Here is a 72,089-nt window from a genome sequence, read left to right as displayed (position 1 = left end):
GTGTGTGTGTTTGTGTGTGGGTGTGGGTGGGTGTGTGTGTGTGTGGGTGGGTGGGTGTGTTTTGAACCAAACCTGGGGCCTTGAACATGCTAGGCAAATGCTTTATAACTAAGCTACATTCCAGCATCTTCCAGCACTCTGAATGTTTTGAATATTTAGTATATCCTGGCCACAGCCCTCTGAGACAGATTGTATACTGTGCTCCTTTTGCCAATGGAAAAAAAACTAAAGGAGAGTTGAAGGGCCTGGCCAAGAGTCATACAGTAAATAAATTGTGAAGCTGAAGTGTGTGACTATAACATCTGGGCCTCAAGCCTTGGTAGTGACTACAGCTAAAGACATGTGGGCATGTATAGAACAGAGTGGCGATCAATAAGAATAAACACTGAATGGTAGCAAGGATGGATTTCCTCAAAGCCTCTGTTACAGACAAGTATTGACGTCTTTATCATATTTCAGTGCTGGCTTCTCTAAAAACTGACAGTCTGGCTGGGGGTGTAGCTCAGTTGGTAGAACGTGCTCCCAGCATTCATGAAGTTCTGAATTCAGTCCCTAATATCACCTAATCTGGATGTGGTAGGAGGTACCTTCAGTCGAGCTCAACATTAAGGAAGTAGAGGCAAGATTAGAAGTGCAAGGTCATCCTTGGCTACACAGTCCATTCAAAGCCAGATGAGGTTACATGACATCCTATCTCAAAATTAGTTATTTATTAAACTGTATCTAACCAAGGAAAGATTTGTCTTGTTCCTAAGAGAGAAGACTGAGCGATGAAGACACATGCTGAACTTCAGGCCAGATTCCTGGGTCTACTTCAGTCTTTGGAGAACATGCCATCTCTTTGTGTTTTCTGTACACTCATGTTTCTTCTCTGTAGATGCTATAATGAGGACTCTCGCAGGGATGGTGGGGCCAGGGAACACTGGCCCTTTGAAAAGAGCTCTCCATAAAATGTGGCTTGTTCACCACTACTCACATGGGCATCCCTGTTCACTTTTCTCCCTGTCAAAGCACTCCAGTGTGCCGTGCGTGGAAAGGAGCAGCTGCCACAAAAGACCAGACATAATGGCTGAAAATAATTCACCTGCTTTCTGTTCATGCTCTGGAAGGCTTGGTGGCCCATGGGTCAATGTGTTCCAGCATGGAGTCTGTCCCACATGGAAAGGCTTTTGACCTAATTGAGGAGTGAAAGCCATGCTCTGAGACCATCTTCTCCAACAGTTCAAGCCCCAAAAGTCCCCCTAATGACCTGGGCTCCATCCTCCAAGTGTTAACTTCTGTAGCATAAACTTGGGTGTGGTAGAAAAGAACTCACCTCAGCCACTCAGTAGTCCCCAAACTACCAACCTGCTGCAGACCCAAGAAATAACAAGTGACAGCAGTGTTTCCCTCTGCTTTGGGACACCAGGTGGGGCCTGACTGGTGGTGGGAGCATCACCCTTACTGCCTTATGACTCCTCCCCCCAAAGTCACAGTCCCTGGCTGTCGTGCTGATTCTTTGAGCTGCTTCTGTTCTGTTTTGGTTTCATTCCATGTCATTTGGGCTTGGGGGCAGCCCTGGGGATGGGACCTATGGTGCCATACCGCCAAGTAAAGCGCTCTACCACTGAGCTATAGCCCCTGCTCACAAGAGCTGTCTGCTCTACTGCTCTCTTCTAATCCACCATAGACACCTGTCTTAAAGCATAGGAGTTGAGTAGCTATAGCTTCATTTAATTCTCGAGTCATGGCAGCCATGTACATCTCACTGTACTCCTGTCATGCTATGGGAAAGACGAGACTCGAGGAAATCCATAGCCTACCTCTTTACACTGGTAGATAATCCACTACATGTCAGGTACTGACCACAGCCACCACATGAGTGACTTCACATCGGCCTCTGTCTCAGCTGTAAGCTGGTTACCAGTTACCCCAAGTTAGAGATGAAGAACCTGAGAGTCGGCAGATCTAGTGGTTCCAGAATAGTCATATCACCCCCAGTGAGCCAAGCCAGGACTTGAGACCCCGACACCACACTCTGCTGCGTCATACAGATCTTCGTCCACCGACTTCTAGAGAATTTCAAGTGTAGAGTTGCTTGGAAGGGGATAGAAGCCCACAGGTTGTACTGGCCAGTAAAAGCTTGAGGAAAAGAATTCTAGAGCCTTCATTTGTCTACAGTGAGCCATTTCTTTGAGTTACACCTCCCCTTTCTGTGCCCTCAATAAAATGAGAGTGATGCTACTTACCCCACTAGTACTGGCTAGTCTTAGAAGAGGTTTCTATGAGATCCAAAATCTACTTGCAGGAGAACCCTTAGTACAAGTGTCCTGAACAATGAAATTGCTTTCCTAAGTGAAACTGGGCTGAAGTGGTTTGTTCTGCACGGTGATGGTCGTCCAGTTAAGAGAAGTGTTTGCGTAATTTTTTTTCTAAGTTTCAAAAACAACCCGGGGAGACAATAAAATACCATCCTCTTTATTGAAGTCTGAGATTCCCTGAAGCTGAAGATGGCAGATTGTGGTGTTTGCTTGTCCTAAATGAACATGTTGGAAGATAAAGAATCCCCTTGGCTCTGACCTTCAAGGAACAAACCATGCCTAGAAGCAAGGAAACACGGCCAGTCTAATACATTCTCCCTCTGCTAAATTCCACATTCTGCAAAAATTCTCCCTGTTCCCTCACTGCATTAGTGGAGAATTAATCAATATGAAAACGCCAGGTTTGTCCGAAGGGACCTCGGTTGTTAAACAAAACCACAAAGCAGCTTAGTTCCCCAGCTTAAATGTTTGACCCCGAAGTCTCTGTGTGTTGCCCTCTCTCAGCTACTCCTGCATCTTGATGTTCAAAGTAAAAGCTTGTTCTATTAAACCAAGGGCTGTGCTGTTAGCCTGATGTCCAACAAGCCTCTGTAACCTCTTCCAATTGGAAGATAAGTCATTTTCGGGACCTTTGTTTCAGAAACCTTCATTTCAGGAGGGTTCCTTTGGTTTGCAGCACCCTCTGATTAAAAAAAAAATCATCTGCCTACAGCAGTGACTCTTGGGTCTTTCCTCCTAGTAACACTGTTTATTCCCCCAGGTTTATTATAGATGCCCCCATACTTACTCCAGAGCCCACCAGTGACTATACAGGAATCACAATGAATGGAGAGCCTCATTCCTCCCACACCCTGCCCATGGACTGTCATAGGATGTCCCAAGAAAACAGGTAAATGGGAAAAGGTTACTTAATGGGCCTCCACTCTCTTAAGAAACAAAGTTAAGGTGCAAATCAGAGGGTCAGGGAGGACTGAATCAGGACCTCATGTAGAAAAGGTACCTCTTATTCATGTACGAATCAAGAGAATGTGTGTTATAGCTCATATTAACACAGTAGACATTCTGAACATCTTCAAATACCAAGTCTAAATGTAGGGATGTGATGGGTCTATTGAATGACAACCCAATTTAACATCTTTCCCTTCACATTTTATTTTAGAAGAACCATAACATAGCATTATTTTGACTAAGCATGGTGGTTCATGCCTATAATCCTAGCACTTGGGAAGCTGAGGCAGGAGCGAGCCCTGCTATGAGTTCAAAGACACCCTAGGCTACATAGCGAAACTCTGTCTCAAAAACAATTTTATATAAATATTCAAAGGTCTCTTCCATTTCCTCCCAGCTGTTCTTTTGATAGTCATATCCTTCTTCTCAGAGGCACTGTCCCAGAAATTACCAAACCAATTTGACTCAAGCTCAATGCTTAAAGTTACAATGCCTGCTGGGCACAGTGACACCTTCCTTTAATCTGAGCATTTAGGGGGCAGAGGCACATGACTCTCCATGAATTTAAGGCTAAGCTGTGTTGCATAGCAAGTTCTAGACCAGCCAAAGCTACATAGTGAGATCTAATTTCAAGAAGGGATGGGCAATCTGAGTAGGCATGAGAGTCCCCCAACACCAGCTAGAGGAGTCAGTGCGAGAGCTGGGGCAACTGGCCAACTTGCCCACTTGTATGGCAGGCGTTTTGAGGGAGTTAAGTAGCTCAGAGACTCAAACAGCAACAGCTCCCCAGGCTTTGGATACCTGGATTTTCACATGGCTACTTGGGACACCTTACAGAGAAGGCAGAGGCAAGTCACATTTTATGACCTAGTCAGCAAAGTCATACAGAACCACTTCTGTCACTCTCCCTCGTAGAAGGAAATCTATAATACCAGCCTAATTCCAATGGGAGAATTAGCTTTACTATCATGCACCGAGAGTACATAAACCCACACGGGCAAGAGCACACACAAATAAAATAAAAAAGAAACCCATCGTGGAAACTCATAATTACAAGGACCCAGGCCATGAAATCTTAGATAACAAGAGCTCCCACAATATCTCTGAATGAATCAAAGATCTCTCTGATTCAAGTTTTCTAGCTATAGAAATGCAGTATCTCCAAAGTTCTAACTCCTGTTAATTTTAGAACCCCAGAGTGGGATTATAGATCCCAGATAGGTACAGAGGCGCAGAAGCCCCAATAACCAGCAGCTAACCGCAATAAACACTGCTAGTGTCTCAAACAACTGCTCTCCCGGGATCATTTACTGTGTATCAGGCACTGTATTAAGCACTTTGCACGTCTTATCTCATGTAATCTTTGTAGCCTCCCCCTTGAGATGTATGTTATTGTTTCCATTCTTCAAGTGCCAGAAATGAATTACAAAATACCCCCTAATGATCTGATAGAAAGAGGCCAAACGCGAGGCTGAGAGCACAGCCCCTGCAGTTCAGGAGCACGGTCTTCGTGCCTTGTGGTGCTGGATGGTTAAGTCAAGCCTGGACTCAAAACTCATGGTGTGAGAAGAGGGAACCCACAGGAAAAGTCTGCCTCAGACCTCCGTAAAGGATCGCTCATTAAAACAAAAAGGGGCGACTGAGAGCCCAGCCTCACATCCCTCTCTCTGCAGCTGGGACCACACATCCTGTCTCCTCCTGGCCCAGCTTTCTTTCTGCATAGCTCTAGTTGAAGCATTGCTCTAACCAATTAATGGCAACACATTTGCATCTTTAACTGTTAAGGTTTTTTTTAACTTCCATGTTATCCTACTACTACACAAAAATGAAGAATGGCTCCCTTTTCATAGAGTAGTGTGTTTAGAAGTAAGCTAGAAATTGAAAACACTGAAAACCTTTGTCCCAAACGCCGTTGTCTAAAGGCTCAAGATAGTTTATAGACATTATCTGACATGCTGTCACAACAAACCTGGCATTATCTCCCCTGTTTTGCTCATGGAGAAACTGAAAGAATGAAACTCTGGCATGACTGTGACACTGTGCAGAGCTCTGTTAACTCTGCCACAGGAGCTGCCCAGGGAGGTCAGGTGAGGGAGATTGGCCGTGGCCTAGACCAGTTTTCAAACCGACTTCCTCAAGTATGTTTTAATACCTTGAAGATGAAAGCGAAGCTCGACATGCCTGGCCCCCCTCAACTGGAGGAGGTCAGCCTGTATAGATTTTTCTTTGCTTTCTAGATATGGAGTTTGTGAAAGCATTCTCTTTGACAAAGAGACCAACTCCTAAAAGCTAAGAAAGAAAAAAAATCTGAGAAAATCTCAGGCTTGGGAATATTTAGGACATGCTGTCTTTATTTTCAATGTTCACTGAAATACTCTGCATGAGTGGCAGCCTCTGGGTTTCGAGATGACCAGCACATGACAGACCTTAGCTTGGTGAGCAGTCGTTTTACTGAGAGTTAGAGAGGTAACCTAGAGAGTTGCCTAACTGAGAGTTACCTATTGCTGTTGTTTATTGCATTAGGTAGCATGCCAGGGACCAGAAAGCCAGAAACTGATAGAACCAGAGAAGCCCAAGTTGCCTAAGCTCAACCCATGGTATTAGAGACTTTTCTAAAGCAATTAAGGACCTCAGTTCAGTTGCTGTCAGAGAGACAGGGAGAACTGCAGTTTGCTAATATACCCTTACAATGACTACTCAACAGACACCAACAATGCGCTATGTAATAAAGAATGTAGCTGCCCTTTGCTTCTTGGAAAGAAGGCTAAATTCTTAGAATTTCCAATGATAAAACTCAGGATGGTCCGCAGAGACTTATACTAAAGAGGTGACTCATGATGTCCCCTAAATAGCTTGGCCAATGAAATGATTCAGGATGGGAGCCAGTTGTCTAAGACGAAAAGGATGAGACTTGGAGTCTCTGGCTAAGAATTCAATGACTCACGCCTAAATAATGGGACCCCAGTAACACTCTGGACTCAGAAGCTCTACTGGGCTCCCACAGTTGTACTCTCTGCTTACTGCTGTGTTGTGTTGGGGGAAGGACAGATGCTGACCCCATAGGGAAAGGACAAAACCAGAAGCTTTTGTTTCAGTGTTCTCTAACCTCAGCTCTGTGTCCTTTCTGGTGGCTGATCTGATTTATTTCCTTTTTAGGTATCATAAAACTATATTCCTAAGTATAGCATTTTATTGAGTCCTGTGGGCCATTTTAGTGAATTATCGAACTCGGGATAATAGTAGAAATTTCCAAATTGAGCACAGAAGAGCACATTGTCTAGAAGGCCCCGAGCTTGTAGCCAATGTCTGAAGTGAGGGCAGATTCATGAAGGACTGTGCCCTTAGTCTGTGAAGCGTGGCCAAGACTAGGTACTTAGCATTAGAAGTCCTTGAACATTGGTATGTAGAAAACCTTATATGCATCTCTATGTGGCTAATATACAGGATTCAAAGATGGACATAGTGTGACTTCCAAGGACGTACTTTTCTAAGGACCTACCCCTGTTTGAGCTACAACAACAGACCAAGTGGCACAAGCAAACAGCAGTCTATTGTTCACAGCACTGAGGTCCGAGATCAAGGTAGAGATTCTGTATCTGGTAGGCACCTTTTACCTTTTCCTCTTACAGAGGACTTTCTGTGTGTCTTAATGCTGTAGAGGGGAAAAACACAGCCCCCCCCCCCAGGTTCCCTTCATAGGAACACTAATCCCATCGTCGTGTATTTTATCTTCACGTCCTAATCACCCCCAGCAGCTGCTCCTCTCAGTGTCATCACACTGAGTGTTAGACATCAGCATATATGTGTGTTTGGAGCATGAACACTAGTCTGAATCTAGACCATTCCTTTCACATCTGCGTTTCGTTGAACCCATTAGCCATCAGGATAATGATGAGCTTCCACAGCTTCAGAGAGACTCTTACGATGCAAGAGATGCAGCTCATTGGCATTTTTTCTTCCCTGCAGCCAGTAAGCAGAGTTCCTCCATGGCCTCTGCTTCAGTTCCTGCTTCCGGATTCCTGCCTAGAGTTCCTGCCTTGACTTCCCACAATGATGAACTGACATCAGGATATGTAAGCCAAAAAAACCCTTCCCACCCCAAATTACATTTGGTCATGGTTTCATGGCAACAACAAAGAAACTAAGGGGTCTTACTGAGTAAGTCCTAATATGAATCCTTTTGTAAAACCAAATAGAAAAATCCCAAATTTGGGTGAGTGGCATATGCCTGTAGTCCCAGCACTCAGGAAGTTGAGGCAGGAGAATCATAAATTTAAGATCAGCCTTGGCTATACAATGACTTTGAGGAGCCATAAACTTAAATAACCCTTTCTTCCTTGAGTTGCTTCAGGTTCATGGTATTTTATTACAGCCAGAGAAAAGTGACTAAGACAGCATTGCTAATATAGATAACACCTCCATATTTTTCATTTTTTATACACAGGTATAGTGTGTATGTAGGAGCACATGGTGTGGGTGGGTGTCTGCATGGGTAGGTTAGAAGACGCCCTTGGATATTGCTCTGTGCCTTCTAACTTGAGGCAGGGTCACTTTGTTGTTCACAGTTTGGGATGCCGAGCTAGCCGGTCTGCAAAGTCTCCAGCTCCCACCTCACCATAGGGGTCTGGAATTACAGACACATGCTACTGTGCCAGGCTTTACCTGGGTCCTGGGATTCGAACTCAAGTCCCCACACTTGAACTCATCTTGCATGATAACTTCTCTATGCACTGAGCCATCACTCCAGCTCCCACATGCAGATTTCCCTGTGTAGGCATTTGTTTTGACTGAGGGACCTGTGTTATGTATATTCACTTATCATTCAGGAGTGGCATGAGAAAAAAACAAATGTGTGTGGCAAAGAGCCCGCATGCCCTCAAGAAAAATAAATAATTCCCTGGTTTGGGTAAAATAGTGAAGCCACAAAAGCTATCTTTCCTTTAGAGTGGGCATGCAAGGCTATTTTCTGTGATCCAGTCAGAAAGCGCAGCAAACAGGTCACAAATGTTTAATACATGATCAAGTGAGTCTCATTCTTCCACCTAATGTGTTATTCCAGGAAGCTCTGAGAGACAAGCCACGTCAATCAACATTCGAGCCACCTCACCCTTCCTCAAGGTGAAGAAACTAAAGCAACTGCATTATCTCTGTGACAATCGCTCGGTTTTATTTGGAGCCGCATTCCATTCTGACCATCAGAGAAGCAATGACACAGTTTTACTGCTGCTCTTATTAAATATTATTACTGTGGTGCAAGCTTGACGGTCGAGAGAGGAGAAAAAGGAGGCAGCTTCATTGCCCAGAGGAGATCCAGTAATCAGATGGTCTGTAGCCTGAAGAGGGCATCAATCTTGTGAATCTAATTCTGACTACACACTTTAGCGGGGATGCTTACAGTCTCCGCCTAAGACACTAACAGTATTAAGGAGATTGCTAGGCTTAAAAAGTATATATTTGAGAGGGAACAAAAACTATGGATTGAGAAGAGTGTTAAGAATACTAATTGGGAGTTACAAATACGAAACAATGCTGAAGGAATGTATTCATCTGGCCAGCAGTGTTGCTATCGATGCTAGTTTGGTTTGGTTTGGTTTTTTAGGACAGTCTGGTAGCCAACCTGACCTCTTCCCGGTTTGACGAATCCATGTCTCTTCGAACATGATGTCTTCCCACAGACTCAGCCCTGTCCTTCCTCAGGTCCTGATGGGTAGCAGCAGCAAGGTCAGTTTGACAGCTCTGTCACTCATCTGAATTTTGAGCCACTGAAGTGAAGACACAAGGCTGGTTTGATGTTTTAACAGCAGCATCATGACCACGTCGGTGGCTCAGCTGGGGTTCTCGGCTGCATAACTCCCTGTTCAAGTCCATTTCGCAGACATGGTCTCTCCACCCCTCCCATGATCTCCTGGCCTCTCCCATGCTCTCTGTATGTCCCCACTTTCCCTTAGAGCCAGTTTTTCACTAGAACCTACAACCCAGACCAGCATGACTGCCGTCTGTCTTCATAAGATTTCTCCCCCAATAAACTCAGGCCCAGAACAGGTGCCATCCTGAGAGAGTAAAACATGTTCCACCCAAAGACCATCAGCATTCAGGGTTCATATTTTATGTCTTGTATTTTATGAGAAAGGGAGCACTCCTCCTCTGTGCTAATTACCACCACTGGACATTCAAGGCATTTTTCTGTATTTGCCCAATTCTCCAGGTAGATGAGTCCCAGGGAAACAGACGATGGATGACATAGCAGAGTGTACTACAAATGAGCACAGGAAATGCTCTTCAACCTGGAAGGGCCAGAGGAAGGCAGCAGGGCATGGAAAGGTCTGACCCTAGAAGAGCAGACACCTGCCATGACAGAAAGCAGAACTGGGTGAAGAGGACCCTGGATGGAAGCGTCCATTATCTAAGCTCCAAAGCTCAGAAGGAAGCAATCCCAGCCACTCCCTGGGCCAAGGAACGAGGAAGCCGAGAGGTACTGAAAGCTGCAGGTGGAGGGCGGATAAAACAAGGAAGCCATGGCCAAAACACCTGGAAGTCTCCATCCCATGAGGAGTACAGGAAGATGGGCCCCCAGGCAGAGTAGTGGTGTAGAGAAAGGGCCAGAAAAGGGAAATAACCACAGGCTGGCACTGAGAACCTCAGCCTCACCTCCAACAATGCTAACAGAAACCATTGAGTGGCTGCCTCCAGAGGGTCAAACTGCTCTGAAAGCCTCTCACCTATACAGAGCATCTTCGTGGGGGGGGGGGTGTCTGGAGACTGATGTGGTTCTGTTCCTTTGCTCCCTGGTGTCACCTGACATGCTCCACTTGTCATCATTGACTTGAGCAGGGGAATCTCTGGGAGAAGTGCTGGACTCCGCTTGACCTTGGTGTAAAGATCTAAGATCCTTCCTGAAAAAGAGATAAGGGAAAACCTGATCATCAGCAATTGCTCACTTTCTTTTTCTCTTTTTCCTTTTTTAATTTAAATTAGAAACAAGCTTGTTTTACATGTCAGTCCCAGTTCCCTCTCCCTCCCCTTCTCCCCTGCCCCCCACTGACTTCCTATCCCATCCCCTTGCTGTTCCCCAGGGAGGGTGAGGCCTTCCATGGGGGATCTTCAAAGTCTGTCACATCATTTGGAGCAGGGCCTAGGCCCTCCCCTGTGTGTCTAGGCTGAGAGAGTATCCCTCTGTGTGGAGTGGGCTCCCAAAGTCCATTTGTGTGCTAGGGATAAATACTGATCCACTACTAGAGATCCCATAGATTAACCAGACCTCCAAACTGACGCCCACGTTCAGGGGGTCTGGAACAGTCAGTCCTATGCTGGTTTCCTGGCTATCAGTCTGGGGTCCATGAGCTCCCCCTTGTTCAGGTCAGCTGTTTCTGTGGGTTTCTCCTAATTGCTCACTTTCTAAGTCAAAGAAGATACATACACATATACGCATACCCCACATGTGCACACATATACACTATACACACACCATACACACACACATACACACACACACACACACACACACACCAGCGAGCCTAGAGCCAAAGCAATACTCACTGGAAACATGAAAGTTGCTCAGAGTTAGCCCTGAACTTACCACAAGCCCTAGGAACCAAACAAAACTTCTAAGTACCCATAGTCCTTCAATGGCCCATCCTCAAGGTAGTCCATCTTTAAGATGGACTATTTTGGATCTGTAAAAATATAGGCTATTACATAAAGCCCTCAACAGGATGATCTAGATTCTAGAACATCATGATTAGAACAGAGACCCTCCAATCAGACAGACCTGATTTTCCAGCTAGTTGTGTGACCCAAGCAAATCACTTAAACCTGCTACCTTCATGAAGGGTGTGACTGTGCCCACTGGGGCAGCTATTCTAAGCAACTGGAATACGAAAAATGTTCAAAAATAAGAAAAAATATGAAAATATTTTTTTAAATGATAGCTAGGAAATGACAGACTATGGATACCCACCATGGAGGGCCTCGCTCTCCCTGGAGAAAGGAGTGGGGATTGGGGGAGGGGGTATGGAGGATGTGAGAGGAGGGGAGGGAGAGAGAGCTGGGATTGACATGTAAAAAAAGCTTGTTTCTAATTTTTTAAAAAATGAAGCTACTATCAAACAAGTCTGGGTTACAATGAGACTCAGGAAACACTATGCCTACCCTGTTCATCTAAACTCAGAGGAATGTAAATGACACCGAGGGTAGACACACTATATATGCTGATTTGCTGTTTTTATTTTGGGGCATTGGAAACTACCACTGTCACCACCACTATGACCAGCCAGGTGAGTGACAGATACTGGCAAGCCTGACAGAGGCTTGCCCAGGGAACTAAGGACTCTCCAGACAGCTTCACATGGAAAATCAGGAGCACAGAGTTTCTTAGGCAATTTTCTCAGACATTCTGGTTTCTGCTTGGCTAGAATGAGTACATAAGCTGTTTGTCTCAAATGAACGCTCCAGTAGATAAAACACCAAGAGGGGTTTAGGGAAACATAACAAAGTCAACCGTCTGACAATAGTACCCAGAGAGATTTTGCAGGAAGGAATTGCAAGTTCCTTCAACATTGTGGTCCCGAGGTTCAGAAGTAACTCCTGCACGTCCACAGGTTTCCATGAAGCTGCTGTTTACCACATCACCTAAAGTCCTTCCAGGCCAGTTCTTTTGGCTAATATTGTATTTAGGACAATGATTTCATTTATTTAGCTGATTTTCATTTCTTCGTGGTATTCCTCTTGACAGCCATAATTGTGTCTACAACCTGGAGCAAATCCCCCATGAAAACTCTTCTTAATATTCCTACCTACAAAAATAGAAAAACAACACAGGTGCTCAGTGGGTCCACAAATAAATGGAGGGCAATCCTGGAGTCACCTGTTAGTTGGTCATGAGCACGTCAAGGAAGAAAGGGGCTTAACACCCAACATTTGCATTCTGTCTTCTGTGCCCATTCCTAAGAATCCCAGGAGAATCACACAATAGATCAATGGAAGCAGGAAGGGAGGGAGGGAGGGAAGGGAACAGGGAAAGCTTGGGGTCAGGTTGAAACATAAGCCACTGAACCAGAAAAGCATTAATGCCCACCCACAATCAGAGGCGTCACTCACTGGCTGCAAAAACTGCACAGTCCAGGTGACTCCCACCAAATGGTCACTCATAAATAAAAGTGCTCTCATAAAAACATCATCTTCTTTTCCTTTTCAAATACAGGGAACACGCAAGCCGTGTTCCATGATCAAAGGAGGAGACAATCAATAAGCAGGCTATATATATATATATATATATATATATATATATATGTATATTTGCTAAACCACCCAGATCATGTCGGAATTTGACAAGTTTTTGTTAGATGTCAAATGGGTTCTAGAGAACAGTTACTCTAATTACTGTTTTATGTCAGAACAAAGCAGTAATTGCAGAGCGGTCTGGGGAAGGGTTTGCTATTCTACGAAAGAAGAGCTATGAGACAGTACTGTTGGGAACATTCACCCATGATAGGCAAGCTACCATGAAGACCTGTACAACAAAAGAAACCATTTGCTTTATGGGCTTTTGTTTGTTTGTTTTTTGTTTTGTTTTCATTTGGTTTGGTTTTTGGTTTTTCAAGAAAAGGTTCCTCTATAAAATAATCCTGGATGTCCTGAAATTCGCTCCGTTAGACCAGGCTGGCCTTGAACTCACAGAGATCCTCCTGTCTGCCTCTGCCTCCCAAGTGCTAGGATTAAGGTGTGCACTACCATCACCCAGCCAAAAGAAATATTTAATGTAGTCACTTCCAGAAAGCAAAAATGGGTCTACCAGAAAGCATTTATATGACCCTAAGTCACCTTAGTTTCTTTGGTATTAACTTTCAGAATTTATTGAAGAAATTATAATTAAAAGTAAATATCCTCTAAATAATTTATGACAATGTTCTGATGCTCACATTTGTTGCCTGCATAAAGAGACAAAATGCCATTGTTAGAATATACATTTCAGTTAAGGTAGCTTCCCTATTTGTTATCATGCTGAAAAATGATTTTAATTAAGTGATATTAATACAAGTGCAAACAGAATGCTTTGGAGCCGTTTTCCTTATAAAGAGATGTTAAATATTAAATGAAGGAAAATGCAAGCTGCTTTAGTTTGTCCATCTTAAAGATGAAAGTTGTTTGACCTTGTACCAAGGGAATACTATGTGGATTCATTAGCTAATTAGATCTTTGTTGTCGCCAGTATTACAAAAGACAAAATATGCTTGTGGCAGTAGCTCAAACCAACCTTTGTGAGCTCTCTCTGTCTCTCTCCCTCTCTCTCTCTCCCTCCCTCTCTCCCTCTCCCTCTTCCTCTCCACTTCTTTCTCCTTCTCCTTCTCTCATTCTCCCTCCCAAACTCTGTCTCTCTCTTTCCTTTTTAAACTCCAACTTCAATAAGATATAGCTGACAAATCAAAAGTGTGTATGTTGACAGCATATAACATAAGGTTTTATGTATGTATATAGAGTGAAATGATTAAATCAGTCTAATTAACAAGTCTCCCACCTCACATATTTATCGTGTTTCTGTGGTGAGGACATTTAGAATATGTTCTTCTGGCAATCAGCAATCTATTGGCAGCTTTCAAGTGCACAGTCTATCACCACTCGCTGTAGTCAATACCATGCACAGCAGGTCTCCGTATCTCAGCCACTGTGTGCTCCATCCAAACCTCCCCCAGTTCCATGCAAACCTACCATCCCACCAGGCCCCTGGTGACCACCATTCCACTCTGCTTCCCTGTGCTCAGTTCTCTCAGATTCCATGTACAAAGAAGATGTAAGAGTTGTCCGCTTTACACCCCCATGGAGGGCCTCACCCTCCCTGGGGGAATGAGGGGATAACGGGGGGGGGTTGGGAGGAGGGCACTGGAGGAAGGGAGGGAATGGGAGAGGGACCTGGAACTGACTTGTGAAGCAACCTCGTTTCTTATCTAAATTTAAACTGGAAAAAAAAGAAAGTTATTTGAATGCATGTTAAACATTAATGTAATTTTTGAAAGGTTATATCTGATTTTTTTTACCAAAATAAATCTGGAGAATAAAAAAAAAGTCAAAAGGGGAATGCCTCATTTGCCTATGAGCACAGCACTTTTAGAGAACTTTCTGAGCAGACAATATATTCAGGAACCTTCAAAAGAGTGAGCAAGTGCCCTCTGGTATCCTAATTTTGGGTATTCCCATGGAACCTGGCATCCCTCTTGATTACATCTGTGCCACGGTAAAAAAAAAAAAAAAAAAAGAGTTGTCCGCCTTAAATTTAACTTAGTACCCTTCAGGTTAAACTTGTTGCAAAAGACGACTTCCTTCTTTGTAAGACTGAAGTAATTATGCTTTCTATATCCATTCATCCCTTGATATACACCAGGGTGGATTCCGCTTTGGAGGTGCTCGAATACTTTAAAGAATGTGAAAGCGCAGGCATGTCTTTAACACACTGATTCCGTCCCCTTTTGGATACAAGAAAAAGAATGGACGGATCACATGGAGGCTGTATTTTTAATTCCGGAGGATCCTCCGCACAGCTCTCCATAGCCACTATAGCGTCTAATGTCCCGGCCAATAGAGCCCAAAGTCCTTGTTTCTCGAGCTCCTAGACACCCCTTGTCATCTCTTGCCTTTTCTCATCTCCAGCTTAGGAAAACAACTACTGTCAAAACAGCCAGCCAGTCGGGTTTGCAGATGCACAGCTCTGAGAAACACTGAGTCCTAAGCCAGTGTGGGCAGCCCAGTGAAACCTTGCCTCGAAATTTACATCTGAAAACCCGGTGATAAATCTGATCCCTGGCAAGCACACACTGCTTGATCCAGGTCTCCATTTCCTGAGCCCAGTCAACCTGGCCCTGCCAATGGCTGAGCAGCTCGTTTGTTTAGAACGCTGACGGTGCCTGTCCCTGCCATCACTCACTCAAATGGGACATTAGTTGATCTCATTCTCCCCCATTGTTTATGGAGGCACCCATAACCATAGTCTAAGAGTTTACTGTGCGCCTACAATGAGCTGCTGTTTGTGCAGCCTTGACCTGGTTGACTAAAAGTCAATATCTAGGAAAGTCACCGTGCTGGTTGGCCGTGACCAGCAGTGGCTTTTGCCTCTAGATCTGGTGCTCTCCTTCTTGCTGTGCAGTTTTGATCACGTGTTTTAGTTTCTCCACACCTCAGTTTCCACGAGTGCAATATAAGACTGGCAAACAGCAGCCCCCTCGTAAGATTTTTGTGGCATAACAAATAAATCAATGTGTTTTTGTTGCTTAGAACAGCACTTGATAAAATATAATAAGCACCAGGAAGGTTAGTTTTTATTGCTGTCACCTAAATATCTGAATCCACTCTGAGACCAGGCACTCCATTGCTGTGCCTGTGGTGACATTTGGCACCGAGTCTTCTATTTAAAACATGATATTTCACGGTTGTGGAGATGTTTGTCTCCTTCACAGGGCTAGCCACTGGAAGTGGATCTGAGGAGCATTTGTCACTGACAAGGACTAGTGAAGCAAGCAGAGCTGCTGCCTCAGAGAGCTTAGGGCCAGTGACAGCTGCTATGTCCTGATCCAAGCAGCAACAAAATAGGTAGCAGCCAGAAGAAAAGAAATTAGCCAAAATAAAACTTCCACGGGGCCAGCAGTAGGCATACTGCATGTGTGCTCCAGTCACCCTGAAGGGGCTACACTGAATTCTTATCATAACGGAAGTCTCTATGCCTGCATGTTGGCAACAGTGCTACCACAGGTGGTGGCATCCGCCAGAGAAACAGGAGAGGCAGCACTGCAGAAATGGCAGTGGCAGCAGAGGCCGTCACCGGTGGTCGTAAGATGTCAGTATGAGTCCGGCTGTCACTACAGCAGTGATAAAGTGTGATGGGGCCGTAGGGACAGCACAGGACACAGAAGCAGGAATCAGTGTGGAAGTGATACTTTTCAGGAACTGGAGGGAGATCTAGGGCAATCCAGCTGTACTTCTGTGGCAGTTTGAAAGAAAATGGCCCCCAAAGGGAGGGGTACTACTGGAGGTGTGAGCTTGTAGGAGGAAGTGTGTCACCGAGGGGGCGGGCTTTGAGGTCTCTTGCTTCAGCTTCCCTCAGTATGACAGTCAGTTGACTTCTGTTGCTTCTGAGTCGGGATGTAGGGCTCTCGGCTCCAGCACCACATCTGCCTGCCCACCACCATGCTCCCAGCCATGATGACCTCTGAAACCGTAAGTAAGCCATCCCAATTAAATGTTTTCTTTGTAAGAGCTGCTGTGGTCCACCACCAGAGGAGCTAGGAAACAAAGAGGACCCTAAGAGAGACATACATGGTCCCCTGGAGAAGGGGAAAGGAACAAGATCGCCTGAGCTAAGAACTGGGAGTATGGGGGTAAGGGAGAGGGAGTTAGGAGAAAGAGAAGGAGAGAAGAGGAGGTGAGAGGAAGACAGGAGAGAGCAGGAAGATCAAGTCAGGGGAAGAATGGATGAGAGCAAGAAAAGAGATACCATAGTAGGGGGAGCCATTGTAGGTTTAAAGAAAAATCTGGCACTAGGGATGACCCCAACTAACAATCTAAGCAATAGTCTGAGATTGGCTTAGAAGCCCTTCTCAAATAATGAGATTGATGATTACCTTATATGCCATCCTAGAGCCTTCATCCAGTAGCTAATGGAAGCAGAGGCAGACACCTACAGCTAACCACTGAGATGAAGTCTGGAATCCAGTTGCAGAGGGGGAGGAGTGATGAGCAAACAGGTCAAGACCAGGCTGAAGAAACCCACAGAAACAGCTGATCTGAACAAGGGGAGTTCATGGACCCCAGACTGATAGCCAGGAAACCAATATAGGACTGTTCCAGATCCCCTGAATGAGGATGTCAGTTTGGAGGTCTGGTTAATCTATGGGGCCTCTGGTAGTGGGTCAGTATTCATCCCTAGTACATGAATGGACGTTGGGAGCCCATTCCACATAGAGGGATACGGTCTCGGCCTAGACACATGGGGGAGGGTCTAGGCCCTGCTCCAAATGGTGTACAGACTTTGAAGATCCCCCATGGAAGACCTCACCCTCCCTGGGGAGCAGAAAGGGGATGGGGGTGCAGGGGAGGAGGTGGAGAGAGGGAACTGCGATTGACATGTAAAACAAGCTTATTTCTAATTTAATTTTTTAAAAAAGAGTTGCTGTGGTCATGGTGTCTCTTCATACAATAGTAACCCCTGACTAAAACAACTTCTTTTTCTATTTTTTTTTTTGTTTTCTACTTTAGAAGCAGGGTTTCTCTGTGTAGCTTTGGGTGTCCTGAGACTTGCTCTGTAGATCAGACTGGCCTTAAACTCACAAAGATCTGCCTGCCTCTGCCTCCAGACTGCTGGAATTAAAGGCATGTGCCACCACTGCCCTGCCCAGCCACCTGTGAAATGAAGACTATTCCAAATATGCCCATAATACCCGGGGTTGATGGCATTCTAACTGATATTAAATGTAATTATGCTAGACCAGTAGCATTCTATTAGGATGCTGGTCCTCTGTAGTCAGGAGTGTACGCCTGTGATGTAATGTGTGCCTGTGATCCCAGCACTCGGGAGGCAGAGACAGGAGGATCTGAAGCTTCAGACCATTCAGGGCTACATAATGAGACTCTAGCTCAAGAAAAGGAGGAGAGGGGATGGGGTGGGAGGGACGGGGTTGGAGGGGAGGGGAGGGGAGGCCAGGAGAGGAGAGTAGCCTCTCACTTCTAATCCTCCCTCACTCCTCTTCACCCACAGGCAGCTCCGCATCCTCTGCAGCTGCGTACTTGCTTCTGGAGGGAAAGGCATGTGTTGTGCATTGGGAAATTGTTCCCTCTCAATAGGGATGCTGCTCTTGAAAAGAAAAAATGTAGGGGAAAGCATTTTCTTTTGATTCTGGCAGCTACAGTGCATAAGGGAGAAAAGAAAGAGCAGTTCCTCCCATTGCCTCTTTGAGGAAACAGAACCTAAAGTTCACCTGTCTGTGTGTCACCTTCACCAGCATTGCATTCTTCCCTTCTGTGACAACTGAGTCTCTGTAAGAATGTCCCCAAGTGGTGCTGATGTACATGTGTGACAGAGGCAGCTCCCGTACCACCTGATGGCTCTCTGTAATTTCACCTCCCCATCTGTAAATCAGTGATATTGTTACCTGCCCAAAACTTGGCATACACTGAGTCTGAGATCTATACCCCTGCCCCATTACTATTACTGTTAATGTTGCCATGATCCACCAGCCTTAAATCCATCACTTCCATAAATAGATGCCCAAGCGGTTCTTGCAAGGAAAGAAAAGCTTCTCGGCTTCTGTTACCAGGGAAGTCACAAAATGAAAATGAGTTTGTAGAGTCAGGGAGCTGTGTAGACCTCAAAGATGCACTACCAGCTTCCTATGGCTGCTGTAGCAAATTATCACCAACTGGGTGGCTTGAAGCAACTCAGAGTTGCTGTGTTTATACTTCTGAAGTGGGTTGTCAGGAGACCGGAGGGAAGAAGCTGTTTCTTGGTCCTTTTTGGCTTCTAAAGAGGGCAGCCTGTACCTCTGCTATCCTGACTCATTCCCTAAGCTTCCTACTTCTTTCTTCCCAGACAGGGGTCACAGGTATCCAGAGAACCTGGGATAATCACAAAACCCTCAATCCCATCTGCAATGTCCCGTTTGCTCCCAGGTTCCAAGATAAGGCAGTGAAGCCCTTTGGAAACCATTGCTCTGCTCCCCAAGATGCCATGAAGAGTTAACCACGGTAACTGTGGGGATGTCTCCACCGAGTCCCAGTTTCTGACTCTGTTGCACCTAGTCACTGGGTTTCTCAGAGGGTCAGTTTTCATGAGTCAAACAAGAATACCCACACTGCGTCTGTCTCGTTTGGGGAATAATTAAGTCTCTTGAGGTGCATACTGCTTAGCAAATTTTAGGAGAAAATGACATGTAGAAAATGAATAATAATTTAACCATCTCCCAAGTCAGTTAATAAACTGACACAGCATTGAGATCTCAGGAGGAAAGGCGTTCTTCTGGTGCTCTTTTGTCTTTGTCCTCACCTGTAGCCAGGCAGCAAATGCATTCTTGAGTTCATTTTTCCTCTTTCGGATAAACTATCTAATTTTCTACCCCTGTGGTTTTCCTGAATGGCTCTCCCTCTCCTCTCCCCCCCCCCACTCCCCCAGCATTCCTGGAGGATAAGTGTGGCTCATTTTCCTCAATGGGTTTCTGTGGGTGGATAGAGATGGCCTCTAACTAGGCTTTTTCTTTTCTTTTTTTTTTTTTTCTTTGTTTGCAGGCTCCAGCTTTTGCCCCTCTGTCTTGGCTTTGCTGTATGGTGGGAACGTGCTCCCTCTTTGGAACCTCATCAAGGGCTGCTCAGGCCTGATGTTAGTTCTTGCTAGTGCTGCAGTCTCCAGAGGGAAGCAAGTCAGTCTGCCTGTTCACCTGCTGAGTCAGGAGTTTGCCCTTACGCCCACAATCATATTTCACTCCAGTTATGGGGAACACTGCCGATTGTACTTCCTTGGGCTCTCACATGAAAACAAAGAAGGAACCTGTACAAAACGCTGTTCAAAATCCCTTAGGCTGCCTGCAGGTGGGCAGAGGTATGCCCAACCATGCCCAAAGAGGAAGGCACAGGGGACTCCACCTTTTGATGCTGACCTCTCTTCAGGAACCAAGACCTGTAGTGGAGCAGGCTTTCACTCAGCTTAATAAAGCCTTTATTCTCAAAGTCGCATCTCACTTTTTTCCATATAAAATGAATAACTATAATGTGTTAGGGTGCTGTTGGAGAAAAAAAAAAAACAGCTTCTAATGTTCTATAGTGCAGTGAGACAGCTATGGTTGAAAACAATCATATATTCAAAAATAGATATTAGAACTCGGGATGTAGTTCAAAGGTAGTGCCATTGCCTAAACCTATGCAAGATTCGGAGCTTAATATCCAGCACCACACAGGAAAAATTTGAAAATAGACACTAGTAAAGATTTTGAATGCCCTTACCGTAAAGAAACTATGTGTTTGATATGGTGAGTGCTCTAATTACCTTAATCTATCATTATAAACTATATACATGTTTTGAAATGTTACTCTGTAGCCCATAAATGTATAATAACTATGTATCAATTGAAAATATAGAAAGTATATTGTGATATCTTCTTCAAAGGAGTAAATTTCAAAACCTTGTTGTTTTTTAATATAGGTAGACATATCAGAAACTGCTCAGCTATTTCCGACAGAGGGGCCATGATACAGAAAAATGGTGATAGAGGATTCAAAGTGCTGACTGTGCAGAAAATGGCTTCCCCCGGAGATGGGCCATTGCAGGAAGCTGCAGTTCCCTGAGAACAGGGGGAAGGAAGAGTCAGCGCACACCCACCCTCAGCCGTGGCCACCACATACTTGCCATTCCTGCTGGCACAGAGTGCTGCCCTGTGCTGCTGTATGCCATCGTCTGACTTGCATTGTTCTGTAGCTATGAAATGTCCCCAAAGGGTCGCATGTGTTGAAGGCTTGGCCACCAACTGGTGGCTCTGTTAAGAGGAGAGATTGGATCCTAGACATTCTGATTTAAGTCAGTATTTTGACGGATTCCGAGCATGGCATTATTGGGAGTTCAGGGACTCCTGAGCTGGAGGAGGCAAGCCCCTGAGAGGAGGGACTGGAGAGACGGATGCATCTTGTCCTCTGCTTCTTCTCCACCTTGATGCCTGCCTTTGGTGAAGTGAGCAGCCTCCTCCTCGACGTGTTCACACCATCACCCTGCTTTCCTCACCACAAGCCCAAAGGAATGGTTCCAGTCAGTCATGGACTGAATAGACCCTTCCTGGTTGCACGTGGATTCTTTTAAGGACTTATTGAGGCTACCACAACAACACAGTTTTCCAAGTTGATTAACCTCAGTCTGGCCCTTGTTTATATTTAAAATTTCACCATTTCTATGGATCAAGAATCTAGGTGTGGTTTTTCTGGGGCCCTTGCTACAGGGCCTCTCAAAGGCTTCAATCAAGAAGGCTTTACTCATGTGAAGGATCAAATGGAGAAGGATACACTTGCAGGATTGACCTCCTAGTAGACTGCTAGACCTTGGTTCCTCATTGACCTTTGAATAGAATCTGTGTCAGTTTCTTCTTATGAACATGGCCTCTCACTTTAACAAAGCGTGTAAATCAAAAGGTAGTAGAGTCTTCAGGCAAATAAAGTCCAAATCCTTTATAACATAGTTACAGAAGAGGCATTGCTCAACACTGGCACACCCTATTGACCAACAAATCAATGGCAGGGGATTGCAAATGAACACCAACAAGCAAAGATCAATGGAGGACATTGACCACAAGTGCTGAGTAGGGACCAGAAGCCCAGGTTCCCACCTGCCATGTGGGGATACCAGTTGCCCATGACTGCCCCCTACTGCCACAGGACCAGCCAAGTGAATGGCCTCCTCTTCCTACCACTTCCTGGCTCTCCCCACAACTCCCAAGGCAAATATATTGATGCCCCACAGCTTCAGCCTCGAGTTCAGAGATAAGGGAATAGTGGGGGAAAGGGCTGGCCACAGGAAAGGATTGTTGTCTCCATACTTCCCATGTGTTCTGCCCTTTCCTGCTCATTCTAAGTGACTCCTCTGCTGTGTAGCCTACTCTATGGCTCAGGACCCTTGGCCACCCCTTCACTGGACTACCCCTTTGGACTTCCTTCCTCAGACGATAATTCCATATTCCCATCCTTTCTGACTCTGTCTTTTCCCTTCCTCCCAAGCTTGCCCAGCCTGTGTTCCCTGCTCTTGTCTCCTTGGGGCCCTTATCTTAGCCCAGTAGCACTGAATGATAACACAAAGCTTTTAAATTGATTCAGTTCAACAGTCTATTACACAGATACTGTGGTTCAGACATTATGCTGGATGCCAGGGATGCAAAGACAGAAAAGAAACAGTTCCTGCCCTTGAAAGAAGATGCAGCTATGCCCGGGACATAGACATCCATTACACCAAGTGATAAGTGCTCCAATATAGGCATATTCTGACAGTTTGATTGACAAACCATACGATCTGTCTTTATTGGCCGCAGGCTATCTGTACTCTGGGTTCTTTCTAGAGAGAAAATGCAACCATGAACTCTCAGCTATATAATCCTTATCAAACATTTACAGTAAATAATTTATAAAGGTGTGAAAGACAAACCACCCATTCATTGCTTTAGATGCCCTAAAAATTTCTGCCTCATATACATAAGTGCACAATCCAGTGTTGTTGTTCTTAATCCATAATGAGCTAAAGCAAAGTGGTCCATTTTCTTGTTTTAGAATGTCAGTCAAGCTGCTTTTAGTCAGAGATTCTTGGCTGTCTTACTTCTACCTCCTAGTCTTGAGGAAAGTTTAAAAATTGCAGGATGATATTAAGTATGTACCCAGTGTAGGAACAATGAGAGTGTCCTCCCCTGTAACTCTTAACATATGCTAAGGAACCCACTGAGAGCTTACTAAAAACAACCCAGTTTTTAAATGTTAGAGTACAACCATCTCTTAATATGCTCTGTATTTTCATGTTGGGTTTAGGAATCAGAAGATGACAACAAAATTCCTGTCTTCTTGCAAGTGTATGAGAGTAAGAGATAGGCATTTATTTTACTGCCCTTGCTTTCTGTTGACTCCAGGTCCTCTTTTATCCTTCTCTGGGCATGTTGATAATAAATTCCAAGTTCTCTGTAGAATAAGAATACATATATTACTTACAAATAATTACACAGGCATGTATGACGGTATTGCGATTTGGAGAAGAAAATCATGGAAAGAGGCTCTGATGAGAGAATGTCATGTATCCAGTCTGAGAAAGTCTTTTGATAAAACCAGCAGAGACTTGGAGGCATAAAAATGCACATGAATTTACATATCCAGATATAAGGGACAGGAGATCTCATTTCACCATTGACTTTTCTATCAATAGGCTGTCACTTTATGTTAGAAGAGTACTTCACCTCTTAAAATCCTCCCTTGTCCTGATGAGCACTTAGGGCATAAAACTCTGATGACAACATTTTCCACTAAGAGAAAATTATTCTGGGTCAAACTTTCTCTCTTGGTCAGGTTGCAAAGGCTTCCCATTCTACCTTAGGTTGGCTAGCTGCATCTGTGACTTTTCACCACCAACACCATACAACCAGAGAGAAGCATAAGAGAGAAAAAATTTACTTTGGCTTGGGTTTCAAAGGGTGTCTATTCATACTGGTGGAGAAGGTAAGGCCTGTGTAGTAGGAACTGTTACCTCACAGACACCAGGAAGCAGAGGGAGAACAATGTCACATTCTCCGTTTTCTGCTTTCTTCCTACCCCAGCCCATGGGATGGTACAGTACTCATTCAGGGTAGGATTTTCTTCCTCCGTTAATCCTCTCTGGAAACACCGCCATAGACATACCTAGAAGTGTGCCTCAACAGCCTATGAGATTCTCAATACAGTCAATCAAAGGTGATGATTACCCATCTCATCAAGTGGGACAGATTAACCTAACTCTTCTCATTGGTCTCTCAGAGCTGTCCAGAGTAAGGTCAGAGAGCCTGAGCACATTCTCTGCCCTCTGCTCTTGCAAAGCCATCTCTGTGGTCTGGCTAAGGCTGAAGTTATGGAGACAGGAATACTTACACGTGGGGGTGGATACCAACTCTTAAGCATGCACAAGGCTTTTAAGCAGTTTACCTCCTCCTCTTTAATCCTCATCTTCCCCTTGCAATCTCAATGCTAAGATCTGATGTTTTTAGCTGGTGTCATTATTTTAAAGTCATACCTACTATTTTGACAATCTGTGATATTTACTGATTTTTTTGCAATCTACAAGCCTCCTATGTATATATTACCATAGACTCTGGGTAGCTGGAGATGTCTTTAAAAATGAATAATTTACCATGCTACAGGAAATTAAGACCTGTAATAGTGCTGAGATATGAATGATTTTTAGGTACCTTTCATTACTTGGATTTCTTTTTTTTTTCTTTCTGGTAAATACTGCAATTATTCAGATAGCTCAAAATGTCATAAGAAAATGTCAGTAGAAACAGTAACAAATCTCTCTCTTAAGTGAGTCCCCATCAAGGCACACACAAATAGAAAATTTCTGGAATTAACATGTGAACAATGTAGGCTATTTGAGGATTTGGGGTGATTTCCAGCCTGGAAGTGGCCTGTTTAAAAGGAGAGACTCATGGCCAGGAAGGGAATTAACAGAGAAATGGTTTTTGCTGTTGATAAAGTCAGTGTCAAGGTTCTAAATGTTTCTTTTCATGAGTATTAGGAAGGAAAATGGGGTTCACTCTGATGGTGGCTTTGCCATTAGGTTTAAAGGAGATCTGGGAGTTTAGAGGGAAATTGAGGGAACGGCCATGTGGGGAACACAAAGACTATGGACGAGAAAACTTGCCTCTTTTCCCCTGGGAGAGCCTGGAACTGACCTTATTAAGTATTATTCTGAGTGTGAGCAAGGCACTGGGCTGGCACAAGAGTAGGCAGGAGCCATAGTACACTCACTGCTCTTTACACACAGTCAAGAAGCAGTGACTCGCAGAGGCTGTCCTGGAATGAGCCTCAGGTGACCAAAAGCTGCAGAGATCATCCTTACAATTCCACTGGGCACCAGCAAGCTGGTTTTCCACCTCCCAAACATCCTTCCAACCATCAGCACTGTGTTCGCATACTACACTAAGCACCAGATTACCTCTCCTTTGATCCCAAGATGGTCTTCCTTTATATATTTGTACTTGCAGGTTAGGGCTTTTAGACAATTTTTGAATTTGTGTGCACGTGTGTGTGTGTGTGTGTGTGTGTGTGTGTGTGTGTGACAACTTTGGGTATCATTCTTTGGGTATCATTTACTTTTTTCTTTTTTTTTCCAAAACAGGGTATCTCACTGATCTGGGACTCCTCAACTAGGTTAGACTGGCAAGCCAGCAAGCCCCCGAGATCTACCTGTCTCTGCTTCTCCAACACTGGGATTACAAAAGCTGGGTACCACATCCAGCTTTTTTATGTGGATTCTGGCAATGGAAGTTAGGTTCTCATGCTTGGATTGTGACATTTGTTTGTTTGTTCATTTGTTTGTTTGTTCTGATTTGTGGGAAGCTGAAGATAGAAGGAAGGGAATGAAGTTGAATGGGCAGGGAGGTGGGGGAGGATCTAGGAGAAGCTGGGGGAGCAAATGCTTGGATTTGCTCCCATTACAAAGTGAGCAAGCTATCCTCTCAGCATCAGGGCCATGGAAGACGACAACTCCCGAGCAATGGGTCAAGGCAACATGGCTAACAAAGGAGCATCTGATAGGAGCAAAAGGGAGCATGAGCCTCCTCTGGCAAGCATCTGTCTTCAGGTATCCTAAGATTTCCATCTCATTGTACAGATGATAAAGTGATGTATGATCTTACTTAAAAAAAAAATGTTTGACAGACCCTAGAGCATCATCGTGTGTTACAGTCAAGTATAACTTCATGTCAATGAAATAAAAAGGAGAAGTCTTTCTTGTTCTAAAAGGTCAGTATAAACATAGAGCAAAACACTAATGACCGATAACTACAATAGACGTAACAAATGATGCGATTTATAATAACCTGAGTTTCTTCTCACAAAACTTCCTCTTCTGTCATTACTTAATGAGACCTTGTTTCTCTCCTTGCTTTAAGAAAATGCTTTAACTTTCCTCGACTAAGATTCAGATATCAAACAGCTCATCCACAGCTCCCTGGATGCCAGGGCAGCAGCTATCAGAGCTCATTGATTTGCTGCTAGCAAATAGGAAGATTTAATGGTGTGACTTCCACGAGGTACCAGTTGATCAGGTCTCACTGGGGTCTCTCCAAATGGGGAAAGCCTTGCTTCCTGCTTCTATCTGCTTGTCTCAGGCAGCCACACTGCGTCCCCATCGCTATCCCCACTGATCTTCTATCGAGAGGAGATGGAGGGTGATTATGTTTCATGCTCCCACTGCGTCTGCATAAAACTGGATCGCCATCCCTTTCTGATCAGCAACATGTTACCTTGGCAACTACATTGTGCAGCTCTTATCCGTCCCTCCTTTGAAGCCCATCATCTGTGTAAAAGTTATTTTGCCTCCTAATGAGGATGAGGAGACATTAGCCAGCCTGACCGGTTCCCTGGTACTTCCAAACAATAATGAAGTTGGCCACCCAGGGGTTAGATTAAATCCACAGGCCTGTTTGACCAACAGAAAATTTTAGAGTTGTTGTTTTTTTTTAATGCAAGCCAACACTTATAAACCAGAAGACTTACCATAAGAATCCTATTTTTTAACATCTTCTTTAAAAATGCTGAGACCTGAATTTATTGGACCAACGTTCATGACAATACAATACAGCTTTTCTTCAGTATTGTTTGGTACAGAATTGCCACTGTCCTTCAGTCAGCCACTCCAATTGGTTAATTTACCTGGTAGGAATTTTGATTATTTTAGATGGCAAGCAAAGTTTTTTAAAGATACATTAACTTTTAAAAAGTGAAAATATTTAGAGCTGAACGGAAGTCATTTTTAAGCTGTTTCGGGTTTTTAAGAAGCTTCTCCTCAAAATTCAAAGCTTCAAATTCACCTAACGTTTTCTCACAAGATTTTCTAACATCGTTTTCAGACTTCAGCCAACGATGCTTAAGGAAACTTCAGGTGCTCTGGAGACATAACCAAGAAAGGTGCGCTTGACTGGGAATCCTAGCACGCCAGCAATAGGCTGGAGGCAGAGGCTAGAGGATAGCCTGAGCTACATAGCAAGAGGCTCTCTCAAGAAACCAGGCGAAAGGAAAAGGCCAAATTTGAGGGCAGAAATTCATGGCTGTTGGAAGGCTGTGGTGGCAGCAGTGGGGAAGGATATAAAGAAAGCATAGATTCTCTCTAATCAAACGTGAGAATGAATACTTTGTGTTGTAGTTTGCTACAGGGGCAGGTGATGAAACACCAACCACAAAACCCACATGGAGTTTATTGGGGAAAGGGAGCAAAGGGAGGGAGGGGTAGGTGTTGGCCAACTGGGAGCAGAGATGGAAAGGGAAGGGGGCAAACAGGTGGGAGGCAGTCACTTAAAAGGAAAAGCTTGCACATGCGTACAGAGTCCTTATGCAGCCACTGTGTGAGGTAGCCATGCAACACAAGGCCCTTTGAGCTGTCTAAGTATCTGCCTGAATGATGGTGTCCGTACCTTGCCAGTTGTCAGGGGACGGGGTCAGCATAACGCCAGGACATAAACACTTTAGAATTGCCTAGACAGCTTTTGGAAGCATGCATTGCTGGGCTCGACTTTCTATCAGTAAGTTTGAGGATGCAGGTGGGGCCTGGGAAATTTGCATGACTAACAATCTACCCAGATGCTCCTGGCCTAGAAACCACACTTTGGGAACCACTGAGTTCACACTATATCAAATATGCCAGTCAATGACAGTGGCCAAGCATGACAGAAGTGCATTCTCTCTCACAAAACAGAGGATGGCAAGTTTTCCTTCATTCGTGAGTCAAAAGCCCCAAGCTGCTTTGAGCTTTGGGAGGAAGAAACATTACAGACGAAAGAGAGGGAGGACATCAAGAAAGAGAACCAGGCTGGAGAGAAGATGGCTCAGCACTTAAGAGTACTGACTGCTCTTCCAGAGGACCCAGGTTTGATTCGCAGCACCCAATGGTCTGCAACTGCAGCCCCAGGGGATCCAATGCCCTCTTCTTCACTCAGCATTCACTAGACACCACGGGGGTACACACAGACATACATACATGCAGGAAAACCATGCACACACAAAATAATTGTGTGTGTGTGTGTGTGTGTGTGTGTGTGTGTGTGTGTGTTTAAAGAAAGTGAATGGCTTTTTCTTTTTAAGTCTTGGCCTCAAGATTGTTGACCAGTCACATGACAACATCTAGATGCAAAAGGTGCTGGGAAATGTAGTCCCTGTAAGTAACTAATTCCCAATAATTCTGAAATAAGGAAGAGAGAAACCCTATGGGGTTAGGGGGAGACAGCAAGCCATCCCTGTTCAGAAGCCAGGATTGTGGTTCACTCTTAACCATCACTGATTTGTTCTCCTTGCTTGAAGGTCCTTCCTGCTCCACACTGCCCAGCCCTTAGCAGTCTTCTTGCTGTATTCCATGAAAATTTTCAGTAAAATATTTCTCCCCATTTATCTTGGTGTGTAACTAAAGTAACTTTCCCTGAAGAGTTTGCTGTTTTCTGAACATATTTATGATGGTCTTTATAATGGTGAAGAACAAGATTGACTCTTCTCCAGTTAATCAGAAGGGGAAAAAAATGAACTGATCACATTTTGAAAGGTTTTGATTAAACACTAGTCAGGGTTAAGTATCACATCATAGTTGTTTCCAAAACATAACAAACAAGTATACAAAAGAAATAAGTCATGAGAGGTGCCCACAATAATTAATCTCTTGATATCATAATCCGGCTGTCCTCCTAGTGATGAATTAATACTTTCCAAAGTCATCTCTAGCTCCTGGGATCTAAAGTAAACTATTGAGGTGACTTGTGAGCTTCTAAAATTAATTAAAGCTAACAATGTGAAAATAATATGAAGAGTGGCTCATTTACCATTGCAAGCAGCAGGAAAAAAATTACCTAAATTTGCTTAAGCAAAAAGGAAATTAATTGGTTCACCTGAGCTGAAAAGTCTAAGGAAGTATTAGCTCCAGCTACGCCTGATTCCTGAGTTCATCCAGGACCGTTTCTCTACACTCATGGGTTTGTGCTTGTTGGTTGGTTGATTTGGGTATTCATGTTGCTTTGTTGTCTTTTGCTTTGAGACAGAACAGTTGTGCTCAAGATCTAAGAGTCCAGCATAGGAACAGAAATGTCAGCTTTGTTATTGTGTAACAGCTTTAGGTCTGTGACTCAGCATGTCAGTTCCTAAATTAGATGATCCTACCCCCTTGCAGACATGGACTCTTCATGAGAGCCCCATCGTGTCAGATTTATGACATAGAGAATTGAGGATGCGTCCTGAAAAATGGCAAAGTTCTAAGGAGAAAACAGAAAGGCTGCATTTACTACCCTCAGCCACTGGGCCCAAATTCACCCAGAGGTAATCAGGCTTGCTTTCTTGGGGAGATGAGAAAAGAGGGTTACAGGAAACAAAGTAACTATGAGTACCCATCTAATGAAGCCCTGCACACAAAGACAGTGAAAAAATCAAATTCCTAAGCATGTTTAGTTAACCGGGTATAAACCCACCGGTGATTGTGACAAACACAATACCACTTAGATGCTACAAGTTACCTTTTTGCATTTCATTTTTTCCCCTAGAGGTGAAGGACAGTCAACTATGTTAGTTTGGGTGGTTATAACAAAGTAGATTTTGGTAGCTTGTAAACAACAGAAACTCATTTCTCACAGTTCTGGAAGCTGAAAAGTCCAACATCAGGTGCCAACATGGGAAGCACCCTACTGCTTGAAGGCTGCAGATTTCTTATATCCTAACAAAGAGAAAAATGGCTAGCTCTCTGGTCTTTTGATAAGGGCACTAACCAACCTCATGAGCCAATTTTACATCCCAAAAGCCTCATCGCCATATACCATCACATTGGGAGGTTCAGATCTCAACATATGAATTTGGGGAGCAAAGACAAGTATTCAGTGCAGAAATAAAAATGAACTTTATTTACGTTCATGCATAATGCCATATGTTAATGCCATAGCACCATTTCAAATTAGTACCCCAAGAAATTTGGCTGAAAGTTTAGGAAAGAATTTCCATTTATCTAGACCTGATTCTAGAATATATAGGCTCGGGTGAAGTCTCCTGCCATCCCTTCTCAAAAGTGCATCTTGCTCTGCCATACATAATTGAGCCTCTGGCAAGCATGATGCAGGGTGAAACAGGTAATGAAGACTTTTGCAATCAAAAAGAAAAAGAAAAAAGATCTTGCATACAGATATACTAGCCACAAAAACACCGCGTCGCTTGGAATCTAAGATTATTGCTGCGCTATTACCAAAACAATCCTATTTCAGTCTGGTTAAGGATTCCCAGCTGATCTAGAAGAATTCAAGAAGTAGGGAACAAAAAAATCATCTAAAATGGCAGGTGCCTTAGAAGTAATTTTATATAAAAACAACCAGCTACTGCCCATTAGAAACACTGAGACCCAGCCTGCAAAGATTCTGGCCCAAAAATCACATCTCTCAATACCGATACAGTAGTCAGTTTTGTGCCATTACAACTAAACACCTAAAGAGTCAACTTGATAAAGAGAAAAGGTTTTATTTAGCTCACGGTTTGGAAGACTTGATTTCTAAAACATAAAACACTGGCTTAGGAAAAGCCATGGCTTGTCTGTGTCACCTAATGGTAAAGGGTGGTAATGACAGAAACATTCCTTTGGGAAGGGGGTGGGAGATAAAGGAGAGGGGGGGAGAGGGGGGAGGAAAGGAAGGAGGGAGGGAGGGAGGGAGACAGAGAGAGAACACCTACATGAAATCTCACAGCAGTTTTACTAGGGCAGAGCTCCTAATGGCCTAAGAACCTCCTGTTAGGCCTCACCTCTTAAATGTTCACAGAACCCTTATCCAATACCATCACAGGGGAACTAAACATACAGATCTTTCTGAGACATATAACCAAATCCCAGCAGCAAAGAACACAACAGAAGAGTGTAAAGCCCTGGTGGTTAGGGTCCAGTTTAATTCATGTTGTATCTCCCTACGGTGCCTAGGGAACAGAATCAAATGAAGAAAAGAGAACATGTTCTCAGGAGGTTATCATAGGGAAACACTCTGTGTTGTCACTTGGACAGCAGCACCAGGAAAATTAGAGAGAGGTAACTGTAGGGAGTGATTTTACATATCCAAAAGCGGTGACCACTCCTGTGTGGGTGTGTTTTGGGGGCTGGATGAGCCACTCTGACACCAGATGAAGCAAAAATATTAAACTACACAAATTTAGGGATGTCCTATGATATTTTATTGAAAGAGAAGTCACTTACTTGAAAAGCCAAGGAAGTCGAGAACCAAAGGTCCACACGCTGCTCTCCAGGCCAAAACTGAAACCCAGAAAGAGAAAGAGACTCCTCCCCCTAGCTCTATTTACCCGTGAACACACCCACACGGGAGTGGTCAGCGCTTACGGATACGTAAAATCACTCCCTACAGGTAATGAAGCGACAACTTATATATTTAGTGTGTCCAACCTGATTCATCAACAGCATTCAAAAATAATATGCGCTGTCAACCTCAAGCAAAACTAACCTTGAGTGTATTTTCCAAAGTATGACTCAACAAGACAGCGAAACTTGCTTTTTCAAAATGGACCCAATATCCCCTCCCAGTGGTGTCTCTATTGGAACAGGCACATACCATGGGCATCAACCAAGCCATCCATATCTTGTCTGGCTCCTGGCTCCTGGCTCCTGGCTCCCAGAAGGAAAAGTGCCAGTCGCAGAAACCCACCACCCTACTCCGTGCTCCATCTTACCCCCACTCCCGTTGACTAGGCTCCTTAAGTACCTGCAGTAATGGGCCTTCAGGAACTTCCCCGGGCAGGTGATGGCACCGCCTAATAAACACCGCTGTCATGAAGAGTTCGGAAGCTGCCCTGTGCTTGCATTTTCTCAGTCACAGTTTCAGCTCCTTGCTCCTGATGACCTCCCCTTAGACTGCTGCTCAAGCGGTCCTCACAGCCTGTCCTGCCTCAGCATCTCTCTACCCTGGTGGTCATCCTTCCAGGCAACCCCTCCACTGAGCCCAGGCAATCCTGCAGTGCAGGATGCAAAGTCTGTGTGAAAAGGCCAGGCTCCAACTCCTAACAGAGCCTAAAGCTGGTCCTGGCTCAGATCTCCTACTAGCCACACTAGGGAGCCAGCGCAGGTCAGCACACACCAGCCGCTCCTTCCTTTTCCTACCAGCCTGGACTCTGGGATGTCGTCTTCCTGCAGTGTTTGGGGCCTGCTGATAAAGGAGCACTCTGGGCCCAGGCCAAGGAGCCACGGCTTTCATTATTCTTGCACGGAGAAAGCTGTGAGGGGCTGCGTCCTGCAAAGCACTCACTTGGAATTGGAGTCTAGTCAGCACTAGGTCTCCAGGCTGCAAACCAGGGGGAGTTCTCATTCAATTCCCTCTCTCCTCCTGTGCCTTTTAACTAACTTTGAAATTCCTCCGGCTGCTGCTGGGGCCTCCGTGCTGTTTCCAAGGGCTGGAGCGTCGTGCACATTTATTTGATAACCATTGCAGGAATTTCAGAAAATGAGAACCAGAGGAGGCGGCGAGGCCTGGAGTAATTAAGATGATTTGTTACACGTGACGCAGACATGCACAAAGGGTACCTGTAAACTCAGAGGAAGGCAATCCGGAAGTGGAAGCGTTCAAAAGGAAAGGAGCTGTCTGAAAGTGCCCAGATAACTGACAAATTCAAACACCTCTCCCCATTTTTATCTTCTCCCCGAGATAAAAACAGGGGGTTGATTTTTTTTTAACTTTTGCTTTCAGCAGTTAGCTTCCAGAATAAAAAATGCAAAAGCGCCTGCCATATTTACCTGTTCGCAAGCTCTCATCCACCTGAGAGCATCAAGCAAGCCCCAGGAAGCCAGCTGCTAGCACACACGCATTAGAAGGTCTGTGTTCTTTGCAAGCTCGTTAGTGACTCTTGAAAACCCTGTCTGTGAGGAGAGACGGTGCCCACCTGCACCCTACTTTGACTGCTGAGGGTGAGGCCAGGTAGAAACTGGTCAGAGCCAAGCCTGTGGGCGTGAGTGGGTATAAACCTCAAAGTACTACAGGACAGTTTGCTGGAAATTCTCATTTCCAAAAATGTCCACAGCCCCTAACCAAGCCCACCAGTAATTCCCAAATCTTCCAATATTTTGCTACAACAGATTCATTCATCCTTTTTGGGTATTTTATTTTCTACAACCTAACTTTGTGGTCTCCAAGTGACCTGCAGGACCCAGACCACAGACACACACACACACACACACACACATACACACACACACACACACACACACACACACACACACACACAATCCCCAAAGTCATCTAGAGTTCCTCAGCGGCTGCTTGTACTGTTTTGGACCATGCTGATACAAGGACAGAGCTAGAATTAGAATCATTGGAAAAAATAGGACAATGGAAACAGGCCCTTTTCATCTCCTCAATCATCCAGTTTCACTTCCTCTCTTCTCAAATAAATCATTTAAAGAAGCCGTAGCGTCTGGGGGATGCAGTATTACAGACAGAGCGCTGACCTTATCATTTACAACGCATGCAGAGATCCAATAATCGTTTCTAAAGTAGGGTTGCTGCGAGCTGAGACAAGGCGTTCTCTCCTGCATCTATGAGTGAACAGCTCATCTCCCTCCCAAGTCTATATTGCCAAAGGGCTTCAGTATGGTAGAGACTAAACAGTCTAAACCACCACATACTTCGGCTTTTGTTCCATGCTTGCCTTTGGTGGAACCAGACTATATGACTGGCTGACCACATTTCAAAGAACCACACGGCATTCGGCTGTGCGGGCCTCCTTCCCAGGATTGCAGATGACCAAGGGCCCACTGCCAGGTCATTGTCCAGCACTATCGTGTTACACTGTCTGGAATGCCTTCCCCGGGCCTGGTGGGTGCCCTCTGAGAAAGTTGCTGCCTCAGCCTTGTAGCAGGCTCTGGGAGGCCTGGACACCACAGGTAGAAAGATGGCAGAGGTACTGGCCATGACAATGGAGATTAACAAGCTAGCTCACAGTGTTCTCCAGCCCTGGGGTGTCTCTGCTTTGCTCTGAAGAGAAGATCCTTGACATTCCTTCTCCTTTCAATTGTTTTCAGAAACTTGAGAGTTCCTTGTCATCCCACTGTCTTCCAGAAAATCTCCAGAGTCCATGTTGACTGTACTTCTCAAGGGTTGGGCATCATGGGACTTTTCCCTAAGCCAGGCTTAAACCTCCATGGTGGGGTAAGAGGGTTTAGAAAAATAGCCACTTCCATGCTGTCTCAGTATCTCTCATGCTACATAGTACACAGAGTACCTGCAGCTGGGATGGTGTGGCTTACATTCCTCAAGGGCCAGCGTAGGAGATTCTGCACTTCTGACAAGCTTTAGTGATGCCCACACTGCTGTTCCTATGACTTCTTTTTCCATTTCTTGACAAGGAAATTACATGGAAACTAGAAGACTCTGGCCTTGCCCCTCTGCATGCATAGGAGACCGAAAGGCCATCTCCAAGGTCACCCATTGAGAAAAGAGACCAATCACCCAGAGACAGGAAGCAAACCGTCTCTTCCACAGGTGGTGTATAAGGTGTCTCTCCAGCACTGGGGACCTGATACCTGGAAACATTTGGCGGATAACGTCAAATAGGCCAGCACATGCAACCAGCTGCTGAAGAAAAGCAAAACCCTCATAACACTACCTGAGAGAATGCCTCTTGTGGCCAGCCTGACTCAGTCATGAATCCATTCAATTAAAAGAAGGGCTCCATGTCACCTATATAACTAACAAGCAGGGGCAGAGGTCTCTGTAGCTTGGTGGCTCTTAGGGACATCAACTGGAGAAATAATAGCTGGATTTCCAAAGTCCACCTGCCCTTCTCACAAGGACATTTCCCTCACTGATGATCTAGACTTTAGATTTAAGTATTAGGGGAGGAAAAAATTGGTATGTGATATGAGCATGAATTGGTGAGTGAGAAAGAGAGACTCAGAAATTTGATTCCTGTAGCTAGGGGACAGCATGAGTTCTCCGGTGTTGCTGGCTAGCAACTGGAGTAACTCCATCAAGAAAGAATGAACATAGGTACACCCACGTCACCTGGCTTTCACCCCTCCTGAAGGAAAGGGCAATGTTCACAGTCCCAGCCTCTGATTAGCTAAGAGTCTACCTTTGGGATTCTTCTAAAGGTCATTTCTCTAAACAGGAACTCAAGCCCTGATCCTCCCTAATCTCATAACTATTTAGTGCGCATTTAGCCAACTATTAATTAATGATGCTTCTGCAGAGAAAAGAGGCCATGGACAGACCAGCCCTTAATGAGCATGCTAGGGCCTGGCCAGACTCTGAGCAAATGCACACATTGAGATATTAGCCGAAGCTCAAAAACAATAGGTGCCTGTGCCCTCTAAGTAGCTCATATGTTGCAGATCTGACAAGTCTCATTGATTTAAATGGCTAGAACACTGCTTGGGTTTTAATCCCCTTCACCTTTATATCAAGGAGGTCGCTGTTTAAATGCTTTTACTTAATAATGTAAACACCTGCCACACGACAGGGGCAAAGCTATTAAGGAAAAAGGATTATTTAAAGCAAAGCACCTGAATACAACATGACTACTATTTGCCTGTCCACAGTTGCCAGGGTTTAGGCGGGACTTGCTATCTTAGGACCAGAGGCTGTGGGCAAGTCATCTGGCACTCTGGTCTCCACCAGAGACCTGTAGAGCCTTCTCTGAGGCACAGGCCATCTGCTCACATGCTGTCATCTCTATGCCCCCAAATATCTGACCCACCACAGCTAGTGCAGTCAGAGCGTGTGTTGACTGAGGTCTCCTATTAAAATGGAAAGCTGTTTCCATGAAACAATAGTCTATTAGGCCGTTATCCGGGTTGCTACAAGACACACATTACACTCCTTACAATCTTTACCTTGTTTATACTCACAGCAATCCTACAGCTATTGTTGACCTCATAGTAGGAATCCCAGGATGTGTAAGGAAATCTCTCAAGGACACAGAGTATTTCAATAGAACAATTTAAATCTGTAACTGACTCCAGTGTATGCACTTTTAAGCAATATACCATTTTTGCCATATTGCTTCTTACTATGTATCCTAAGCACCCATTAATAACCTTGCTACCTAGCAAAGGAAGAACCTGGAACAGTGGCGAAGACAGTAGATCAGCAGAGGAAAAACAACCTAGAGAACTGGTAGACATGAAGAGAAAGTTCAAGTGCTGGCTTTGGGCCTTTGGGGCAGACAGCGATCATTAGGAAGCCCTGAACTTAATCACAGAAGGTCACCTTAGAAGATGCAAAGATCAGAGATACGAAACACTCCTGGAACCTAGTCTGGTGCCTGGGGGTGGGGTCCAGCCAAGAGCTTTGAAATAGGTCCTCTCCTCCCACTCTGTCCCTTTCTTCAAGCTGAAACATGGGGGAAGAGACATCAGAAGCCCCTCCCATGCACTCATCTGCTGTATATCTTCTAAATGCTCATTATAGTTGCTAGGATGAGTAAATCCAGGGAGCTGGGGCTCTGCCATCGGCACTCAAAGCCCCAGTATGATCTGGCCAACTACCAGTTAATGATTTGTCCCAGTGGAGGAAGACACGTTTGTGGAACAACCCCACTTCCTCTTCCATTTTAGTGATCAAAGGCAATCTCATTGGCGTATTCCCAGCACCTTGATTCAGTGGTACTGTCAATCGTGTGGAGAGCATCACTGCTTAGGGTGAGGGAAAGAGAGCTCTTGCCATCTATAGGTGCCAGTGGAAATTAGTACACAATTATGGAGAGCAACATGGACACTCTAAAACATAAAACCACCAGATGATTCAGCTCTCTCAATCCTGGGTATACATACAAAAGAAATGATACAGAGGTGCTTGTGTACCCTTATTTATTATGGTGTGATTCCCAATAATAAAGACATAAATCCGCCACCGTGTCCATCAGTAGATGAATGGGTAAAGAAAATGTGGTAGGTATTCACAATGGACATTTATTCAAGCACAAAGAAAGAAAAATCCTGTCATTTTCAGCTACACAGGTGGACATGGAAGGACATTTTGTCAAGTGAAATAAGCCAGGCACAGAAATGGAAATATCAGGCATCCTCAACCATACGGAGAAGCTTAAAGGTCAACTCTACAGAACAAGAGAGTAGAATGGTGTTCACTAGAGGTTGGGGAGGAAGTGGCCACAAGCTGGTAAGACAATGGGTACCGAACTACAGTGAGACAGCAGAAATAAGTTCCAGTGTTCTACATCCTATAGTAGCTATAATTGATAACAATTTATTACATAAGTTCATAAGAAAAACTAAGAGAGAAATTCAACGTTTCCAAACACAAAGAAATTATGCTGAAAGAGACAGAAAAGTCAATGATTCCCATTTGGTCGTTATTCATTGTGTATATGTAGAGAACCACCACACCATGTTCCACTGCAGCTATTACGTGACAACGTAGTTATAACGAAGAGGTGGTACAGCTTAGTGGTAGAGCGGGCTTAACATTTAACATGCCTAAGGCCTTCCAGTCAAATCCTCAGTTCCCAGAATTAAAAATTTAAAAGAAAGAAAGCGAATGAGGAAGGAAGCAACTTTGCATGTGAAGTCGGGAGAGGCCATTCCAACATTCTAACTGAGGAGTGAGAGGTGAAAAGTCACCTGACGGGCAAAAGCCAAAAGAAAGCATTCCAGGTCCAGCAGGCATAGAGTCCCTGAGTAAGAACTTGGTGTGGTCCAGAAGCAGAGAGGAAAAATGTGCTGAGCATCCTCACTGAGAGTGAAGCTGGTAGAAATGGGACCGGCTCACACAAGAACTCCCACATGTGGCACAGATTTAAACTACTGTAAATGCACTAATAAATGAAACACGATCTTGTGAGAACGTATGAACTTGACCTAGAGTAGGCATGGGAAAAGGCTCCCAGGGAAGGAAGGTTTGAGAAGAGGTCAACGTGAGACCACTGAAGGGTGAGGGAACCGGCAGCTGCAAGGGCCCTGAGACAGAATCACGTAACACCCAGAAGAGCATGTAAAGAGCTTTGAAATAGGCCAACGTGATTCCTGAATATCCTGACACACTTTTTCCAGGCTTCTGTGCCCTTCATCGTCTTTGACATACTTTGTGTCTATATACACATGTATACATTTGAAATAGTTAAGATCTCACTAGTTCTCTCATTATTCAGAATGTAAAAATAATCATTTCATTGAGACATGTTCTTTATTTATGTGTGAGAGTTGTGGGAGCCCACCTGAGATGACCATTCAAACACAGTTTGCAGCTAACCGAAAGTCTTTATTCCAGTCTTCTGGGACTATACTCCGGTATTCAGGTTCCAAGTGTAGGAAAAGAGTGTGTAGGATGGGGGGTTTTTTAAAGCAAAAATTACATCCTGGTATGTTGCTCTGCAACAGAAGGGGGGAGATTTTGTGCAATCAAGCAGCTTAACAGAAGCTAAAATAAGCTAACTGGGCATCTTGAATTACAGTTTCTAGACTAGAGTTGGGTAATTTTCCACAGGATTCCACCAAGGAGATCAAATTCTACTTCAGCCTAAAATGACCTCAGTAAGGATACATACAACATGGAGGAACCTCTGCACTGTCTTGCCCTGTCACAATATGAGGAATTATAAAAAGCCAAAATAACACCAGACAAATAATAGTACCCCAATAAAATTTAAATACAGATAATAATAATTTTGTTTGTATAAATGTCTCAAACATCACAGGGGACATATTCTTAATGCAAAAGTGCATTTCCTTATTATTGAAAATTCAAGCTTGCCTGAGTGAAGTCTGTTTTCTTAGCTAAATCACGGGCTGGAGAGCAGAGAGAAGGACCTTTCATTTAGCCTTTGGCTTCTTCTTGGAGGCTTCATTACTTGTTTGCTCTTAATTAGCTGAAATGACCACACATGCCCCAAAGGGGCAGGAACCGCTAGCCTGTTCCCAGTGATATGCCTCACTGAACTTGAGAAGTCTCTGCCAACCCTACCCACCCAGAAACTGCTAACTAAGGAACATAGGAGTTGCCATTGTTCCTACTGGACTGGGAAGCGGAAGTTTACAGGCTACTTAGCTTGTCCCATCCCAGTCTAGCTAGTAAAAATGCTGTCTTGTTTCCTACTTGCCTGTAAGAGATGTCCCTTCTGATCTAGGCCCTGCCCTATATGAAATGGCAGACTATGGACACCCCCATGGAGGGCCTCACCCTCCCTGGGGGAATGAGGGGATAAGGGGGAGGGGGGTTGGGGGAAGGGCACGGGAGGAGGGGAGGGAAAGGGAGAGGGACCTGGAACTGACTTGTGAAGCAACCTTGTTTCTTATCTAAATTTAAACTGGAAAATAAAATAAAAATAAATAAATAAATAATTTTAAAAAAAAGAGATGTCCCTTCTGCCCTACGGTGTCAAGTGCTGTGTAGACGTAGGCTTGAATAGAAAGCAAGAGCAATATAGGAAGTGATGTCCCAATGAATACATGAAGTAGGACATGTATACCGCCTCAGATCTCATCAACCTTCTCCTCCATCTCAGCTCCTTCCCTCCCCCCTCCCTCAAGGTCTCCTTCCACCACGGAAGTCTGTTGCTTCCTTTTCTTTCCCTCCCCCATCTGAGATACCACCCTTTGTCTGTAGCTCTTTGCCGTAGTCCGTACCCCCTGCACAACTGCAGTTAGACACCCCGCAGGGTCTTCCTTCTCCATCAGATCTACAGAGGCTCGCTCTTTCTACTAATTCCTAGTTGGGCTGGGCTGGGTTGGTGCACAGGGAAATGGCCTTCTTTATCAGCTAACACTTCAGAGGCTCATCACAATTGGATGCAAGCAGGCAAGGCCAGGCATGATGTTCGTCTGAGCTTTGAGAGCATTGCATATTCCCACCCACTAGGCCACGGCAAATGAGGATGGTCCCCTGTGTCTGTGCGAAGCATCGGCATTAACAACCATCGCATCCTCAGCATTAACATCCTCCAGAGCATTATTGTCCTCAGTTAAGATGGTAGGCTACAGGGAGGCCACATCTTGAAGTCACTCCATTCTCACTCTATGACACGAAGAGCTAAAATGTCAGCCAACGTTCCTTACCGAGAACCAGCTTCCAGAATAGGATTTACAAGTGTAAGATCTCAAAAGAGGGCAAGTAGAAGGTTGGTGGTCAGCAATGCTTGGACGGCAGGGAAGAATATCCAATCTCATAGACATCTATAGTATCAAACCTATGCAAGGACATTTTAAACTTCAGGCTAAATGCTCTTCCGTTCCTCTGCCCATCCCTGTGATACAATGTGATAACTCAGAAGACTGTCTTCCCACTGAGACAACGGGACTGTATGTGGGCCTCTCCCTAGTACTACACAAGAGAAACGCTTACAGAATGGAAGACACCCCCTCCCCGGGAGTTCGGATCATCTTCTCAGCTCTCCAAGCCCAGAGCCCTGCCGGCTCGCTCTCAGAAGAGTGGGTTTCTTTGCAAATGTGGAGCAGGATGGCTGGCCTGGTACCCACCGCCTGCAGTAGAAGCAGCAGCCTGGCAGACAGCTTCTCCCCAGCCGGAATCAATGCTGGGGGCCTAATGGGAGAGCGACGTCCCCCGGGAGTATCCTTGTCTCCTTAAGCAACGCCTGTGCACACTAGCTTTAGCCTTCCACTTCTCTAATATTTCTCTGCCATGAATTGGCAGGCACAGCATGCGGTCAAGGAGCCATTACAAGCCCTCTCAAACGAGATCTTTTTTTTTTTCCCAGAGACTTAATTTCTTAAAATGTTAGAGTGATTGTTCCCGTGGAAAGTAGGACAGTCTCTTTTTGAGCCTGCCAGACAAAAACAAAACTAAACAAACCCAAAAGTACAGCCTGTAAAAGGATAGCAGGCGCCTGGAGGCCCTCCTCCCCACGCTGCGGTGCCCTGAGCTCTAATGAGCGCAGACCCGTGTCCTCCCGAAACCAGGCTGCAGCCAATCTGTGTTCTCCACTGTGTATTGAAGCCGGTTGTTTAAGGGATGGCCTAGATGTGTGCCAGGAATAGGATTTTAATCCACACGACCGCAATCACGGCTGCCTTCGGGGGAACTCAAAGCTTCTGTAACACAGCTGATGAGGTCTTTGCACACCCTGCTTCTAAGAGACAGGGAAAGGCTGTCACAGGTACCTGCAGAAGGGGACTCACCTAGGCGTTGGTAAAGAAGACACTGTCCCCGCACCCACCCAAGCCCATTTCAAGTACCTAAAACTACTGGTAGTCTCCTCTAAGCTTGTGTACTAGAGGGCGCAGATGACACCTGGGCTTTGACGAAGCCTGGGTCCTCACAGCCTTCCAAGGAGCTAGGCTGCCTTTAGGTAGAAGCCTCAAACCATTAGAACTCTGCAACTAGGTCCACAGCACTCAGATCCACCCCAGAGGAGTGCGACATCCACAGCAAAGAGATGGAGAGAGAAGAGAGCTTGTCATAGTGAAGAAGGGGAATGGAGGGTGATGAGGGGAGGTTGACTCCTGGGGAAAGTGCTCTGGAGACCAAAGGGAGGGTCTAGGCAACCCAAGGAGATGCTGTGCTGGGGAATGGACAGCAGAAACAGAAAGGGAACCAGAGTCGTTAGGACAGCCACTGGTGCCTGGGCAAAGCAGAGGTACCGCCATGGTGCTGAAGAAGTCTCTGAGAAGCACATGTATGGGGGCAGGGGGACACGGGGGGGGGGATTCCCAAAAGGTGAGGATAAACATTCAGGATCCAAGAATTCCTCTACATATTTAAAGGATAGTTTCTAAAAAGGGAAAGAAATGACAGCCAGCAGTACACCCTTCTAGAAGTCCTTCTGTCAACAAAGCTGGTGACACTCCCCCGTTTCATTCTTATTCTGACTGACAAGCAGAAAGGCAGAAAGAGGGAAAGCAGGAGGGAGGACAGGAGGGGTTGTCAGGAACTTCTAAAGGCTTCATTTGTCTGGGCAGGGGTGGACTCTGCTTTGGCTTTCAAGTACATGACCCCTCTGGTACCACCCAGATTTTCTGGGGAGGGTCCCGAATCAGCCCTGCTAAAGCGGGGGCCTCTAATCAGACATTATGCGACCTCACATTCATTGTTTCCCTCTCTGAGTGTGTGGTTTCCTCTCTGCTGGCAACTGAACAAACTGAAGAATGTTAGACATGTTGGCTATGGTTACCATGAACTGAAAGTTTCACCACCCACCAACTCCCCAAATCATAGACTAAAGCCATGATTTGTTCCCAGAGGTAAAACTTTTGAATCACAGTGAGGTCATGGGGCTGAACCCTCAGATATGAGACCAGTGTCCTTTAAAAGGGGAAGAGACACACTGTCACCTCTTAGTGAGTTTGCAGCAAGAAGGGGTCATTACAAACCAGGACGTAGGTCCTTACCAGGATTCAAACAGCCAGCATCTCAGCCATTGATTTTCCAGCCTCTAAAAATACAAGAAATAAATTACTATTGTGTAAGTCACCAAAGCTAAGACTGCTTAGTGACAGCAGCCTAAGACCATTCACACCTACTGAGTAATGGATCAATGATCTGTTGCAGTCTGTACCCCCTCTGCAGCCTATACCGTCTCTGTCCACCTCTGCTTGTGCAGGACAGTCACGACAGCGTTCTTCCACTAGGCCCCTCTAGTGAACAAGAACTTTCACACCCATCTTTTAACTTAGGAGGTGTTGGAAAATGTGGAATCTTAAATCCTGGGATCACAAATCCCAGAGGACCAGGGGTTCAAGGACAGTCTGGGCTACGCAGTAGGACGCTGTTCCAACAAAACAAAATAAACCAACTAAAACAATCTTTGAAATAATAACATTCAGTGTGGATGAGGACATGGGAACAGTGGTATTCTCTCACACTCTTGCTGGAAATACCATGTGATACAAACTTTCTGAGAAATAACTTGTTAAAGAGAACATGTATCAAGTTCCACAGTAACTGTTTTATATATTCAGTTTTAAGGGAATTAGGAGAGCTGTTTAGGAAGATTAAAAATGGATACTCATTAATAACGATGCATAAGAGAAAAGACGAGATACTTACAAGTCTAAAAATACATCTGTTGACTAAGTAACTTTAATAATATCTGAAGATGACAGTATAGCTTATTACATGTTGCATCAGAGAAGACTTGAAGATGTATAGGATACTCTAAACATAGTTTAAGTGAAGCAACAGGAATTGTTTATAAAGTTCTGAATGCTTGTGATGGTCAGATATAAATAGTCTTGCTTATCATGGCACTTGCTGTGGGACAAAAGACCTGGAATTAACTGCTACTTTGCTTTACTTTCTTAAAAATCATTGTATTAGTTACTTTGCACATTTCTGCAACAAAACACCCAACAAAGTTGATAGAAGGAAGGGTTCATCCTGGTTTATAGGCACAGTCCATTGTCACAGCTAGACAGAGGAGTGGCTGGTGTATGTACAGTCAGGAAAGGAAACTGAGCACTAATGCATATAGACTTCCCCTTTCTACACAGCCCAAGACCCCAGCTCATGGGATGGCACCGTCGGTACTTGAGGGTGGGTCTCCTCACCTCAAGCACCTTAACTAGGCAATTCCTCAAAGACATACCTGGGACTTGTCTCTTCAGTAGTTCTTAACCCTGTCAAATTGACAATATTATCCATCACAACTATCTATATTGAATCTTAGTCATAAAATGAAAGTTTAATTTCTCATACTTGTACAATACTCTTGTGTCACTCGCCAATTCTTTGCCAAAGGCCAAACATTCCCTTTTGTAGGTATTCTCCAGCCTCAGATCCAGGTTGGAGCTCAGGCCCTTCCTATTATTGTGACCATCATTCCTACTGTCTTGAAAAACTAAGTCTCTTTAAGGGCTTTTAAATTTTGGTTGGAGGGATTCCAAAAGTAGGAACTATGCCTTGGCCATTTCTGTATCCTGATGCAAAGTACATGCTCGGTGAATGTCAATTAATAGACAAGTGTGACCAGCCTCATTCCCTGCGCCTAACTATCACAATTAGCACTTAGCCTCTCCTGTCAACAGATGAGGGAAACCTCATAGCCGCAACAGATGGCGAAGATTTTCATCGTTTCCTGTTTTTGTTTTGTTTTAAGGACCCACTTGATCCTTAGATCCTGGGAATGATCACAGTCACACCTGCCCTTCATCCATCAGGGAGGGACAAGTCAGAAGGTCCTGAGGCATAGGGAGATCATCATGCACCCGGCACATTCAAAGGTGAAAGCACATGTCGGTCTCTTAGCCATCTGTGCTCTCTCATCCTCCCGGCTACAACTGGCAGATGGTTTCCAATCAAGAACGTCGGCCCAGTTGTTGGGTCTGCACACCGCGCTTTATACAAAGTAGCAATCCAAAACTCCCAACCAGACTGGTGGGGAAGCCATCCAGGCTCCTGCGTGTTCACAAAGGGCCAGACCCAAGGAAGACAAAGAAGACTGCTTCCTGCCGCATGCCTTGGCCAGCCTCTGCCATATGGATGCAGAGAGTGGCAGGATGCCCAGCAGCTGCTCCTAGCTGAGTCATATATATGAACAAACTCAGGGAAATATGGCTGGGCAGAGCCCACCCACCTGGAAGTCTCCAGACCTTCAAATCCACTAATGCTGCACCACCACCAACAGAATGCATTACCTAGAAACACTGCCATGTGTACCCAAAAATATTTGTAAGTGCATATTGATGACAACAATGTTAAAGGTTAAAGCATCACAGCAACTTAAGTGGCATGTAAATGTAAAAGAAGACAAGGCCTGTCATGAAATCATGTCCACCTATAGAAGAACAGCCGGGCAGCAGGCAGCGCTTATGGAGCACAGATTCCAGATCTATTCTAAGTGTACCGCATACAGTGTTAGCCCCACCCGTGCCCGGTGAGGTTACCATTATTAGACCCATTCTACAGATAAAGAGCCTGAGCAGTTAAGTCAGCTTCCCTGAATCTCTCAGCTAAAGCACAATGGAGTTCAGATTTAGGACCGGGTGGTATGCCACCCCACTCAACGGCATTCACACACACACACCACACAGTTCCAAAATGTGGGCAGGACCAAAGTCAGGCGCATGGCCAGTCCAACGTAGATCCTCCTCCACTAGCAAAAATGTGATTTTAATTAATATGCCAATATAGAATACTAAGTACAATGCATCATTAAACAACAACAAAAACTCAACAACCTACACATTGCCATTTTTACTCTAGGGACAGGGACAGAAATAAACACAGAGCTGGGTACCTGCTGTTGCCCGGCTGACATGGGTACCTCTGGAAAGAAACCAGAATGGGCGTTGGAAGGACTGAGGAGGTAGGCAGGGTTCATCTCAGACCACTCAGGACTGTTTGGATGTTACGAGCATGTATCCCTTTAGTAACTCTGAAAAGAAAATGAATAAGAGCAAGCAAGCCCATACGGTGGCCTGTTGAGAAGCAGACTTTGTGGGTGGGACCTCTGGCTCAGGGGGTCTACCTCCCCCACACTAATGCTTCTACTACTGAAAAGGAAGGAAACCACAGAGGGTACAGCCTAGAGCAGAAGGGAGTAGCTCCTTCAGGCCGAAGTGCTACTCCCTAACCACAGCTTCTCCTGTAAGCTTTAGGTCCACCTCTCCCTGAAGGTGGTTGGCAAGTTGGTGAATGCTTTAGTATCGAGAGCTTCCAGCTGGAGTCATCCTTCTGTGATTCCAGCACCCGGAAAGGGGAAGCAGGAGAATTAGAAGGACAAGGCCAGCCTCGGAGACAATGGTTTGGGGGCGAACCTGTGCACTACATGAGACCTGTCAAAAACAAATCACAAAAACAAAAACCTCTGTGTTGGGCCCAGGCTGTGGTGGTGCATGCCTTTAATCCCAGCACTCGGGAGGCAGAGGCAGGGGGATCTCTGTGAGTTCAAGACCAGCCTGGTCTACAAGAGCTAGTTCCAGGAGAGCCTCCAGAGCCACAGAGAAACCCTGTCTCGAAAAACTCTGTATTGGGTTCAGACGGGGTATAATAGCTACTTCACGATTGTCTCTAAAAAACAAATGAGAAGGACCAAATGAGATGGACCCTGGGAGTGGGATTGACAGTAAAGATGACTTCTGACCACGGGATTGCTCAAGAAGCCAATCCCTGTCCCTCATCCAGTGTTCTCACCATTGAGCCACACTGTCCTCTTTGCTCAGTCTATGCTTAGATTGCAAAAGAAAAAAATAAGACCCAGTCAAACAGACCACCTGTGTGTACAGTCACATTCATAATGCCCTTGAACCTGTGCTGCTCCGGCCTCTATCCCAAGGCTACCCTCAAGCTTTTCCTTTAAAGGAGCTACAACCTATAACTGTGTCACCATGTGTCTTAGGAACCCTCCCACCAGGGTGCCGCCTGACCAAACCCTCCACAGCTGTCCTGCAGTACACTGTGGCCTCCTTGCTGGATACATCTGTCTCAGTTCCCTCAGCAGTAAGAGATGAACCATGGAGAACCTCTGCCCCCTTGTGCACCAGGCTGTTGACATGACATGATGGAGATGGACACCTATGGACGAAAATGCTCACTGTCTACCTCTATCCATTCTCTCCCCCTGCCTTTGGCAATAACAGTGCAAACTCACTAAGCACACCCTGCCCAGCTGAGGGCCACAGTTCGCGCTTTCCCTACAGCTCCACGTGGCCACGCAATGACTTCTTGACGCACTGCAAAGAGAAGCGATATATGCAACTTTAAAGTCTCTAAGCCATTTTCACGCTTCCTTCTTCTGTCTTCCTGGAAGGTGGCTACAGTGATGGCAGGCAGTCTTTGACCCCAGCACATGGTTGATAAATAAAATATAGGGTATCTAGGTCCCACGCCATCTCGGGAAACAGCTGCCTACCATCTCTGGGCCATTTGCCAGCTCACACTTCCATAAAACACAGTCCTCTTGTTGTATGGAATTCACTGATACCGTGTTCTTTGAGCAGCAGAGCCAGGCCCTTCACTAATGCAACCTCCCTTGACTGTGTAAGTGGCCAAGCAACATTGATCTTCTTCTTTTAAGTGCACCTGCTATGTTGACTTGACAGCCCATCTTGCCACATACCAGGGGCCCTCAAATGCAAAGGCCTACAGCTTCTGCCTCCAAGGTTGCTGGAGTTAGAGTGCCACTCGCTCACGTGAGTCAAGCTGTGAGAGTTGCTCCAAGCATCCCTCTGGCAGAGCTCCTTCTGTTTCTCCAGCAAGAGCCCCTGATAGCTCACTTTCTTGAAAACTGAAAGTTCAGCTGGGCATTTGAAAGCTTGGTAAATACCAGGTCACTGGCCCTGTGGTAAGAGCCTTGTGTGTGCTATTTTCCCGTCCTGATTCAGAGTGACCAAAGGAATCCATCCCTTTCCCTCCAAAATAGCCTTCAACAGAACAAGCTAGCGTTTGGAACTGAAAGCTCACTGGAGGTCTGTGGGGCTTTGTTTCAGATAGGTTCATTTTTTGGTGTGTTGGGGGGAGAGAGAGAGAGAGAGACAGAGACAGAGACAGAGACAGAGACAGAGACAGAGTCTTCCATTCCTGCTTTAGGGAAGTACAAGAAAAATTAAGTAGAAGATATAATCAAGGAAACCTGTCTTCCATCTCATAGTTTATGATCAGCTATCCAAGTGTTTGTGAAGCTTCCAAACCCTTGGACTCACGCATTTTACAATTCAAGCATTTGCTTGTTAGAGCCTACAGGCCCTCTGGGCCTCAGTTGTTTGAATGCTTGGCCTCTAACAAGGTTTTCCTGCATCTCCAAGACTGGGTTAAGAAGCCAACTTTTCACCCACATGGACTCTCTGTATCACAACTGTGTCTTTATTTGTCTGTCTTCATCTGGAATGCTGACATCCACAAGCTGTGCACTGTATCTTATCTATGTCAACACTGTAGACATCTAGCAGGATGTCTGACACAAAGCAACGCACAATAAATATTTACTGAGTAACTAAAAGTATCCTTCTCCATCACAGGTCCTAGTAACTCTGACAGTGCCAAGGTGGCAGATGAAGTAATCCATGATAGAACCACACCCTGTCTCCAGTGAAGGCCGAGCTGCAGACAAAAATTGTCCTACTGGATGTGATGCCCAACATCAGGAAAAACTCTGCCCAGTACATTGAGTGGTCCAGCATCTTCATCCTCTGGCCTCCATGTACACACACACACACACACACACACACACACACACACACACACACACACACACGCACGCACGCACACACGCACATACTACACATATACATATCCTACATAAATAGGCATATCTCATTTTAAAGGAATGTGTCTCTCTACTCCAGGGTGGCAGTGGCCCAGTTTCAGACTTAACTCTGACTTATTAAAGGTCTCCAGAGCTAATGCTGGGGAGAAGGTTCAGTGGGAAAGAGTGCTTGCTATAATGAGAACAAGAGGACTTCACTTTGAGTCACACAAACACACAGGTAAAAGTGAGGAGGCATGGACACAGTTGCCTAGAAACCCAGGAACTCCCTGACCAACCTGCCAAGCGAGGTTCGGTGAGAGAGTCTGTCTCAAAAAGCAGGATGACAAAACTGAGGGAAACCGGCAACCTCTGGCCTCTGAATGCGTACACATGGATACATGCACACACATACACAAGGTAAAATTAAATAAATGACATTTCAAAAAGGCCTCTAGAGTCAGTCTTGGTGATGGCACCGCTACTGACAGAGCTTGGCTAGACATGTTTGACAAGCCCCATTCCAGTGTGCAGGTGTCCCTTCCATGGCTATTCACCTTAGCCCTGTGACGGAGGGCGAAGCTAGGTCACATCTCCATCGAGTTTATTTAGTGCTATGTGGTAGAATGAGCCATAAGCCCCTTAGCTTTTTATGGGTTGTTCTTTTAACATGCCACCGCCACCCACTAGCCTCTGTCCTTAGCTTCCCAGGAAGCAGAGGAGATCCCCAGGGAGGAAGTCTTCCGAGCCACCGGAACTCGTGAAGTGTAAAAGTAGAGGTCTGTGGCAGCAGAAGTGAACCCATAAACGGCTTCTGCTGTAACTCTTATGCCTTTGCCATGTCTCCTGGAGCCGGGAGGACTTTCATGGGCCTGGGTCCCTCCCACTGAGACTGGTCTGGCGTCCAAGAGCTGTGGCTGCAGCATCTACAGCAAATGCCAAGTTTGGATACAACTAATTCATTCATTCTGTGTGTTTTTGCCTTTTGAGACCCTAAGGAGTAGTTTTCCACAATTCTGGAAGGACAGGAGTAGAACCAGTCATCTCACTGTTGTTTTTAGTGACAGAGAAAGTAGACATTCCCATCCTGAACCATGCAAATGGCGTCACCTGGTTAGCCAGGTGGAGCATGGAGGATTCCTGAGACTGTCCTTGTGGGCCTGACACATGACAAGCAGGATCTGAAAGTGTTTATTGAGTGGATAAATGAATGAATGAATCAAGGAATGGGTGAAAGTAACTAAACCAGTGTTGCTTGAACCTGAATAGCATGGGGTTTCTCCTGAAGAAGTTTCAACCCCAGACACGTTCTACAAAACTCCAATTTAAATAATATGGTAGAAAGAAGTAAAGTTCTGTTCTTTGAAAATGCCTCTCAATAATAAATTAGTATAGCAGAATATAATAACGTCTGCATTTATAAGTGATAATAATGTTTCCTTATTACTGAAGGAGAAACACTCTTAAAGAGTTTCTGTAGACTTCACACTCCTCTAGTATCAACAAGCATCCCAGCTTCATGAGAACAAACAAAATGGCAAGCTCTTGACAAGGGTGGGTGTGAGCACTGTCTCTTTACCATGAGGACCTGGTAGTCTTTCTCCAAGTCGTTGAGGGCAAAGTGGTAAACTAACCATGGGTAATGTCTGTCCACTCTGGAGAAGCAAGGAAAATAGCTGGATGGGAGCCAGGGGTAGACATGCCACGGGGACTCTCTCAAAGGCTTCAGGTCAGCTGACTGTAGTTAGACAGAGCTAGAGTCCACCAAAAAGATGGAATGTGAACCAGGTTCCAGGGCTGAGGGGCACAGCGGACAAGGAGGAGGGTTTCTGCCATAAAGGAAGTGTTACTTTGCTATAGATCCAATGCCTCTTTTCAGACTAAATTTACCAACAAGTCAAGCTCTAAGGACATGCGTGCCATGTGGCCATGCTTTGAAGATGGATGGATTTGAGCACCTCTGGCCAGGCAAGATTCTCTGGCAGACCACTGAAAAACTAAAGGCACCCAGATCACTTGGGGACAGAAACATAGCAAAGCATTGGATGAAAGTGACTTTTATTTCCTTTGTCTGTGTCCTCCCCACCTCCAAGAGTCAAAGCAGCTTCAGTGGTCCCAGACCCTGGTTTCTCAATGGCTGTGGTTTGCCTAAGGCTCTGCGACTCCCTTCCTGTGTCTTCTTAGTCTTAAACTACAGCAGCTGACCCTGCTCAGCTCCAATTGGGGACACCGGTTCAGCCTGGAACATTTCACTGAAGGCTGTTTGAGCATGATTGATGTTCAAAGTCTTTTGAAGGAAGATGCCCAGGTAAGCAGTGGCCAGGAATCATGTCCCATGAAAGCAATGGCAACATCTAGCTTGAAAAAGAGAAATTTCAAATAACCACCCTAGATTCAGTACACTCAGGCAGTCAGTCAATGCTCACTTGGAAGAATTCTTGGAGGGAGGTGGGTATGTTCTACATACAATACATACCTCTCTCAAATTTTAAGCATAAAATAATCATTTTTAATATTTATGAACTGAGAAGACACCCGGGATTCTCCTGTTGTTCTCTTTCTTCTCCTACATAAAAATTCGCTCCTAAGAAGGCAATTGATAAATCCCCCACTTAGCTGGTAACACCTATGTTTGTTTCCCTACCTACCCCAGTGGTTCTTTAGACCCTGTGCAAATAGGATTTGGGATATATTCACAGGCAGAACTGGAAGACAGTTCCAAGCTGCAGGAGCCCTGCTCTTTGTTTCTAAGCACACTGGTAGATCTTGCTAAGCTGACTGTGGGGCCAGTACTTATCAAAAAAGATGAAGTGAGATTTTGGAATATTTGGGGAAGGGCAGTCAAGTTGGTGCTGTGATAACTTAAAGAGCAGCCCTTAAGAAAGAAAAGGGGAAAATCTATGATCTACAGCCTCGGAACACTTAAGATGAGATTTAACCAAAGACTATAAAATCTTAAACGGTAGATAATAAGGTCAAGCCAAGTTACTATTTTCAGCTCAGCACAGATGACGAGACGGGAGGACATAAATGGGAATTAAAAGAAAAGAGATTTAGAATAGATCAGAAGGTTACCAAAAATAATCAATGGTTGAAATGACTTTCTGGACTCGTTCACTTGTGCTGAAAATATTGAGTCATTGAAAAAGTAATGAGATGATATTCTTGGGAAATGGAATAGTTAAAATGAATGGGTTCAGATGGAGCCAAAGACTTTAATCATTCTAAAGAGAAGCACTGGCTGTGGCAAGCTGAGATTTCACTATGGGAAATAACAAAGTAGGGAGAGGCCCTTGCGTTCCATGTTCCATGGGGTTTGCAACTCCTTCAAAGCACAACAGGGTGTACTACCAGGGACTGTTGTGAATGGTGACTACTAGCAGATCTCCACAAGATAAACGGGTAAGGCACACACTAGAGAAAAGATCCCCAGAACTCCTTGTCAGCCAAGCTCTCATGGACCTCTGGGTTCATCCCACAGCCTCCCATCTTCCTACACACAGTTCAAAGGCAGTCAATCTGCCATTGGACACTTGTGACTGCTAGAGCTCCAATCGCTTCTGTAGACTCCAACCCCTGCTCCTTCCTCACCGAATCCTCCTTCCAAAGACTCTAAACATCAACCACACACACCCGTACACACATGCACGAACACACACACAATCTACCTAAGCCGAGTGACCCCAACTCTAAGATGGAGCTGAACGGGGTTATCTGTGGATACCCATTAATCTGTATCCTTTTGCTGCATAACCTATAGCTTCGAGTGCAACAGCCTTGCTAGATTCTGGGAGTCCCTGTAGGGAACCATCAAACCTGAGAGTAGTACTGGGAACCTTCATGCACTTCCCAGGGGCAGCCTTTGGCAGAGATGGGCAGTGACCAACATCCTTGCTGAAAGACAGGGAACAGATCCCAACAGAAAGGTCAATCCCAAGTCGTCTTCGGTGTACCACACAGGACTCTTCCCTGACAGACCCACAGGCCTCTGGTTTGCAACAACTGGGATGGGGCAGAGGCGGTGGCAAGAGCTCACACAGACCTCCCCATCTGGTATTCATTCAAATGGCGGAGGTTTTGTAAACAAATGTGTTGGTGGGAGTTATGGTACTAATCGAGACCACAATACATACTCAATTGTCAGAAATCCGGAAAACAACACAAAATGTATAAGAAAGAAACAGTTGGTCAGAATCCCACCACCCAAGGTCAGCATGGCTAATACCATGCTAGAGAGTTCCTTCCAGCCCGTCTCTATCTCATGAATATGTAGCTGCGTCCCTGATGAGACAGAACTTTATCGTATTTTGTTAGCAAGAAAATCTGCAAGTTAAAAGTTGCCAGCCACTTTTATGCCTAACAAGTCATCTTGGGACGTGTTTTTCTTTCTTCTGGAAATAATCATCCTGGCGGTTTCTTTTGGTTTTGCAGATTTCAGACGGAGACGAGAATGTCAGGCAGAGGGCAGTGTTCCTCTCCACAGACGCTACCCACATCTGCCCTCCAAAGGGAAGCCAGCGTGTCTGAGAAGTACTGTCTATGATGTGAAAGAGAGCTTGAGAGGCCCTCAGGGTAGCATGGCTGCATCTCCTTCCATCTGCTGCTGACCGGTTCAGCTGCTCTAATGCCTTGGTCACTAGTTGGTGTTGGAAGGGGTTCCCAGCCCAGCCCTTTGCTGAGACGGGAGCCTTCTGTCTGTCACGGTACCATGACAGCAACAGGGGCCTCGTTTAAACATCAGCTACATCAGAACCCAGAGAGATCTGAACCAGAAGATAGAACTGAAGCGGCTAGAAAAGTTATCAGCCGTCTTAATTCAACAGGGAAACGCTTCCAGGTACAAGACTCAGCCTGTCGACATTTTATCATGGATTAGAGAGGAACTCTCACAGCCTCACCCCTCCACCGAGGATTATTGGTAGCCCATAATGGCTGAGGGAGGGTGTGTTGTTTTCTTTAGTGGAGTGACCACTGATAAATTACCCATAACCTCTCACCCAGACCAAGAATCTCAATTAAACTCAGCAAGTCACACTCATACACACACACACACACACACACACACACACACACACACACAACCAAGGGGAGAGGGCTGGTTGGGGAGAACGTGTCAACAGGAGAAGGAGGGGAAAGACAGGGAAGAGTGTGTGAAAAGGACAAAAGTTCATTATAGACATAGAGGAGACTGTCAAAAATAAGAGGAAATATTTTTAAGATTTATATGATTTTTAATTATGCATATGTGTGGAGGTGGTGTGTGCCCCCCAATGCAGGTACCCAAGGTGAAGGCCTTGGATTCGCTGGGGATGGAACTACGGACAATTGTGAGCCTCCTGGTGTTGGTGCTGGGAATCAAACTTGTAACCACTCCTACCCCCTGAGCCATCTTTCCAGCCCCATAAAGTAAATAAAGTTTGCCTCAAACACGCAAGGCAATAGCTCAGTCATAAAAGCCTGGTGAGCTGAGCTTGGTGGCCAGAATTCACACACACACACACACACTCACACACTGTATGCAGTGACAAATTTTGTACATACACATACTCTCCCAGGTGCATCATTCAGACATAACAGACCTGTACTCCGTAGACTCTGTGTCTAAAGCCTGATCTTCCAGGATAACGTCTTAGGGCTTGGTGGCTGTCTCTCTCACCAGCTCATCTCTCTCTTCCAGTACCTGGCCACTGTCTCCCAGAGCCTCCATCATCCTGAGCTTCCCCGGGCACAGGGTCTTTGCACATCCGGCCCCTTCTCTTACAGCCTTCTCTCCTCACCTGGTGAACTTCTGAACGTTTTCGCATCTTGGCTAAAGGCATGGCCAAAGAGAGTTCTACCTTATACACATGCAGAGAATTACACTCTTCTCCTCCTAAGTGGGATGTTGATCCAGTCATCATATGGTCGGCTAGCTTTCTCCCCAGCTCAGTAATACACTCTGGGGCAGGATGACACACACCCGTTTCTTTCCCATTATCCTCCGTGCTAGCCTACACGTGGGCCACAGTTACACAGTCAGTGAATATCCATTAGATGGATAGACAGACACATGGATGGACCCAGCTCCCTGTGACACAGCCATAGAGTCGTGGGCACTCTGTTGACGGCAGGGTACATGGATCCACCCTTTGTATGGCCTAGCCAGATCTCTCAACCCAGGCTAGGCAGGCATTGAGCTACACTGTTACTGGCACTTCGTCCCTCCACTCCGGCTGCACATGTCTATCCAAGGACATCTGGCCATAAGACTCCTTAATTAAGAACTCTGGTTCCCAGTATTTATCCCTAGTGCATGAACTGGCTTTTGGAGCCCACTCCCTATGGAGGGATACCTCACTCACCCTAGATATAGGGGGGAAGGCCTTGGTCCTGCCTCAAGTGATGTGACAGACTGTTGATTCCCCGTAGTAGGCCTCACCCTCCCTGAGGAATGGATGAGGAGTGGTATGGGGGGGAGGGACAGAGGGAGGACAGGAGGGAGAGGGAACTGGGATCAGTATGTAAAATAAGATAGTTTTAAAAAATAAACAAAATTAAAAGAAAAGAACTCTGGTTCTGCAGTGTCCTCAGGATAAAGGCCATGCTTCTAACCATGACGATCAAGGTGTTTCCTGTCCTGGCCCTTGCCTGCCTCCTGCATGCCATCTGCTGCCACAAACACATGCACATACACACATGCGTTCATAACACCCTGCCGCCCTGAAAGCCTCTCCACACAGCACGGCCTCACAGACCTGCGGGCCTTGAGCCCTCTTTCTAATGCGCAGATTGCTTCACTATCTGACAAACTCCTATCATCCCCTGAAGTCCAGTTCAAAGGGCAATCCTCTTCCCCCTAGACAGAGACGCGGTCTCCTCTCACACACTGTCACCTCCAAACCGCCCTATTTGCCTGAAGATGAGATAATTCTGTCACGGGACAGTCACCAGATCCAAGAGCAGCGGAGAGTGACACAGATTCACCAGGGAGGAAGAGGAGAACAGATAACTAAGATCCGAGACCTGGGACATCGAGAATTTAGCCATAAAAGAAAACTCGGGAAGAAAAATAAATAAGTAAACAGCCAGAACAGATGTCAGAATGCAGCGGCATTGCAGGAAGACAAAGGGTGAGAAGTGTGTGGGGACAATGCACTGCAACTTACAGGCCAAGGCCACTCAGTTCCCGAGATGCCGATTTACTTGGAAACATGTTTTAAAACGGAGAGATGGGCAGGCAGGAAGAAAACGGAGGGTGACTGGGCTGAGACCTATGAGGAAATGGGGTGTGGTGTACTATTGAGAACCCCTCAGGGTTGGGACGAAGGAATGTCCCCAAAACCAGCAGCCTAGGGTCCCAAGGTCGCCCAGAACACAGGAACCATAGCAGAGGCCTTTGCCTCACCTGACCCATTAAAGGGCAGCGTGTGGCCACAGTGCCCTCTAGTGGTGACAGTCGGCATCACATGAGCGCTCGTGAGACCTGAGCCACACTAGGTATCTACTGGACAAGCTCACTCCTGGACTGAGTCTGGGGAGGAAGCCATTTGGGTGGGGATTTTGTCTTTTCCTGTACTCGTCCTTGGTGGAAGCAAAAATTAAAAAGTCAAGTAAAGTGGACTAATGATCCAAAGCACAGGCTACGCCACTAAAATCCTCGTGTCCGTGTCTGCCACCAACTGTGCATTTACAACTGCTGTGACCTGCCAGGCGCAGACCATAATATAGAGGGTGTGGCCCAGTGGATGCCTGGGCGGCTGCGGGCACCGGATCCTCCAGAAAGAAGTTGGGGGTGGGGGGTCGAGGGGGAGACAAACAAAAATTTGTTGGACCGAAAGACGAGACATTGTCTGCACAATGCTGCCATCTACCGGACAATCCTGGGAATAAGCTGCCTGCCAGGAGCTGGCCAGGTGACCCGGGTCCTTAGCTCAGGACCAAGGCGTCGGTGTCCACCTAAGCACCAGTGTCTGCATTAGCGATGGGTTTTCAGGCGTCGGAACACATCACCAGAGCACTGGCGCAACTCACGAAAATGAGCAGCTGTTTTACTGAGGCTCCTTGGATTGAAGGTTTTTTTTTTTCATATTAAAACAATAAAGCTTCTAAAAACACTCCCCTGTGGAGTTTCCAATAAGCATGAAATCAAGGAGCACAAAACTCTCTGTGGTCCGGGATGATGAGCTGGCAGTCTCAGGGGACAAGTTCACTGTCGGCCTCAGAATGCTGAAGTGACTGGGAGGGCGACTCAGGCTGAAACTGTCAGCTTCTTGGGGCCCCGTTTCTTCACCTGTAATCTGATCAAGTGCGGATTAGTCTGAACCAAAGGAAACAAGCAAGATGGCCACTTCCAGGATCCCCTGGTACAGAGGGGACAATCTCATTCTCCATCTGAAGTTCTCAGTAAAGCCAAGCACTCCTGGATGTTCCTCCCAAGGGCGATGTCACCTTTATCAAAACATCCCCCATTGTTGGGTGTGATGCTGAACCCCTGAAGTCCCGGAATCCCGGAAGTGGAGGCAGAGAAATGGGAACTGCAGGGTAGGCTGGACTACCCCCCTGGCCTACATTGCAAGACCCGATTTCAAAACTGAAACAAAAAAGATGGGCGGGGAGTGGAAGAGGAGGAGGAGAACTGAGAGTGTGCTGCAGCTGGCACGCTGCTCGCCTGGCGTGCACAAACCCCTTCGTGCCATCCCCAGCACAAACTGGGTACCGAGGCACAGGAGGTGCAGTCCTGAGGTCAACACTCAGGAGGTTAGAGACAAGGGAATCGGGAGTTCAAGGCCATCCTCACCTACATAGTGAATCTAGGTGAGCCTGGGCTACATGAGACCCTTCTCAAAAAGAGGAGGAGGTAGAGTTGGAGAAGGGGCTCCCTCGTCCTCAGGGAAGAGCTTCTGAAGAACGCTCAGCACACTACGGTATTTATGATGGTAGGCTGAAGTGTGTCAATCCTCTTAGCGACTAAATAGAACACTTTTAAACATTTTACAATGACTATGATTTTCCCCAGATTTCCATTAACAACTTTAGACAAATTAAATACAACAGAGTTAGCTTGCTAAAAGAATAATTCATGACCTGGGCAGTGCCTGAAAACACAGGTTCAGGAGTGTCTGTCCTACAGCTGTGGCTGCACAGTGAGCCCAGCAGGCTGCACGTGGCGCTAAGCAGAGAAGTCACTGGCTGGTGACAGTTAAATGTTGCCTTATTTGGTATGGTAATTTGGCTTGCTGGGATTGGCTGAACCTCGGCTATTTGTTATGCTCATAAATTGGAATCTACATAATAAGTTAGGTTATAATTTGTTATAAGAAACTCAAAGTATAGAAGGAACTTCTCTGTTCATATGACAGTAGTATCCCTTATCCACCCTTGTCTGCCAAGGCATTACTTGTAGGTAGGTGACAGTGGTGTAGTGAAGTACATACACAAAGAGAGAGAGAGAGAGAGAGAGAGAGAGAGAGAGAGAGAGAGAGAGAGATTTTAATAAATTGTTATAATTCTTTCTATTTTATCAATAGGTATTGTCTCTTACTCCATCTGATTTATAAATTAAACTTTATCATAAATACATGTGCATAGGAAAAAAACAGCACATATAGTCTCAGTACTATCCTGTTTTGGGGGTCTAATGGCGTTCTCAGACCGAATTCCATGAAGATGAGATAAAGGAGGGTTAGGCTTATAGCTCCTTTGTAAAGGACTTAACTGGTATATGTGAGGCCCCAAGTTCGATCCCCACTTCAGAAAAAGATAGAATGGGGCTTGGGGGCACAGCCTCTTAATCCTAGCTACTCGATGGGCTGAAGCCAGAGAATCACAAGTCTTCAAAGCCTGTGTGGGCTACAGGATGAGTTTCAGGCCAGCCTGGGAAACAGTAAAACTTCATCCCGAAATAAAATGTATAAAGGGCTGGAAATATAGCCCAGTGGTGAAGCGCTTGCCTAGCATTTCCAAGGCCTGGGTTCAATCCCCAAGGCGTTTGGGGGAGTAGGGGGCACAGGGTGTGTGCTGAACAGGAAAGAAAATCGAGGAGCATGCAGGGTTAATTTGCCCAAGGTCACATAGCAAGTAAGTGATGAAACTGGCAGTTAGGGAAGGAGAATCAATAAACTTTGAACAAAGATGCCTCCGGCCCACCAGCTAATGTCAGTTCAGAGGCAGCGTGAGAGTCTACGGCTGCATAAAACGCATCCCGCCTGCTTTGAGAAAATGTTCCTGTTCCCATTAGAGAGTAATTCCTCAGGATGAAGACATCCCCCACCACCACCTGAAAAGAAATTCTCCCAAGAATGGTAATAACTTCGAGCTTTTTCAGTCATTTGTAGCTAAGTAAGAAAATGTTGGGTAGCTCGGATGACTCAGTGGCATACTGCCAAGCCAGACATCCCCAGTTCGATGCCCAGGACCCAACGGCTGAAGGAGAGAACTGACTCCGGAAAGCTGTCCGCTGACCTCTAAACTCACTCTGTCATGTGTGTGCCCCCTGCAAGCCAATAAAAACATTTTAAAGTATAAACAAGAGGAAGACGTGGCCTGAGGAACTCAGTGCTCAAAAGAGCAAAAGCCAACGTCGAAAGGAGGAGGATTGCGGCCCACGGTGCCTAGTGTGTTGGCTTTGATGACGCGTTGTGGCTTTGATGCCGAAACACAACACAGTGAAAAAGGACAAAGTTGATGACCTCTCAAGTCCTGATACCAAAACAAACTCCAACACTACAGTCACCACACTGTGGCCACCTGCTACCAGCAGGCATGGCAATGAATGGAACCAAACAGAGTCAGAAATGAGCTTTAATCGCGTAGTGATCAATTGACTTTTGAACAAAGAAGCAAGACAAGTCAACGGGGGTGGGCGGTCTTTTTGGTGAACAGAATTGGGGAGACTCAATATCCATGTGGAAAAGAAATATTTTGGATCTTTCATTCACACCATGTACAAAAATGAACACATTATAGCTCATAGACCTTGATGAAAGAGCAAAAACTGTAAAACCAAAGAAACTACAGGCATTCATTTTTTTTTGCAGTGGGCAAAAGCCAATGCAGAGATACATACCTAGTAAAGTGTTAAGAATAAGAGGCTGGGTTCTCAGCCATAAACGGAGCATTATATTAATGTGCTGTACACATGCTTACACATGCACACACACACAAACTCTTACACTCAGACACACATTCATACACTCACACACATACTCACATACAAACTCACATACACACACAAACTCACACACAAACTCTTATACTCAGACACAAATTCATACACTCACACACAAACTCATACTCACACACAAACTCACATACACACACACACAAACTCACATACACACACACACACACACTTCAGAAGAGGAGGCAAAGGATGGAAGAGTTGAAGGATAAGAAGTCTGGACATGACATGGCTGTCCCACTCACGAACTCACAGCTGTGGTTACACGATCAGCCCAGCGACAATTCCAGCATAGATGATGTCCAGGCCCCACCCCTCACTGCCACTGATAGTTGCTAGTGGAGGTAAAGTCCTTCCTTACTGAGGGTGTGACCACTGGTAGGATTCCCAGGTGACAGTGAAGGACCCCACACCCATGTCCACATGGACGGTACTAGCTGGACTTAGTGGGTTGTTAAGAGAGAAAGGGACGTGAAATTGAGACAAGAAAAGGGTATTGAGGAAGATATGGGAGGAGTTGGAGGGGAAACTGGCAATAGATACAATCATATTTCATTGTATCCTTGTATGAAATTCTTGAGAATATGGAAGATTTAATTTCTATTTTGGTTTTTAGTATGAGTGTGTGTGTGTGTGCGTGTGTGTGTGTGTGTGTGTGTGTGCATGCGCATGCATGCATATGCTTATGTGCATGAGTGCAGTTGCCCTCAGAGGCCAAGGGTATCAGATCACCCTGGAACTGGAGTTACAGACAGTTGTGAGTCATCCGATAAGAATGTCGGGAACTGAACTGGGATCCTCTGTGAGAGCCGCAAGGACTCTTAACCACACAGCCATCTCCCAAGCCTCAAGGAAAAAAAATTAGCTTTGTGCTTCAAATGACACAATGGAGATAAGTAAGAAGACAGTCTGCAGAACGGGGATACCAGTAGATCACATATCTAATACATAGAGGACTCATACTAGTCAATTAGAAAAGGACAGCCCAATTTAAAACTGGGAAAGGAGCTTGGCTAGACATTTGTCCAAAGAGGATGAACAAATGCACATTAAAAGGCAGCGTCATTAGCTCCAGGAGAGTGGTCACCCAGGTACCACTTCATACCCACACCGAATGGTGATGTTTAACATTAAAAGGTGGTAATAACAACTTTTGGAATCTAGAACTCCCCAGCACTGTTGGTGAGAATGTAAAACGGTTCAGTTGCTTTGTTAGATACGGACCTGCCCACCACCCAGAAATTCTAAGAGAAAGGAAAGCACATACCACACAAATATTTGAACACAAATGTCCACTGCAGTATTATTCATAAGAGCCAAAACGTCCATCCATTTATGAGTGAGTAAATAATTTGTGTTCTGTCTACACAATGGATTTTTCTACCAAAAAAAATGTATAAAGGAATGAAGTTCGAAGTTCTGACACATATTACAATAAGGATGAACCTTGAGATAATTTTGGAAATGTCAATGAGAGAAAAATGATATGACATATAATTCTAGGGTGTGGGGACATAGGAGCATGGGAGTGACACCAATGTGTATAGAATTTAATTTGGGGAGTGAAGACAATATTCTCAAACTGGTTGTGATAATCACTGCACAATGATGCAGCTATCCTATAACCTCGGTGGTGTACATTCTAAATGAAAAATGTATATGGTGTGTTAACTACATACCAATAGCACACATGTACACTCTTTACAATCTTGAATATAGTCAATATGTCAAATTTTTAGGGTCTAATTCACTGTTGACTGACAGTGTAACACAGACAGGATACTGTGTGACTTCCAAGACTTGGTCCAAGAAGCTTAACAACTTTCTGGCTTGTTCTGCTGGAATTCTCACTCCGGGACACTCCCTTTAACATGCCCTCTGACAGAGCTCAGCCACCTTGCAATAGAAACCCCCAGGCCATGCAGTAAGGCCGCGTACCGGTGCTTTGGTCAACGGATCCAGCTGCACTGACCTTTAAGTCGACCTATGCAGATTGTAAGGAAACTTCTAGATCAGTGGTTCTCAACCTCCCTAATGCTGCCACCCTTTAATAAAGTTCCTCATGCTGTGGTGACCTCCCTCCCAAGCATAAAATTATTTTCATTGCTACTTCATAACTGTAATTTTGCTACTGGTATGAATTGTGATGTAAACAACTCACAGGCAGGATATCTGGAAAGTGACCCTGTGAACGGGTTGTTCAACCCCCAAATGGTCACGACCCACAGGTTGAGAACTGCTGGTATAGATGCTGCTAGCCCCCAATCATTTAAATCTTCCCACTAAGTCCCCAGTCATTGAGAAGTCACAGCGTCCCAAACTTGGCCCATAAGAGCTACATGTGACCCAGGGCCTGCGATGACTGGTGTTAGTCGTCAACTTGACAGAATCTAGACTGGCTTTGGAGATGAGCTTACGGGCATGCGGGGGGGGATCTCGATTACATTTATTGATGTAGGGAGATGCGTCGTGGACAGGACCATTACGGGGGCAAGGGCATCCTGTGTAAAATGGAGCGCAAGCTGGACCCGACGGACCGCAAGCTGAACCCTAGCGTCCTTGCGTCCATCCTGGCCCATCTCTAATTCAGTAGCAGCAGCTGCCTCAGGCTCCTGCTGCCTGACTTCCTCACTGTGAGGAGAACTGTGAGAAAACCTTTCCCCTCTAAGTCGGTGCTTTCCTCGGGCTAATTTGTCATGGCAGCAGGGAAAGGAATCAAGACTGAGTTCCACTACACAGACAATGGAGAGGGGTTTCAAATGCTGAGTGATTTACCTCAGGTCATGTAGAAAGGACATGGCCAGGACTGGCAAACCTCAGTAACCCCTATCACATTCAAGCCATGCATCCCCTCACGCACACAGAGCGGTGTAATGCCCATTCCTAACCCCCCAGATCTCCACAAGCCGTGACAGTGCATTCTAAAACTATAATCACTGATTGTACATGCCTATCACCTTGGTGCCCTGGAGGCTGCAGCAGGAAGCTCACAAATTCCAGGGCAACCTGGGCTACATAACAAATGTAAAAACAAAAGTTTAATGAGACTTTTATTCTCCACAAAGACTACATGAGATACACAGAGCACAAGAGGCGACAACATTAAAGAGTTGTTTTCATGAATGTAGATTATCAAAATGAACTTAAATATTGAGGTTAAAACCTTACTTAGTATACGGCAATTTTCATTTACAGAGACTCTCTAGTCTCAAGTCTAGACAGGTGAAGACATATGGAGAGATTTTTCATTCTAGATCAGTCGTAAAGGGAGACACTGGCCAGATCATTAGCTACCCTGTGGTCCCAAGAAGGCAGCCAAACTGTGGAAGATAGGTCTGCAGCCCAGAACTCTGTGGGTAAAGCCCAGGGATTACTATAATTCTAAGGGTGGTAGGTTAGATAGGGTTCTAGCTATTTCCACATCCCATAACTACACACCACAGCCACCTCCCCAAAAGGGCAGTTATATAGTTATTCGGGATGCAATAAATGTGTCTGTAAGTGTTTTCATTTGTTCTCTATTGTTGTGATAAAAGAATGACTAAAACCTACTTGAGGAGGAAAGGGTTTATTTTGGCCTGTATGTTACAACCCATTATGGGCAGAAGCCAGGCAGGAACTCAAGGCAGGAAACTAGAGACTGGAACCAAAGCAGAGACCATGGAGGGATTCTGCTTACTGGCTTGTTCTCCAACGCTTGCGTGACCTGCTTTCTTTATACCCCAGAACCACCTGCCTAGGGGCGGCACAGCCTACAGCAGGCCAGATCCACCCACATCAATCAGCAATCAAGAAAATGCCATGAAGTCACGATTACACACCAATCTGATAGAGGCGTTTCCTCTGCTAAGTTCCTCCTCCCCACTGACTCTAGCTTGTGTTGAGTTGGCAAAGCTAACCAGCACTGAAGGGGTGGCTTTGGGTTAGTGTTACAGGACAAAGTCATCATGGGGCAAATAGATCAGTCTAAATTGTTTGTCCAGTATCTAGGTTAGTTAGAATTCTGTTTAGAGAAGCAGACCTTCTAAGGGAGAAGTGCTAGATGGTCAATAACAAGATAGATAAATAGATGACAGAAACACACATACACACACAGAGACACAGACAGATGACAGACGCACATGCATGGCAGGCGATTGATTAAAAGGGATTGACTGACATGCCTGGGAGGCTGAGAAGTCCCAAGACATGCAATAGCAAAGCTGGAGACCCAGGAAAACTGAAGGTGCAGCTTGAAGCCAGGGCAGGAATGTCAACATTCTGGGCTGAGCAGTGAGGCCTGAAATTCCTCCACCCTGACTTTGGTTCCTCCAGGCCTGCAGCAGAGCAGTGTGCGTTGGGAAGAACAGCCTGCCTTGCATAGTATAGCCACTCAAACATTAAAGTCCTTATGCATGCTATCGTTCTCACTGCTGTGGCCAAATACAAAACAAAAAGCAACTTTAAAAAAGATGGGGGAGGGAGGTGTGTGCACATGGGTGTGTGCGCATGTGTGTGTGCGCATGGGGGTGTGTACATGGTGTGTGCACATGGTGTGTGCACGTGGGTGTGTGCATATGGTGTGTACACGTGGGTGTGTGCGCATGGGTGTGTGCGCATGGGTGTGTGCACGTGGGTGTGTGCACATGGTGTGTGCACGTGGGTGTGTGCATATGGTGTGTACACGTGGGTGTGTGCGCATGGGTGTGTGCGCATGGGTGTGTGCACATGGTGTGTGCACGTGGGTGTGTGCACATGGATGTGTGCACAGGCATACAAAGAGGCCAGAGTAGGACATCAGCTGTCCTACACTGTCACTCTGTCTTTCTCCTTAGAAGCAGGGTCTGTCACTGAACCTAGGTTAGACTGCCTTCCTATTTACACACACACAAACACACATATGCATGTGCGCGTGCTCACATACACACACACACACACACACACACACACACACTCTGCTGGATTATTGGCACTCATAACCATGCCTGGCTTTGTACATGGATTCTGGGGATTTGAACTTAGGTCCTCACACTCTTACACACAGAGCCATCTCCCCAATCAGGAGGGATGTATTCCGGTTCACAGATTGAAACAGGAAACAATCCATCATGACCAGGAAGGCACGGCAGAGCCCATAGTGGCAGGAGCATGCTGCTGGAACTGCTCACAGCTCTGTGGACCAGGAAGCAGAGAAAGAAATCAATGGCCATTAGAGTGAGCTATAGCCTTCCAGTACCTTCCCATAGTGACCCTCTAGCTAATCTCCACCTCCTAAAGGCTCCACAACAACCTGAAAGAGTACCACCTGCTAGGGACCAGGTGTTCAGACATTATCTGATGGGACACATTTTACAATCAACCCATAACACTAAATTCTCTCCTACAAGCACACTTAAAATAACCAAACACCTGAAAACCCTGTGGTCCAATCAAGCTGGTACAGGAGACCAACCATCACAATACCCAATGCCCTGCCAGACTATAGGCTCCCCAAGGCCATTGACTACTTCTTTCTTCTCAAAGCATGACATAATAGCTAATCATGAAGATGCTACATAAATATTTGTTAGCTGGATGGAGCATGACTCTCTAGGGGACTTCTTCATTAGCATTAAACTGCCAAGTCCCCCATGAGTATTCGTTATGCCCATGCTTACCTGAGTGTGAAATAACACTCATGCTATGAATTACCTCTTGAGTTTCAAGGTCCAAAGCATGTGACCTGCCCAGTCCCCACCAGGAACAATGATGTAAAGAAGCAGAAGCAAAAAACTAAATAGAGGAAAGGCGAAAGGCATTTATAGGCACAGGTTAGTCTAGAGTAATCCAACAAAAAGCTCCACACGAACTAATCAGATATTTTTAACTTCCTATTAGCACAGTTTTAAAGAAAGAGAAGGGCCAAGCCCAATAATTTTAATAACATATTTTATGTCATCATAAATATAAATTATAAGTTTTAAGCTTAATCATTTCACCCAGTACATCCAAAATAGTATCCCAACACATATCCAATATAAAATTATTTCCTAGGAAGCCTTGGAAGCTGGTACTCACAAGTCATTTCAGCTTTGACCAGACACAATCCAAGTACCCAGTTGCCACATGTGGTTCATGACCAGTACACCTGGATCACAGAAACAGGATGCTGGCTTCTTCCCACAGCGTTCTCTGAAGCCCTGGTCACCAAAGGAGACTGATTTGAGTCTCCACGGGATTAAGTGTCTGTCCCTGTGTCTTCTATAATTGGAGAAAAATCAAAAGCAGGCTGTGGTGGTTAGCCTTCAGGGTCAACCTGAGAGGATTTACAGTCATTTAAGAGAAAAACCTTTGGGCTCGTGTGGTGAAAAGTGTTTTCAAAGGTTTAACTGGGGAGAGAGTGCACACCCTGGATGTGGTCAGCACCATCTCATGGTGTGGTCCCTGACTGAATAAAAAGGAGAAAGTGTGTAGGCGACCAGCCTTCCTCCATTACTCCTTCTGGACTGTGGACAGAGTGACTACAACCTTACATTCCCATCAGCACACCTTCCTTCCCAGTGATGGACTGGGTGCCATCTTACTGCTCCTAATGAAACCTTTCTTCCTTAAGATCCTTCTTTTTATGTGTGTGTGTGTGTTTGCTTGCATGCGTTTATATGCACCACATGCATGCAGAGCCCACGGAGACCAAACATGGGCATCGGCTCTTCCGGAACTGGGGTTTCAGGTGAAGATGAGTCACTCTGTGTTGCAGAAAACTGAAACCTACGTCTTCTACAAGAACAGTAACTGCTCTTACCCACTGAGAAATCTGTCCTCCCCTTGAGCTGATTCTTGTCAGTTATTTTGTCACATGGGGCAAGAAACTGAGCTGATCTACTTGCCCGAAGTCTGCCCTGGTGTTTACAACCAGGGGATCCCAGAGAGCAGTCACTTGCTCCCTCTGCTTGCTACCCTCACAAACAGCAGAAGTAGCGTCAAGGGAGTCACCTCTTAGCACATGAAAACCTGTGCTACTCCCTTCCCATGCTGACCACTTCAGGATTCCAGGCTCCTGTCTCCAAACTTGGGACTAAGTCAGAGCCCTGCTTGCCAGTGGTTTTTTCTACAGAATGGTGAAGATTTGGAGCAGGGCCTGACAAGAAGTTTCCACTTCTCCGGGACTTTTGGGTCCCATAAAGGAAGTTAGTCCACAAGAGGCCACTGTACAAAGAATTTCTTGATTACCATCCATAGATGGTGTTTTCTAGGCCAGCCAGACACAAGAGAGTTCCTGCAGAATCAACAGAGAGGCATGCTGTTCTGTATGGTGAGGCTTCAGCATGCCCACACTCTCACCCTTTGTCACCTCAGAATTAATGAAGAGTTCCAGTTGAGGTAGACTGGGACACCTCTAGACTCTGGCATGTCCGTGAATGCTAGGATCAGCCAGCCACATAGGAAGTCAATCACAGCTTGACTACACACCTGTCCATTGTCGGGTCCCCCATGCTTGCCCACCTTCATCTCTTTTTGGATGGTACCGGGGCTCAAAGCCAGGACCTTGTGCATGCTGAGCAAGCAGCCTAACACCGAGCTTCAACTCTAGCCCTCAACTTTTCTCTAAGAGTAGTTTCTAAATGTCTGGGCATGTTAAAAGCTACTGTGTTTTATAAATTCAGCGATTTGTACACTGGCGCTCCTGACACCAGCCCTCCGAACATTATTAAATCCCTGTCCTCACTTAAAATCTGTCAGCCTCTATCTCTCAGAAATGTAACAAAGGAAGAAGAAATGAGTCCAAATGGCTTTTGGGACTGCCCCTGGTCTTTTCTTGGAAATCTGTTTGCAAAGCATCCAACACCCTCTCTCTTATTGTTGGTACCAGCTGGCAGGCATGGGCTGACAGTGCACACACCAGCATCTGCACCATTTTATTCTGCAGAATAAAGCCTAGCTGTTTCTGTCTTTCTGGGGAGTTGTGGGTAATGTGTAATGATGCTTCCTGATGGGACCTCTAAAGAGAGGCCCTGAAACATGCAACCAACCCCAGGCCCCTGCTGAGTGGAGACAAGCTCTCTGGGCTGCCCAGGAGGACTTTGGGGAAGACTGACTTGAAAAAGCAGTGTAAGAGAAGATGGGTGGAAAAGAGAAAGGAGTTAGAAAAAAGATTTTCATGGAAATCAGTTCATGACAAAGAGGATACATACCTGTGAGAGCCTGTGAAAGAGACACGAGAATGAGTCATGGAGATCATCCCTAGGGGAGGACTTGCCTGTGTGTGTCTGTCTGTCTGTCTGTCTGTCTCTCTCTCTCTCTCTCTCTCTCTCTCTCTCTCTCTCTCTCTCTCTCTCTCAGGATCTGCTTCCCTCAAGACCTGGCCCTTCCCAGAGTGACCACATCTTGTGGCTGAGCAGCAGGAATACAAGGGTTTCATCTCTTCCTTCCTGGGACATATCAGACATGAAGACTCCATGCAGGTTCTTCTGCACTGAGTTCAACTCATCCCTCTTCCCTGTCTCTCTGCCTCCTTTTTCTGTTCACAGGAGATGCTCCCTAATAAATGCCTTCCACCTGTCTCCCCATGCTCTGTCTCAGCATCAGCTTCCAAAGCTCCAAACTTTATATGCATTGCTCTTTTTAAATCTGCGGTTTGTGTGACACAGAGATTTAGGTAGAGCTGTAGCTGTAGAGACACAGCTAGAGATAAAAGCCAAGCCAGTGTCAGCTTTGTCTTATTCCATTGTGGTAGTTTGAATGCAATTGTCCCCCATAAGCTCATAGGGAGTAGCACTATTAGAAGGTGTGGCTTTGTTGGAGTAGGTATGGCCTTGTTAGAGGAAGAATGTCACTGTAGGGGTGGGCTTTGAGGTCGCCTGTGCTCAAGCTATGCTCAGTTTAGACTCAGTTCACTTCCTGTTGCCTGAAGATCAAGATGTGGAACTCTCAACCCCTTTTCCAGCACCATGTCTGCCCGCATGCCACCATGCCCTGCCATGATAATGATAGGCTGAACCTCTGAAACTGTAAGCTGCCCAAATTAAATGTTTTCCCCCTAAGACTTGCCGTGATCATGGTGTCTTTTCACAGCATCTGAAACCCTAACTAAGACTTGCACTTTCAGTTGTTAGCATACCAGAGATTGGGTAGTCTCTGAAGAAGTCAAATCTATTTCTTTCTATTCTGGAGGTCTAGAATCCAAAGTCAAAAAAGTCAAGGGTCTACAGTGGATGAGATCCTGTGTCCTCACTGTGTCAGCTTTGTGGTTCTGTGTGGCGTTTGAGGAAGTTGCTTGTTTTTGTTTGTTTGAGATGTCTCTCACTATTTATTTGCCTGCTGTGTGAGTGTGTGTTTGTATCTGAGACTAAGTCTTACTGTGCAGACCAGACTAGCCTTGAACTCTTGACCATTATGCCTTCATTTCCCAAGTGCTGAAATGAGAAATATGTACTACCATACTCAATGTGGTAAAGCCTTTCTTGCTTGAAGGGTCTCTACAGAGTCCCATGGTGTTGCAAGCCATTGTATGTCACTATCTGTCACAGAACAGGCGCACTATTATTGTTTGATAGCAGAACTCTACTGACTGTAATTCATTAGTCCTTGGATGGATTTAACTTACTCAAGATGGCAGACCTACCCATGATCGAATCCCTTCCCAAGATCCCACCTCCAAATACCATTGACATATGACTTCCAACACATGAATTCTGGGAATCAAGCACTCAGACCAAAGCAAATCTCCTATTGCAAAACCAAGGAAACCACATCTCTAAGGGGCTTAATGACTCAGCTAGAGGTCACAGGGTCTCCGACCTAGGGTTGAATTCAGTCCTGCAGCATCAGTGCATGCTGGGCCCTTTCTTCTGTGTCCTAGCCATCCCCCATCCCACCAGGCTACCTGGTCAGATGACCCTCAAGCATGTGCTGATGTTTGCATCAATGGATGAGAATGTCAGTGAAGGAGTGACTGTCTTTAAGAGAACAACCATGGCAGGAGACTGCAGAATCGCCATTGGGTGAGATTTCAGAGCTTCTTGGAAGGCTCCTTGCACTAAAACCATTCCTTCCATGAGGCCAACCATGACCACAATGGTCTGCATTCACATTAGAGAGAAAAGTTAGTATGTCGATACTGAGAACATCACACTCACTAAAGCTAGCATGCTCTAGGCCTCTTACCCCTAGGCCACCCCAGATACCCCACCCATCACCAAGGGAAGTTATCTGATAGACCAAGCTCTTCTGAGTGGTAGTGGTGTATTTATATTTTGCAAGGTAATTCAAGAGGCAGGGAGGTCTAACTCAAGCTCCAGGCTCTAGACAGAAGAGTCACAACACTTGCTGTCACTTTACAGATTTGTGTTAGCAAGTTCAGCCCCACTGAGCTCTTTATTTCTTCCAAGTTATGCATCTCATAATTGGGATAAAGTAGATAATGGTTCCTTAGTAATTGCCTAGTGGTAAAAATAGCTATTCTTTACATGGGCCTGGTTAACAGAGATATTTTCTAAAAGCCAAAATTGAATTCTTCATTAAGCAGCTTCATTAAGTACTAGACTCTAAAATATACCATACAATTAACGTGAGGTTTTTAATAAAAAAATAAATACAATCACTTGAAACTTAATTTCCCTGGGTCCTTCAATTAGTGCATAATATAAGCGTAGCTTCCTTTGGCTGACTGGGCGTCACCTTGACTCTCACCCTGTAATGTACACAGGTACCCTATGACAAATGCACTGGAGTTTTGCCAGCCACAACATTCACAAGCCTAGACCCTCATCCTAGGGAAAGGATTCAGAGCACAGCATCCTATAACTTGCCCCTTTGGCACAGAGACTATTTTGAATAAGGACAAGGAGAATCAAAAGATGCAGGAAGCATTCCTGCTTTCCCTTCTGCCGTAGTTAGCTTCAGCTGTCAACTTGACATACCTGCAAAGAGGAAGCCTCCAGAGAGGGACCACCTCCGTCAGGTTGGCCTGCGGCCCTGTCTCTGAGACACTTTCAACAGAGAAACTGAAGAGTAGCACACGGGTTTTCCTGTGTGAAGGTGGGCTCTTCACTCACACACCAGAGGAGTACTGGAGTTGGAGAGCTGACACAAAGGCCAGATTGCATAAACAGAACTCACCAAGGTCTTGTCCACCACTGATTTCCCATATATGTCCTGCTGACTTCCCTACTACATAACATGCTTTGAAATCCCAACTCCTTTTCCTGTATTAATATACATATCAAAAATATTTATTACCCATATATATATACATACATATATATATGTGCATCCTGGAATCTAAGAACTGATTTGAGTTCCACTTATTTTCTGAATTCTCATGCACATAAAGCATTAATGAAGCAAGGGCTGTGTATAGCTCAGTAGCAAAGTACTTTTCTCATGTGGGCAAGGCCCTCGGTTTGATCCCCAGCACCAGAGAGGAAAAATAATAAAAGCATATGTGTTTTCCCCACCATGAATATGACGGCTTTCAGTTTAATTTGCAGTCCCCTAGGTACAAAATCTAAGTTGAGAAAAGATTTTCTTCTTCAACACCAGCTGCAGGTGTCTTGCTTTCTCAAATCGGGCCATTTGCCTACCGCCAAGTCTACCTCTCGTGGCGCTCAGGAAGTGCTCTACCTAACAACGCAGGCTGACTCTCCTTATTCTGTGTTTCAGAGGAAAACACTTGGCTGAGATCGGGCTATGCCCTGCTCTAAGTTATCCCATATTGTGTAATGTGATTTTTCAGGCTGTCCCTTGCCCAGAGAGCTTTTGCTCTCTGAGCAGTTTCTGGACCCATTTTGAGAATAGAAGATAACTGTGTACCTGGTAGAGACATGAATGGTACAGTCAGCCCACCACCACCCACATGGCACAGACTGATGCTTCTATGAATAGAAAGATTGACACTATATAAATTTATCGGGGTAAGCGGAGATGTTTGGGGGCGCATGTGTATATTAAAGCCATGTTAGGAAAACCAGGTCCAAGAAGTTATTGAACACTGAGTGGGATGGTGCACACCTTTAATCCTAGTACTTGGGAGTAGAGGCAGGTGAATCTATGAGTTCAAGGCCAGCCTGGTCTGTGAAGCCAGGGCTACACAGAGAAATCCTGTCTCAATCACACACAGAGAGAGAGAGAGAGAGAGAGAGAGAGAGAGAGAGAGAGAGAGAGAGAGAGAGAGAGAGAGAGAGAGAGAGAGAGAGATAACTTATTAAACACCAGCAGACCAAGGAAATGGTGTAACTCCTTCATCTGGACCCCCTAAAGAGGTGAACTCCCAGCACTGTTAGGGTGATGCTCCCACCAACCTGTCTGGAACTCATTACTTGAGTGTCAAAAACTGACACACTCAGCCCAGCTCAGTCCCCACTGTTGATGCATCCTACCCTCCTGCTATCTGCCACCCTCCTGGTCACCCATCTAGACCTGCAGTCCTCCCATGCCCTTGTCGCTCATTGAACCCCGCCTGTTCACCTGTGCCGCTGGACTCCATTGTGGGGAGCCGCCCCCACATTCTCCGTTACAAGATGGCGCCGACACCCGTTGTCAGTTGGAGTAAACAACCTTGGTGCGCACGTGCCTGCTACTTTTCCATCCCTTACTCTCTGCCTCTCCCGTGGCATCATATGGGCTGACGAGCAGGAGCCAGTCAGGAGATGACACGTCCGAGGCGGGGACTGCTGAGCTATATAAGGGTTGGGCTTTTCGCTCCCCGGGTCTCTGCTCTGTAAACTTATGCTCTCCCTCTCAAGACGCATTAAAGCTGTTCTGCAGAAGGATCCTAAGTGTGCCGCGTCATTCTTGCTGGCGAGACGGTAGCGCGGGACATCTGGTGCCGAAACCCGGGAACTCAGACCTCATCATCGTCAGCACCATCGGAGACCCCTTGGATTCAAGGAGGATTC

General features: G+C 45.5%; 1 long non-coding RNA gene across 1 annotated transcript; it reads right to left on the bottom strand.

Annotated features, from left to right (window-relative positions):
• Nucleotides 1-22,734: 22,734 nt before the first annotated feature.
• Nucleotides 22,735-71,764, bottom strand: LOC110342889. The gene is made up of 4 exons (XR_005877811.1): nt 71,659-71,764; nt 42,286-42,329; nt 26,484-26,639; nt 22,735-22,916 (listed from the first exon to the last, which is right to left on the bottom strand). It is a non-coding gene; the product is annotated as an uncharacterized LOC110342889 (long non-coding RNA).
• Nucleotides 71,765-72,089: the final 325 nt, after the last annotated feature.

The sequence above is a fragment of the Mesocricetus auratus genome, unplaced genomic scaffold (genome assembly GCF_017639785.1).
Source record: "Mesocricetus auratus isolate SY011 unplaced genomic scaffold, BCM_Maur_2.0 Super-Scaffold_100006, whole genome shotgun sequence".
In the NCBI taxonomy this organism is placed as follows: Eukaryota; Metazoa; Chordata; class Mammalia; order Rodentia; family Cricetidae; genus Mesocricetus; species Mesocricetus auratus.
Note: the sequence above shows the minus strand (reverse complement) of the source record. Positions and strands in the feature narration are given on the sequence as shown.